General features: G+C 41.4%; 2 long non-coding RNA genes across 2 annotated transcripts; both read right to left on the bottom strand.

The window, feature by feature from the left end:
- Positions 1–15,650: 15,650 nt before the first annotated feature.
- Positions 15,651–35,923, bottom strand: LOC135111533 (uncharacterized). The gene is made up of 4 exons (XR_010273765.1): positions 35,769–35,923; positions 25,168–25,199; positions 20,212–20,367; positions 15,651–15,810 (listed from the first exon to the last, which is right to left on the bottom strand). It is a non-coding gene; the product is annotated as an uncharacterized LOC135111533 (long non-coding RNA).
- Positions 35,924–46,627: 10,704 nt separating this feature from the next.
- Positions 46,628–60,674, bottom strand: LOC135111534 (uncharacterized). The gene is made up of 4 exons (XR_010273766.1): positions 60,458–60,674; positions 51,644–51,678; positions 47,843–47,992; positions 46,628–46,822 (listed from the first exon to the last, which is right to left on the bottom strand). It is a non-coding gene; the product is annotated as an uncharacterized LOC135111534 (long non-coding RNA).
- Between the last annotated feature and the right edge of the window lie 7,311 nt (positions 60,675–67,985).

Raw genomic sequence — 67,985 nt, forward strand, 5'->3', positions numbered from 1 at the left:
GTGAGTATTGATAACATACATACAGCATAAAGAATATCATAGGCTGCAGGGGCCCAGCAGCGTCTCAAAAGCCACTTCACGACAGTCACGCCTACACGTCAGACGTGTCTCGGGAGGGCGCGGAGAGTACATCCCAGTAAATCCCCGAGTGTAATCCCTTGCATACAACCAAGAGGACGATTGTTTCCCGCACTGTGTATGTATTTATCATAGTATTAGGTAATAGATACTTATGTAACTATGAGGATTTGATGATGTGTTAATATAATTAATGTAACTACTTATAGTAATTAGATAATTACGTAATTGTGAGGATTAAGTGATGGTTTTAATATAATTAATGTTTTAATTATAATTGATGTGTGTTAATATAATTAATGTAACTACTTATATTTATTAGATAATTACGTAATTGTGAGGATTTAGTGATGTGTTTTAATATAATTACGCAACGTAACATAATGACGTGCATCAGATAACGCAGACGAGAGGGCTACTTCCGATGTTTGTGCTGGTGGTGTTCATCTGTAGAACCGACTAAACCCGCTAAAGTGTAGGTAACTCCTTATTGACTCAAATATTTTACGGAATTGACGACGTTATGTGTCATGACATTGATGTACTGCAATATCTGTTTTACCTATTGATATACTTTTCTGTATTGTTCTCGGTATTATTGACGATATGTTATTTCGCAGGTTTGATCGCTTCTGAATACAAAGAGCGAGTACTACACAGCTCGTTTCAGTCACCTCTAGTAGAATACAATAATAAAGCGTTGTACGGTGCTTACACCTTGTGAAGGAATGAGACTAAGAAAACACAGGGAACTTTCTGTTGGAGCAGTTTAAGATGTAAATTTATACAATGACAGTGTATGTAATTCTTACAGGATGTTCCACGAATGAGCACCAGGTCTCCCAAGCTCCAAAGTCCTGTCGACTCTTTCACTGAGGAAGGATTAGCTTAATGAACCATGAAGACATCAGACATCCTACTCATGTGAGCTTGGATGTGGGCAGTTGTGGGAGGTGGTGGCTGACATGAACACTGCTGGCTTTGGTTCTAGGGCATTAAGTTGTCTCACACAAGCCAGACACTGAGCATCAGTTGTTGCTGGCCTAATTCTGTCATAAATCCTTGTTGTCTGGCCTAGTTTTGGTCACAATTGCCCCAGTATGCTTTTGAGCAGCTCTTTTGTGAGGTAAGTTGTGTTTGAAGTTTTCTTGTTTCTATTCACGTTGTTATTGTCATTTTAAGTTTCTTGTTGTTTCCTTTGTTAACTACGTCTTATTATTCATGATGACAATGTAGTTGTTGGTGATGACGTTTTTTGCTGATGTTATTGTTGTGTTTGTTGTTGTTGTTGTTGTTGTTGTTGTTGTTTCTTTTAAGTAAGAGTGACACTGGCCAAGGGCAACAAAAGTTCGATAAAAGGCTCACTTGACTGTCAGTTCCCAAAGCGAGGTCGAAAAGAATCATTCAGAATTAGAGAATGGGTGTCTTAAAACCTACCTATTGAAAGAGTTCAAGCCACAGGAAGAAGGAAATACATAAGCAGACAGGGAGTTCCAGAGATGAATGACTGAGAATACTTCCAAACTTCCAAACTTCTAGCAAGAAGGAAAACTAGATGTTGATAGACAGAGCTGAAAGAGTTTGACCACGCAAGGTGCAAGCACGGAGGCACAGTTTCGGAGAACAATAGGAGGGACCCCATCAGGTCCATAAGGCTTCCGAGGGTTAAGGCCAGCGAGGGGATGGAAAACGAAATTTTTTTTATAGATAGCATGAAGTAGTCAGTGGGTGGAGGAGAAGGAGGAACAAGCCATGAATCGTCCAAGGTAGAGTTTTTAGCAAAGGTTTGGGCGAAGAGTTCAGCTTTAGAGATAGCTGTGATAGCAGTGGTGCCATCAAGTTGAAATAAATGAGGGAAAGAAGAAGCAAAGTTGTTGGAGATACTCGTATTTTTGGATAGGTGTCAGAAGTCACGAGAGGAGTCAGATCTTGAAAGATTTTGACACTTTCTATTAATGAAGGAGTTTTTGGTTAGTTGGAGAACAGGCTTGGCATGGTTCCGGGTAGAAATATAAAGTGCATGAGATTTTGGTGATGGAAGGCCTTTTGTGGGCCACGTCTCTATCATGTATAGCACGAGAACATGCTGTAGTAAACCAAGGTTTGGAAGGTTTTAGGTCGAAAAAAAGAGTGAGAAATGTATGCCTCCATGCCAGACACTATAACCTCTGTTATGCTCTCGGCACACAGAGACGGGTCTCTGATACGGAAGCAATAGTCATTCCAAGGAAAATCGGCAAAATACCTCCTCAGGTCCCCAAAACTAGCAGAGGCATAAAGCCAAAGGCACCTCCGCTTAGGGGAATCCTGAAGAGGGATTGGAGCGATAGGGCAAGATACAGATATGAGATTGTGATCGGAGGAGCCCAATGGAAAAGAGGGTAACAGTATAAGCACAAGGAATAGACGTTAGGGAAAGGTCAAGAATGTTGGGCATATCTTCAAGACGGTCAGGAATACGAGTAGGGTGTTGCACCAATTGCTCTAGGTCGTGGAGGATAGCAAAGTTGAAGGCTAGTTCACCAGGATGGTCAGTGAAGGGAGAGGAAAGCCAAAGCTGGTGGTGAACATTGAAGTCTCCAAGAATGGAGATCTCCACCAAAGGGAAGTGAGTCAAAAAGTGCTCCACTTTGGAAGTTAAGTAGTCAAAGAATTTCTTATAGTCTGAGGAGTTAGGTGAGAGGTATACAGATATATTTAGTTTGAGAGTGACTCTGAGGCAGATGGTGGAAAACTCGAAAGAATCAAGAGCGTGGACACGAGAGTTTTTGCCTCTGCTAATTAGGGGGACCTAAAGAGGTATTATTCTGATTTTCTTTGTAATGATTACTGCATCAGTGTAACAGACCCGTCTCTGTATGCTGCGCGTATAACAGAGGAGGCATGGAGGCATGGGTGCGTACATTCCTCACTCTCTCTCTCTCTCTTCCTAAACCTTCCATCACCTGAATTTCATGCACTTTATATTTCTGCCTGGAATCATGCCAAGTCTGTTTCCGATTAGCCCAAAACTCCTCCATCAATAGAAAAATAGTAAAATCTTTCTAGATCTAACTCCCCTTGTGACTTCGGGCACCTCGTCAAAAAGTAACTCTAATAACTTTGCTTCTTCATCTTTGCCTCATTTATTTCAACCTGATGGTATAACTGCCATCTCATATATCTCTAAAGCTGAACTTTTCCCTCAAACCTTTGCTAAAAAAACTCTACCTTGGATGATTCAGTGCTTGTTCCTCCCTCTTATCCACCCTCCGACTATTTCATGCTACCCATTAAGATCCTTCGTAATGATGTTTTTCATGCTCTAGCTGGTCTTAACCCTCGGAAGACTTATATTGCTCTCTGAAACTATGTCTTCGTGTTTGTACCTTACCTAGTCAAACTTCCACTCTGCCTATTATTACGAACAGTGGACCACACTACATGTGACGCCCGCGGACACAATATGAAGTCGCCAACGCAAGTAATTCCTATTGTCTCCCCTTAGTAGGACTCAAGAAACCAAATCTTAACAGAAATGCAACGATTATATTTACAGAAAAAAAGACAAACAAACACAAAACAGCAGAAGCTCCAGGCCGGATATCACGCGCAACGCAAAGTTATTCCCTTCTTTTCACAACACAACCACAATAACACAAAATTCATTTTACCGTCTCGCCATACTCTAACTCCAACTCCAAAAAAAAAAAAAAAAAAAGTCACAATAAACTTACAATTCGTTATTTAAATACCAACCAGGCGCATAACTGCAGTGAGCAAAAAATGCTCAAGTCACTTAACAACGGGGGAAATGTAGCTACTTACAAACTTACTAGCCGAGGAGGCGCGAAGGCGGAAGCAGGAAAGAGAAAGAGGCCTGCTGGGTCACTGCCTCTTTTATGCCCAGGGTGACCCAGCTTGGTGGCGTCTGACAACCTTCAGTGCCTCACGCTCGCCTTGTTCCTCATCAACAAAGTGACCACGTGGTGCTTAAAACAAATGGGGACACCCACGTTCACTCATACAACACTCAGAGAAATACACCCACGAAGGCAACATAATTTATTTTAGAAATACATTAATAGACAATAGTACACTAAAGACATTTATAAAAAAAAAAAAAAATACTTGCATACATCACAACACATTTCATGAAACTATCAACACGTACCTTTCCTTCTTGCTGTAAAGAGCACGCTTACCACTGAACACTGCCATCCAGTAGCAGGCCAGAGCTTTGATCCTCTGACATGCTCTACCCAAGAGAGGCTTTTATCTTTAACGTTCGAGAATAGAGTGTAAAAATGGTATCTGGTCTAATCTCATAAACTAGCGTCCTATTGCTTTAATTTCCTGACCCTCTGAAGTTTTTGAATCTATCATAAATAGGAAAATTCTTACATATCTATAATTTCACAACCATACATATGATCGCCTACATGGGTTCAGTCATGGCTCTTCTATTTACTATCCTTACTTGGTTGCTTGGTCATCCTCTTTTAAGGATTTTCTTAAACTTTCGCTGTTGCCTTAGACATATCAAAAGGTCTTGACAGAATCTGGTACAATATTTAATTTCCAAACTACCTTCCTACCTACCTACCTTCTATCCTTTTCTCTGTAATTTCTTCTTAAATGTCCTTTCTGACCGTTCTATTGTTGCTATGGTAGGCGGAGACTCCTCTTCTCCTAACTCTACGTATTAACGGTGGTGTTCCTATTATTCATTAATGATCTTCTAAGACAAACTTCTTGTCCTATCCACATTCACCCTCATCACACTGTGCACTTTCCTACGTCTTTTCATAGACGTCCAACCCTTTAGAAATTAAACAGTTCTCGCAGGGAAGCCACACAACGCCAGACTTCCGATCTTTTTAAAATTTCTGTTTGGAGTAGATCAGTGCCTCAAAAAACTCAATTTATTCATCTATCTACTTAACAGATTCTTCCAGATAACTATCTCATCTTTTTCATTGACACTCAACTGTCACCTGCTTCTATATATATATATATATATATATATATATATATATATATATATATATATATATATATATATATATATATATATATATATATATATATATATATATATATAAAACTATCCCATCTTTTTCATTGACACTCAACTGTCACCTGCTTCTATATATATATATATATATATATATATATATATATATATATATATATATATATATATATATATATATATATATATATATATACTTCATCAGGAGGAGGAGGCAGTAGGTACCTGCTGAAACGACAGTTACTCCCACTGAGGTCTAAAGAACTGGATTAGAGGGTGCTGTAAATTTATGATTAAACCCAGCTGTGACCTCACTGAACGTTTCCATTTGTGCCTTACAATAAAAGGGGGCAGTCACAGCCTGCCCTCTAAAGACAACTCTCTTCCTTCACACAAAACTACAAGCACCTACACACACACCCTTCACTCAAAATTCAAAATTATCGTGGCGACTCCTACACCAGCCTTGGAGTCCCCATTTGGGGAGGTACCACAAATGTCCCCAGGTCGGACTGTTCTTCTGATATCTACCCTAAGTGTTTTGACACCTCCCTCAACTTTTTCTTCATTAACTTCTGCAACATTCACGGTCTTAGATCTAACTTTCAATTTGTAGAACACCACCTCTTCTCTTTTAAAACCTCATCTTCTTTTCCTCACTGAAACTCAGGTGTCTGAGACACATGACAGTAGCCCCTTTTCTGTTCTCTCCTACTTCCTCTATCCTCAATTTCAATCCAAAGTTCGATGTTGCGTTTATGTGCGCAACGACTTAACTTGCTCTCGTGTCCACGCTCTTGATTCTTTCGAGTTTTCCACCATCTGCCTCAGAGTCACTCTCAAACTAAATATATCTGTATACCTCCCACCTAACTCCTCAGACTATAAGAAATTCTTTGACTACTTAACTTCCAAAGTGGAGCACTTTTTGACTCACTTCCCTTTGGTGGAGATCTCCATTCTTGGAGACTTCAATGTTCACCACCAGCTTTGGCTTTCCTCTCCCTTCACTGACCATCCTGGTGAACTAGCCTTCAACTTTGCTATCCTCCACGACCTAGAGCAATTGGTGCAACACCCTACTCGTATTCCTGACCGTCTTGAAGATATGCCCAACATTCTTGACCTTTCCCTAACGTCTATTCCTTGTGCTTATACTGTTACCCTCTTTTCCATTGGGCTCCTCCGATCACAATCTCATATCTGTATCTTGCCCTATCGCTCCAATCCCTCTTCAGGATTCCCCTAAGCGGAGGTGCCTTTGGCTTTATGCCTCTGCTAGTTTTGGGGACCTGAGGAGGTATTTTGCCGATTTTCCTTGGAATGACTATTGCTTCCGTATCAGAGACCCGTCTCTGTGTGCCGAGAGCATAACAGAGGTTATAGTGTCTGGCATGGAGGCATACATTTCTCACTCTTTTTTTCGACCTAAAACCTTCCAAACCTTGGTTTACTACAGCATGTTCTCGTGCTATACATGATAGAGACGTGGCCCACAAAAGGCCTTCCATCACCAAAATCTCATGCACTTTATATTTCTACCCGGAACCATGCCAAGCCTGTTCTCCAACTAACCAAAAACTCCTTCATTAATAGAAAGTGTCAAAATCTTTCAAGATCTGACTCCTCTCGTGACTTCTGACACCTATCCAAAAATATCTCCAACAACTTTGCTTCTTCTTTCCCTCATTTATTTCAACTTGATGGCACCACTGCTATCACAGCTATCTCTAAAGCTGAACTCTTCGCCCAAACCTTTGCTAAAAACTCTACCTTGGACGATTCATGGCTTGTTCCTCCTTCTCCTCCACCCACTGACTACTTCATGCTATCTATAAAAAAAATTTCGTTTTCCATCCCCTCGCTGGCCTTAACCCTCGGAAGCCTTATGGACCTGATGGGGTCCCTCCTATTGTTCTCCGAAACTGTGCCTCCGTGCTTGCACCTTGCGTGGTCAAACTCTTTCAGCTCTGTCTATCAACATCTAGTTTTCCTTCTTGCTAGAAGTTTGGAAGTTTGGAAGTATTCTCAGTCATTCATCTCTGGAACTCCCTGTCTGCTTATGTATTTCCTTCTTCCTGTGGCTTGAACTCTTTCAATAGGTAGGTTTTAAGACACCCATTCTCTAATTCTGAATGATTCTTTTCGACCTCGCTTTGGGAACTGACAGTCAAGTGAGCCTTTTATCGAACTTTTGTTGCCCTTGGCCAGTGTCACTCTTACTTAAAAGAAACAACAACAACAACAACAACAACAACAACAAACACAACAATAACATCAGCAAAAAACGTCATCACCAACAACTACATTGTCATCATGAATAATAAGACGTAGTTAACAAAGGAAACAACAAGAAACTTAAAATGACAATAACAACGTGAATAGAAACAAGAAAACTTCAAACACAACTTACCTCACAAAAGAGCTGCTCAAAAGCATACTGGGGCAATTGTGACCAAAACTAGGCCAGACAACAAGGATTTATGACAGAATTAGGCCAGCAACAACTGATGCTCAGTGTCTGGCTTGTGTGAGACAACTTAATGCCCTAGAACCAAAGCCAGCAGTGTTCATGTCAGCCACCACCTCCCACAACTGCCCACATCCAAGCTCACATGAGTAGGATGTCTGATGTCTTCATGGTTCATTAAGCTAATCCTTCCTCAGTGAAAGAGTCGACAGGACTTTGGAGCTTGGGAGACCTGGTGCTCATTCGTGGAACATCCTGTAAGAATTACATACACTATCATTGTATAAATTTACATCTTAAACTGCTCCAACAGAAAGTTCCCTGTGTTTTCTTAGTCTCATTCCTTCACAAGGTGTAAGCACCGTACAACGCTTTATTATTGTATTCTACTAGAGGTGACTGAAACGAGCTGTGTAGTACTCGCTCTTCCTCTTGCTGGAAGTTTGCCTACATTCAGCCTGTTCCTAAAAAGGGTGACCGTTCTAATTCCTCAAACTATCGTCCTATTTCTTTAATTTCCTGACTTTCTAAATTTTGTAATCTATCCTTAACAGGGGGATTCTTAAACATATATCAACTCACAACCTTCTATCAGAGTGCCAGTATGGGTTCCGTCAAGGCTGCAGTACTGGTGATCATCTGGCTTTCCTTACTGACTATTGGTCTCTTTTAGAGATTTTGGTGAAACTTTTGTTGATGTTTTAGACATATCAAAATCTTTTGATAGAGTCTGGCACAAAACTTTGATTTCCTAACAGCTCCTACAGCTATTATTGTTTTCTCTGTAATCGTTCTATTAGTGTTGTGGTAGATGTCTACTATTCTCCTTTTAAATCTATTAACAATGGTGTTCCTCAAGGTTCTGTCCTGTCACCCACACAACTTATCAATAATCTTCTAAACAAAACTTCTTGTCCTATCCACTCCTAACCTGATGAAACCATTCTGTTTTTCCACGCCTTTTCGTAGACGTCCAACCCTTCAGGAAGTAAACATTTCACGCAGGAAAACCACATAACGCCTGATTACGGATTTCTCTAAAATTTCTTATTGGTGTAGAGCAAATTTAGTATTGTTCAGTGCCTCAAAAACTCAGTTTCTCCATCTATCAACTCAACACAACCTTCCAGAAAACTATCCCATCTTCTTCAGTAACAGTCAATTGTTCCCTTCTTCTACAATGAATATCCTCGGTCTGTCCTTTACTTATTATCTAAACTGGAAACTTAACTTCTCATCTTTAGCTAAAAAATTTTTTTATAAAGTTAGGTATTCTGAGTCGTCTCCGCCAATTTTTTCTCATGCCTCCAGCTGCTAACTCTGTACAGGGGTCTTATTCGCCCATGTAGTGAGTATGCTTCATAAGTATGGGGGGGGGATTCCACTCATACAGCTCTTTTAGAAAGTGTGGAATAAAAACTTCTAGACTTATCAGCTCCTCTCCTCTAACTGACTCTCTTCAGCTTCTTTCTCATCGCCGCAATGTTGCATCTCTTGTTTTCTTCTACCGCTATTCTGGTGCCAACTGCTTTTCTGATCTTCCTAATTGCATGTTTCCCCTTTTCCCGCGCCCTCGCTGCACAAGACTTTCCTCTTTCTCTCATCCTTATTCTGTCCACTTTTCTAATGGAAGAGTTAACCAGTATTCTCAGTCAGTCATCCCTTTCTCTGGTAAACTCTGGAACTCCCTGCCTGCTTCTGTATTTCCGCCTTCCTATGACTTGAATTGTTTCAAGAGGGACGTTTCAAGAACTTATCCTGATAGTAATTTCTGACTACTGCTTTCGATTCTGTTCGGGGACCGGCAGCTCAGTGAGCTTTTTTTTTTTTCTCTCAATTGTAATTTTGCTGCCCTTGGCCGGTACCCTTACATAAAAAAATAAATAAATAAAAAAAATAGAAAATAAAAAAAAAGGCTGAAATGCAGTCTTGGTCTTCACTAACGGTCAGCATAGCCTTGGTCTTCACTATCAGTCTGCGAAGCCTTGGTCTTCACTAACAGTCTGTAGTGTTCTCTACGCCAAGGACACGAAGACAAACATAGATCACAGTCTTGGGTTTATTGTCATACACACAACAATGCCCTGGCGTGCAGCTGCGGGCGTACAGCGCGAGAGTCGAGGCGAGACTGCTGCCACGTGGGTTTCCCAGCCCCCAGGTGCTTGACCTGACTTGACTTCGAGTCTGGTCGGTCCCACACCTGGTAATCTTAGCGTGTAGGGAATCCACAGGAATTAGCGCGGAATGGCTAGCCGGCTGGCCAGTCACTACCTCCCCCCTCCCCCACGAAACGAGAAACAAAGGTGTACTACTCTGAACACTATAGGGTGCTTGAAAATAGCATAGATGCTTGAAAAAGATTGTGGTCGGTGAACGATCCGGCCGGCGCGAATTACCAAGCTGTCCATGCATGTCCCGAACCCCTCTTCAGGGCTGGCCGGCGATACCAGTGGCGGGTGACCCTGGTCCGTTTCCTGAGGAAGTGAGCACACTGGAGGAAGGACGGAGGGGCAACAGTGTTGTCTCCAAGGCAAGGGAGGAGAGGGGGTGGGGAGAGCGAGGGCGGCGGGGAAGGTAGAGGCGAAGATACAGGGAGCGGCGCTGTGGGCGCCTGGGAAGCGCCGCTATACACTTGCCTTTGGATGCGGTCGCGGGTGGCACCCTCAGGGCATCGTAATTGAGGCAGGCCGACCAGCTGTGGATGCGGGAGGCGTAGAGCCGGATCCCGTGGTGTGCTGGCGGGACTCGGCTGGTGTGTGTCGTGAGCAGGCTGGAGGCGGGCGGCCTAAACTCTATCCCAAGACGTCACATAGCGGCAGCCACGCACGTCAAGAGTGACGTGATTGTCCCCCGATTTAGGATCTGGTAGGGACCGGTATAGGGCGGCTGCAGAGGACTGGTAACGGCGTCGGTCCTAAGAAAGACAGACGTCGCGGTCTGTAGCTCAGCCGGGAAGTGTGTGGGGCGGGCGGGGTGCGGGCGAGGAGACGTCGGATATAAGTTAGCCATTGCGTGCCGGACTGCCGGTAAGAAGGACAGGGAGTGGCCGCCGTCCCCCCGGTGCGACAAACTGACCTGGTAGGCGCAAGTCCTCCCCATAAACCGGTTCCGCTGGCGTGTGGTGGATGTCCTCCTCCGTGGCGCTCAAGGTCAGGAGAATGATAGGGAGAGCCTCCACCCAGCCGGCGGGGTGTGGCAGCGCCCGCATCGCCTCCTTCAGACGCCGATGAAACCGTTCCACGATGCCGTTAGCCTGAGGGTGGTACGCAGTGGTTTGTTGGCGAACAGTTCCCAGGAAGGCCAACAGCTCAGCCCAGGCACGGGGCTCAAACTGCACGCCCTGATCGGTGATTATGGTAACAGGAGCACCGAAGTGAGACACCCATCCTGAGAGGAAATAGGTGGCGGTGGTTTCTGCTGTGCTGTCTGGCATGTGTATGGCGGCGCCCCAGCGTGTGGTCCTATCGACGCACGTGAGGAGGTACATGCACCCACGGGAGGGTGGCAGGTGCCCGACCAGGTCCACATGCACCGTGTGGAAGCAGTCCTTGGGCATGGGTATGGGTTCCAGGGGTGTGCGGGCGTGGCGGTGGACCTTGGCTGTCTGACAGGCCAGACATGAGCGGACCCACGTCCTCCTGGTGATGATGCGATGGGTACCCAGAATGGCGGGGTAGTTGAGGGCGTGGTAGTGTGTGAAGATCCGGCGTCGGAACTGTTCCGGGATGTATGGGCGCGCAACGCCACAGGACACATCACACCACAGCTGCGAGGGGGAGTCCGGGATGTGACACCGAAGCATCTGTAGAGCCGTGGGGGCCTTCCCGCAGGGCCCATAGCATCTGGTCGCCTTCTTGCGCCACCGCTACTGCTGCGTAGTCCACGGGAGGGGGGCGTGTGACCGTGGCCACGCTGTGCGTGGCCACGCGATACGCCAGAGCACGTATCGCCGCAGGAGAGAGCGTTCGCCACCGGGTTCTCCTCACCCCGGACGTGCCTGATGTCTTTCGTGAACTCCGATATGAAGGCAAGCTGCCGACACACACGGGGGGTGAAACTGTTGCCCTATTGCACCATCGCGTGTGTCAGCGGCTTGTGATCGGTAAGCAAGTGGAACTCCCTGCCCTCCAGGAAGTAACGGAAGTGGCGCACGGCCTCATACACCGCTAGGAGCTCCCTGTCAAAGACGCTGTAGTTGCTTTGAGCAGGCTCCAGTCGCTTGCTGAAGAACGCAACAGGGAGGAGCTCATCAGCGACCTCCTGTTGCAGCACCGCTCCCACCGCTTCCGCCGAGGCGTCGGTAGCGAGCACAGTCTTTGCGTGAGGGACAGGGTACTCGAGGTGGGTAAGGGCGAGGAGCTGGCGCTTGATGGCGCAAAAAGCCTCATCTGCACTGAGTCCCCACTCCAGGGGCTTGGGTGAGTGTTTCTTGACCCCCTCGAGCAAGTCGCCAGGAGTCTGATTGCCTGAGGAATGAAGTGATGGTAATAGTTAACCAGCCCCAGGAATTCTCGCAACTTCCTGACTATAGACGGTCGCGGAAAATCTTCAGTTGCTGACATTTTCTGCGGGAGGGGCTCCTGGCCAGCTGTTGTAACCCTATGTCCCAGGAAATCCACGGACGGCGCGCCAAAGACACACTTCGTAGGGTGGATCTTAAGGCCGTGGTCCTGGAGGTGGAGCAGCACCTGGCGGAGGTGCTCCATGTGCTGCTGGGGGGAGGAGGAGGACACGAGGATGTCATCGATGTAGACCACAACGAAGTCCGGGTCTCTCATGACCTTGTCCATGAACCGCTGGAAGGACTCATCTCTTGAAATGTCTTGCCGTAGAGTTTGGCGTGGAAGTCCAGTACGTGAGGTTTAGGGTACCTGTCGAGGGGGGTCATGGGGTTGAGGGCCCTGTAATCATCACACACGCGCCACTCCCCGTCTTGGGCCTTGGGCACCATACGGAGCGGCGAAGCCCAGTTGCTGTCCGAAAGGCGCACGATGCCCTCCGCCAGCGTGTACTTGAACTTCTTCCTTGCCGCCCACAGGCGTTCCGGAGGCAGGCCACGGGGGCGCGCGAAGAAGGGCGGGCCAGTAGTGACGATGGCGTGCTCCACTTCGTGCTATACCCTCACAAGCGCCTGCTGCCTGGAGGTAAGTAGCGGGAACTCCTGTAGGAGGGCCTCGTATCGTGTCGTCTGACGGACGGCAGTAAGGCGTGGGCGTGGCTGGCACAGGGCTCGGCATGGATGCAGGAGTCCGACGGTTGGTGACGAAGGCACCGACGGCGGGGATCCACGAGGAGGTCGTGAGCCGCGAGGAAATCCATGCCGAGGATCGGTTAGTCCACGTCCGCCACCATAAAGGCCCAGGGAAAGCGGGAGGCCGGCAGGAGGCCCAGGCGGAGAGTCCGTGTACCGTATGTGGCGACAGGGGTGTGGTTGGCGTCCAGGAGGTCATATACCTTGCGAAGTTGCGATCGGCGGTCTTCCTCCGTTGCCGGCACGACACGTACCTCCGTCCCCGAATCTACCAGGAAACGCGCCCCCGAGCAGGTGTCCTTCACCCACAGGAGCGCACGCTGACAGAAGGAAGGCTGCTTTGGCGCCCGGGAAGGCGGAGACGGGTGAGCGGGGAGAGGCGACCCACGAGGCCGAGCGAGGTGGCGAGGGCGGTCCGGAGCAGGCGGTGAGGGCGGGGGCGAGTCGGGTGGGTGCTGGCGAAGAAGCGACGGCGGGCCGGCGAGGGCCGAAGACGGAGAGGCGGGGGACACCGGGACGGTCAGCGGCCCCCGCGTGCCCCGTTTCCTCCGCCCCGAGACGCACGTGGTAGAAGCAGAATCCTGAGTGAACGTGAGCGACCGCAAGGGCAGCCTCCAGACGCTGCAAGGACGCTTCCACCGAGGCCAGGCGGGCCTCGGTGGGCGCCGTGTCGTGCGCCGAAGTTGTGGGGCGCGTCCTGTCCTCCATCCCCGGCCCGGCGCGGATGCTGTGGAATGCGACGGGGTCCGCGGGCACGTACCTGTCAGAATGCTCGGCGGTCCCCTGGGCCGGTCTGGTGGCGCCACAGCCACAGGCAGCTGGGCTGAGGGGCGAAGGAAGCGACACCAGGTGAGCTTCGTACATCGCGTCCACGAGCCCGGACTACTCAGCCAGGGACAGAGACTGGTGTGTCGCTGCCAGCTGCATGAGGGATAAGTGCCGGTACTGCAGCATCGCGTCAGAAAGTGGGTGCCCTGCCGCTCTGTTGAGATCGCTCATGCGCGCCAGGAGTGCTGAAGGGCGACTGTCTTCGAAGCGCGTGTTGTCGAGCGCCGAGAAGTATGCCTCCGGCGTCCTCCCGAAGGCGGCCATGAGGGCGGACTTGATGGCAGCATACTTGTCCTCCGGCGGCTCAGTTAGCACCCAGGCGAGACGGGCCGCCACCTCCGACGGGAGAGCTCTCACCACATCCTGGTACCGAAGCTGGTCAGTAAGGCCATCCACACCATTCCAAACCGCTTCGAGGTGTAGGAACCATGTGGCCACGTCGGGCGTGAAGGCGGGAACGTTACACATGTCGCTTGTGGTCGCCATCGCGTGTCACAGCGTCATTCCAGCGGTCACCAACTGTAGTGTTCTCTACGCCAAGGACACGGAGACACAGACCACATTCTTGGGGTTTATTGTCGTACACACAACAATGTCCTGGCGTGCAGCTGCGGGCGTACAACGCGAGAGTCGAGGAGAGACTACTGCCTCGTGGGTTTCCCAGCTCCCAAGTGTTTGTTTGACCTGACCTGACTTCGAGTCTGGTTGGTCCCACACCAGGGAAGCTTAGCGTGTAAGGAATCCACGGGGATTATCGCGGAGTGGCTAGCCGGCTGGCCAGTCACTATAAGTCTGCACAGCCTTGGTCTTCACTAACAGTGTGCACAGCCTTTTTCTTCACTAACAGTCTGCACAGCATTGGTCTTCACTAAAAGTGTGCATACCATTGGTCTTCTCTAACAGTCTGCACAGCAGTGGTCTTCACTAACAGTATGCACATCATTGCTCTTCACTAAACAGTCTGCACAACAGTAGTCTTCACTAACAGTGTGCACATCATTCGTCTTCACTAACAGTCTGCACAGCACTGGTCTTCACTAACAGTGTGCAGATCATTGGTGTTCACTAACAGTCTGCACAGCACTGGTCTTCACTAACAGTGTGCACATCATTGGCCTTCACTAACAGTCTGCACAGCCTTGGTCTTCACTAACAGTGTGCACATCATTGGTCTTCACTAACAGTCTGCACAGCCTTGGTCTTCACTAACAGTGTGCACATCATTGGTCTTCACTAACAGTCTGCACAGCACTGGTCTTCACTAACAGTGTGCAGATCATTGGTGTTCACTAACAGTCTGCACAGCACTGGTCTTCACTAACAGTGTGCACATCATTGGCCTTCACTAACAGTCTGCACAGCCTTGGTCTTCATTGACAGTCTGCATCGCCTTGGTCTTCAGTAACAGTCTACGCAGCCTTGGTCTTCACTAACAGTCTGCACAGCCTTGGTCTTCACTAACAGTCTGCAGTCTTGGTCTTCGTTAACAATCTGCACAGTCTAAATAAGACTAAGACAACTGCCTATTATCTTTTTGAGGCCATACATTTCGTTTAGTATTTTTCTAAAGTCTTAACATTACGAAAGGATGACCAGAACAGTAAAATGATACATGTTTGTTGGTTTCCATCAACATTTTACTCATGAAGTGACAAAAGGATGGGTAGGTACAAAGACTTCGATGACACATGGGTCAGGAAAAGGTAAAACTTTAAAAAATCAGCTTAAAAAATGCAGTGCATCTTTTACTTAGGTGTGTGTGTGTGTATATATATATATATATATATATATATATATATATATATATATATATATATATATATATATATATATATATATATATATATATATATATATATATATATATATATATATATATATATATATATATATATATATATATATATATATATATATATATATATATATATATATATATATATATATATATATATATATATATATATATATATATATATATATATATATATATATATATATATATATATATATATATATATATTAGATGGTCAGTACATTATCATGTCTACATTTTATCGGTGTAAGCTTAAATTGGAAACCATAATTGTTGCCTGCAGTGTGGGGCAGCGGCGGCGGCGGCGGCAGCTCATGGTGGTTTTGCAGAGGAATCACCGCAGCACATGAGACCTGCGTCATGGAGGAATGCTGTCATAATGGTGACGATGATTATAATAATAATAATAATAATAATAATAATAATAATAATAATAATGATAATAATAATAATAATAATAATGATAATAATAATAGTAATAATAATAACAATAATAATAATAATTATTATTATTATTATTATTATTATTATTATTATTATTATTATTATTATTATTATTATTATTATCATTATGATTATCATTATTGTCATAATCACAACAACTACTACTGCCGCTGTTACTTTTACTACTACTATCTTGGTACAATTTAAGAAACTTCTGCTAAAAGGGCTGAGTTTCCCGTATACTACTCGCCATGTAAGACTGACGTTTTTACCCAGTCATTGCCACACACCGTCAATCATTCAGAAGGGTCCTGACAGAAGGATGGAGAAAAGAGCTAAATCCTCAACCTCAGCTGCCCTTTCGAGACTCCCCTCTCCACCCCTACCCACCATCATGGCAACCACAACCCAGGCAACACCACGACTGGAGCCCACTCATGTGGCAGGGAAGGCAGTAACACGCCTCCCCCTGCCAAGGTAGCCCTAAGTCAAACCAGCGCCAAGAAAAAACAAAAGACTGGCCACCTCAGCCGACACCTGACTGTTGTGTCGGCCAACGTGAGGGGCCTTCGCACCAACCTTGGTGACCTCACCCACAACTTTGTCCTCCGACACAACGCGGACATTGTTGCCGTCACGGAAACGTGGCTCAGTGGTGAGGTGGAGCCGACGTTTGGCAACATCCCGGGCTACACAAAGTGGGTGAGGAAGGACCGTGAGCATAGAGTGGGCGGAGGCGTGGCTGCCTGCTTCAAATACGGCCTCCAAACTCAAAAAATTGACGTGGTGCTGCCTGAAGGAATGGAGGCGCTGTTCTTCAGAGTGGTAATAAATGACAGCACAGGACTCCTCCTGTGTGTCATGTACCGTCCCCCAAGGCAAGGACGTTCAGCGCTGGATTTTCTGACGGAGGAATTGGACACTATGCTACAGCGGCACAAGTGTTCCCACGTCATGATTCTGGGGGATCTAAACTTCCACCTGGAGCAGGATGCCTTTAACAGCCTCCTGATGGTGCAGGGTCTGACGAACCACGTGTCCTTCCCTACACATGAGAGGGGAGGGTCGCTGGACCCTGTGCTAACAGATCTCCCTGACTCCAGCATCGTCTGCCATCAACTGGGGACGGTGGGCACCTCCGACCACCATGCCGTGCTGGCACGAGTCAAGCTGGATATAGCGAGGGAGGCCGCCGCCCCGCGCACTATCTGGCTGTGGGAGCAGGCTGACTGGGCATCCCTGAGACACGACATCGTTCGCTTCGACTGGGACGCCCTACTGATAGGCAACGCGGAGGAAAAGGCCCGTGCCCTCACCACCAAGCTCCTTGCCCTCCAGCAGCAACACGTCCCTAGCAGAAGGTACCTCGTTAGGCCTAATGACCCTGCTTGGTTTGGTTACCGATGCCGAGCGGCCGCTGAGGCTAAACACGAAGCCTGGGTGAGGTACAAACGTCGTCCAACACACTACAACTGGGCCCAACACCGTGTGGCGTGTAGACGGGTGACAGCTACCTGCAGGTGGGCGAGACGGCAGCAGCGAGAGGACCTGAGGCAAAAGCTCTGTGGCTCAGGGGTTGGCCACAAGACCTGGTGGAGGCTTGTCAAGGAGCAGCAAGGAACAGGCCGCCGCGACACTGTTCCTCCTCTAACAAGGCCGGACGGGACAACAGCCGCCAGCAGTGAGGACAAGGCTTCTCTACTCGCTGATTTTTTCGCAGAGAAGATGTCAGTCACTGATCCGGGTAGACGTCCACCTCACCTCCCTCAGGAAACAGACCACACCGTCGCCGATGTTCAGGTGACACGTGAACAGGTGGAGCGGCTGATGAGGGAAGTAGAGGAGAACAAAGCCACCGGCCCGGACGACATCAGCCCGCGGCTCCTCAAACGTTGCGCCAGTGAGCTGTCAGGTCCTCTCACCAGCGTCTTCAGGGCCTGCCTGATGGAGCACAGGTGGCCCTCTATATGGAAGGAGGCGAGAGTGGTACCAGCCCACAAGAAGAACTCAAAGTCTGAGCCCAGCAACTACAGACCAATCTCGCTGCTCTCCGTGGTGGGCAAGTTGCTGGAGCAGGTGGTGGCAGGTGTCATCTGTCATCACCTGAGTGAGCACCGCCTCCTCTCAGACAGACAGTTCGGCTTCCGGCCTGGCCGCTCAACAGCGGACCTCCTCACCCTCCTCTCCCAAGGCTGGCAGGATGCCCTGGACGAAGGTCTGGATACTCTTGTGGTGGCCCTGGACATTGCTGGGGCCTTTGATAGGGTCTGGCACGCGGGGCTTGTAAAAAAGCTTTGCGCCAAGGGTATCCAGGGCAACCTCCTTGCACTGCTCGAGGACTACCTCCAGGGGAGAACCCTCCGGGTAGTCATCAATGGACAGGCATCCCAGCCGTTACCTATACAGGCCTCAGTTCCACAGGGTTCAGTGTTGGGCCCGATCCTGTGGAACATATACATCGATGACCTCCTGCGGCAAATCCCGACTCTGCTTGCATACGCCGACGACTGCAATCTCTCCCGCTCCTACTGCCGCTCCGACAGTCAACGAGCCGTTAGAGAGCTAAATAGGCAGCTCAGGCTGGTGATGGAGTGGGGAGAGGCGTGGCAAGTCAGCTTCGCTCCAGAAAAGACGCAGGCCATGGTCATCTCACGGTCCCCAGCTGCCTCCCCAGCCGTCTCAGGCTGTCTGTTTTTTGGAGGCCAGACACTTCCCCTCCAGGAACACGTCAAGTTGCTGGGAGTGACAGTGGACTGTGGCCTGCGCTTTGACCGCCATGCTGCTGCTGTTGCCCACCAGGTCTCCCAGCGAGTCTCTGCACTGCGTCGGATGTCAGGAAACCTCGACTCCCGGGGCATCCTCACACTGTACAAGGCTCAGATACGGCCTTGTATGGAGTACAGTGCCTTGTCCTGGATGTCGAGTGCCCCCATCCACTTGCAGAGACTGGATGCTGTGCAACGCCGTGCCCTGCGCTTGGTGGGGATGGACGGACAGCAGCAGCAGCAGCAGCAGCAGCAGCAGGAGGAGCAGACCGGAGTCACGTCGCTGGAGCATCGGCGGGACGTGTCGGCACTGGTGGTCCAGCACAAGGCCCGGGTTCTGGAGGTCCCTCATCTCAGCTCGATAAGGCTCCCACCACGAGCTGTCCAGAGGGAGTCCAGGACCACCACCTCCAATGACATGCTGGTGCAAGTGCCTCGATCTTACTCGAGGCAGCACCAGCGCTCTTACACAGCTAGAACCTCCAGACTGTGGAATGTGTTTACGGCAGCCACGAGTGATACACAGACAATGACACTCCAGCAAGTGAAAGTGGCTGCACACAGGTGGCGTAAAACACAACCCCCCACACTAGTGCTGTGTTAATCATGTCTATATATATATAGTAGGATGAGTTTACTTTTTGTATATATTTTCTTCTTTACATTTAAGTATAGGCTTTTCAAATAACAGCATAAAAAACGTGTTGTTTTAAGCCTGATGTAAATTTTGTTTAAATAAAAAAAAAAAAAAAAAATCATGATTGTGCAAGGGTTATGATTGACGATTAAACATGAAATCATGTTGAACCATCTTCAGTCATCTCCAATCATTTGCGCATTCTTTCAATCATACCCACACTTTATCGGTGTGCTTGTGCAATCAGTATTGTGCAGTTATGACTGATAGTTTATGGTAGCCTTAAAGATGATGATGATATAATCATTAATAATAAGAAGAAGGAAAAGAAGAAAAAGAAGAAGAAGAAGAAGAAGAAGAAGAAGAAGAAGAAGAAGAAGAAGAAGAAGAATTAAATAATGATGATAATAATAATGATAAGAAGAAGAAGAAAAAAAAGAAAAAGAAGAAGAAGAAGAAGAAGAAAAGAAAAAGAAAAAGAACGAAAAAGAAGAAAAAGCATTGATAATAATAGTACCAATCATAATCACTATAAGAAGTGGTTGAAGAATGATAAAAATAATAATAGCCAATAGACTCTTTTTCAAATAACTTCAAAATGCCTCAATTTCTATGTCCTATTAACTGAATACCATAATTACACTTATTGCGTATTTTCCTTACACCAGTCATCTCTACTTACTGGAAACGTGTAAGAAGAGAAGTTATGCCAATGTGAAGCTAAATTACAAAAAAAAATATATAAATAAATAATAATAATAATAATAAATAAATAAATAAATAAATAAATATAAATTAATTAATTAATAAATAAAGCTCTTGTAAATAAGATTCTCTCTCTCTCTCTCTCTCTCTCTCTCTCTCTCTCTCTCTCTCTCTCTCTCTCTCTCTCTCTCATCAAAACTCACCCTCATTAGTGATTCCGGGACCTCGAGACACACTGAGTACCGCACGCTCCGGGACAGCACTTTTCGCCACGGCGACAGGAAGAAGGGTCATTCAGGTTGCAGTTATTGTAGTAGTGGAAGCAACGAGTGAGAGGATCTATTGGGGGGCACTTCTTCCTGCAGCCAGTTATGGGAAACAGTCGTTTGTCGTTATAATTATTTGTTGTGTAGGAGTCTCATTTCGCACTTTATTAATATTGCTGTTTATTTATTGTAGTTTTGTAATTATTATTATTATCATTATTATTATTATTATTATTATTATTATTATTATTATTATTATTATTATTATTATTATTATAATAATTATTATTATTATTATCATTATTATTATTATAATTATTATTATCATTATTATTATTATTATTATTATTATTATTATTATTATTATTATTATTATTATTATTATTATTATTATCATTATTATTATTATCATCATTACTATCATTATTATTATTATTATTATTATTATTATTATTATTATTATTATTATTATTATTATTATTATTATTATTATCATTATAGTAATAATAACAATATTAATAATTATGAATTACAATCATTATTATGCATCAGTAGCACTAGTTGTAGTACCGTTATCGGCGTTATTATTGTCATTATCATCAATAATCTGTGTGTTTTATTATTCTTGATGACAATGGAGTTGTTGGTGATGACGTTCTTTGTTGATGTTATTGTTGTGTTTGTTGTTGTTGTTGTTGTTGTTGTTGTCGTTGTCGTTGTTGTTGTTGTTGCTGTTGTTGTTTTATCTTTTTTTTTCTTCTTGAATAAGAGTGACACAGGTCAGGGGCAACAAAAGTTCGAAAAAAGGCTCACTTGAGTGCCAGTTCCCAAAGCGAGATCGAAAAGAATCATTAAAAAATTAGAGAATAGGTGTCTTAAAACCTACCTATTGAAAGTGTTCAAGTCATAGAAAGAAGGAAATACATAATCAGGCAGGGAGCTCCAGAGATGAATGACTGAGAGTACTGGTAAAGTCTTGCATTAGAGATATGGACAGAATAGGGGTGAGAGAAAATACAAAGTTTTGTACAGCAAGGCCGCGGGAGTAGGGGAAGCATGCAGTTAGCAAGATCATAAGAGCAGTTAGCGTGAAAAATAACGGTAGAAGATATTAATAGATGCAACATTGCGGCAATGAGAGAAGGGATGAAGAAAGTCAGTTGGAGAAGTTGATAAGATGAAAAACTTTTGATTTCACCCTGTCCAAAAGAGTAGTATGAGTAGTATCCTTTGGACTCGGAGTTAATATAGACTGAATACTTCTGTAGGAACTGAGACATATTTGGGATTATATTGTTTTTTCGATGTTTATGTCAATATGTGTAAAATATCAAAGCAATAAAATTAAATTGAAAGCTACGGTAGTGAAGAGGGATAAAGATTTTGGTTATAAATGGTGCGGAGTTGGCTACACGGGGCGGACTGCTGTATTTCCCCAGAAATCATCGCATAAAAAAGTAAGTTACTTTCTCCTAAGAAGTTACTTCTCAGGTCCATAATCAGAAAGAAAAAATAAATAAAAAATAGGAAACGAGAATTCAGAGTAATCGGAAAGGAAAACTGAGTGGTAAAATTCATTGTTTTTTTTTTTTTTTTTTTTTTTTTTTTTGAGAACTGGGGGTGTAGTAGCCATGGCCTTGGGACGTGGGGTGTTGCCTGATGTACATCCAACTATTTTCTTGAACATACAATTCTTGTTTATTTATAGGTATTTCTAATAAACTTATTCATTACACACACTATAGTGTTGTGGAACGTGTATTTAAAAGTAAGGATAGTCAATAGAGGTGCCATGACTGAACCCATATTGGCGATCATATGTATGGCTGTGAAATGATGGATGTTTAAGAATCTTCCTATTTAGGAATAATTAAAAAACTTCAGAGGGTCAGGAAATTAAAGCAATAGGACGCTAGTTTATGAGATTAGACCAGATACCATTTTTACACTCTATTCTCGAACGTTAAAGATAAAAGCCTCTCTTGGGTAGAGCATGTCAGAGGATCAAAGCTCTGGCCTGCTACTGGATGGCAGTGTTCAGTCAGTGGTAAGCGTGCTCTTTACAGCAAGAAGGAAAGGTACGTGTTGATAGTTTCATGAAATGTTTTGTGATGTATACAAGTATTTTTTTTTTTTTTATAAATGTCTTTAGTGTACTATTGTCTATTAATGTATTTTTAAAATAAATTATGTTGCTTTCGTGGGTGAATTTCTCTGAGTGTTGTATGAGTGAACGTGGGTGTCCCCATTTGTTTTAAGTACCACGTGGTCACTTTGTTGATGAGGAACAAGGCAAGCGTGAGGCACTGAAGGTAGACTCTGAGGCCATTTGTGGGTAGCTTCGCCCCTTTGTACGGAGAGAAAAAAAAAAAAATGGGGAGTGGCTTCACGTTCAGTTCCCAGACGCCACCAAGCTGGGTCACCCTGGGCATAAAAGAGGCAGTGACCCAGCAGGCCTCTTTCTCTTTCCTGCTTCCGCCTTCGCGCCTCCTCGGCTAGTAAGTTTGTAAGTAGCTACATTTCCCCCGTTGTTAAGTGACTTGAGCATTTTTTGCTCACTGCAGTTATGCGCCTGGTTGGTATTTAAATAACGAATTGTAAGTTTATTGTGACTTTTTTTTTTTTTTTTTTGGAGTTGGAGTTAGAGTATGGCGAGACGGTAAAATGAATTTTGTGTTATTGTGGTTGTGTTGTGAAAAGAAGGGAATAACTTTGCGTTGCGCGTGATATCCGGCCTGGAGCTTCTGCTGTTTTGTGTTTGTTTGTCTTTTTTTCTGTAAATATAATCGTTGCATTTCTGTTAAGATTTGGTTTCTTGAGTCCTACTAAGGGGAGACAATAGGAATTACTTGCGTTGGCGACTTCATATTGTGTCCGCGGGCGTCACATGTAGTGTGGTCCACTGTTCGTAATAATAGGCAGAGTGGAAGTTTGACTAGGTAAGGTACAAACACGAAGACATAGTTTCAGAGAGCAATATAAGTCTTCCGAGGGTTAAGACCAGCTAGAGCATGAAAAACATCATTACGAAGGATCTTAATGGGTAGCATGAAATAGTCGGAGGGTGGATAAGAGGGAGGAACAAGCACTGAATCATCCAAGGTAGAGTTTTTTTAGCAAAGGTTTGAGGGAAAAGTTCAGCTTTAGAGATATATGAGATGGCAGTTATACCATCAGGTTGAAATAAATGAGGCAAAGATGAAGAAGCAAAGTTATTAGAGTTACTTTTTGACGAGGTGCCCGAAGTCACAAGGGGAGTTAGATCTAGAAAGATTTTACTATTTTTCTATTGATGGAGGAGTTTTGGGCTAATCGGAAACAAACTTGGCATGATTCCAGGCAGAAATATAAAGTGCATGAAATTCAGGTGATGGAAGGTTTAGGAAGAGAGAGAGAGAGAGTGAGGAATGTACGCACCCATGCCTCCATGCCTCCTCTGTTATACGCGCAGCATACAGAGACGGGTCTGTTACACTGATGCAGCAATCATTACAAAGAAAATCAGAATAATACCTCTTTAGGTCCCCCTAATTAGCAGAGGCAAAAACTTAGAGGTACCTCCCCCTTAGGAGATCGTAAGGAGGGAGTGGATCCATATAACAAAGTATAGATATGAGGTTGTGATCGGAGGAGCCTAACAGAGAAGACAGTGATGGCATACGCAAAAGAATTAGAGGTCAGGAAAAGGACAAGATTGTTGGGTGTATCTCCATCACGGTCAGGAATACGAGTAGGGTGTTGCACTACTTGCTCTAGGTCGTGGGAGATGGTAAAGTTGAAGACTAGTTCACCAGCGTGGTCAGTGAAGGGTGGGGAAAGGCAAAGCTGTTGGTGAATATTGAAGTCTCCAAGAATGGAAATCTCAGTGAAAAGTAAGAATCAGAATATGCTCTAATTTGGAAGTTAAATAGTCAAAAAAAAAAAATGTTATAGTTAAAGGAGTTATTTGAGAGGTATACAACACAGATAAATTTAGTTTTAGAGTAACCAATGGTAGGTAAATGGTAGAAACTTTGGAAGATTCAAGAGTGTGGGTACGAGAGCAAGTTAGATCGTTTCGCACATAGCTTTGGATTGAAAATCATAATAAAGAAACTAGGAGGGAACAAAGAAGGGATTACTATCAGGCCTCAGACACCTGCGTTTTGGTGAGGAAAAAGAGATGAGGTTTACTAGAGGAGAGATGGTGTTCTAAATCTAAACCGAAGTCTAAAGGCGGGAATGTTGCAGAAGTTAATAAAGAAAAAGTTGAGAAGAAAAGCAGTCCGACCTGGAGACATTTGTGGTCCCCTCTCCGGATGTGGACTCCGAGACTAGTAAAGGAGTCATCATATTGAATTTTTTTTTTAATTGGAGTGAAGGGTGTGTATATATTACGTGCAAGTAGATTTGTGTGAAGGAAAAGAGTTGTGTTTGACTGCCCACTTGTACTGGGAGACACAAAGGAAACGTTCACTGAGGTCACAGTTGGGTCATTGGTAAGTTCACAGTACCCCTCGATCCAGTACGAAACCGGTTTAGTTCTGGGAAAAGTTATTGTGTTGGCAGGTGCCTACTGCCTCATCTAGTTGTTTTTTGCTGTTGTTGTTGTTGTTGTTGTTGTTGTTGTTGTTGTTGTTGTTGTTCTTGTTGTTGTTGATGTTGTTGTGTTGTTGTTTATTGTTGTTTTTTGTTGTTATAGCCAGTTATTGTTGTTGTTATTGTTGTTGTTGTTGTTGTTGTTGTTGTTGTTGTTGTTGTTGTTGTTTGGTGTTATTGTTTGCTGTTGTAGTTGTTTTTGGTTTTAGTGTTGTTCGATGTTCTTGTTGTTTCATATTTTTCATTGTTTGATGCTGTCACTGTTACATGATGTTTGCTTAGTGTAAGACAACCACAACAGTAGCTGCAACTTACCGTGCGTTGCTTGAACTCGACTCGGCCACAAGCTGCGAGAAAAGGAAACTTAATGAACAGCTGCAACTTGGGTTAAGGCTCATGATTAATTAATTTTAAAATTTATAGTAATAATTTATAGTAGTAATTAATACATAGTTTGTATTACATTAAATTTAATTGCCCTTAGTATAGCTTTACAACTTACATGCAAGTCACGGTATAAGCCAATGATACATATAATATCTATGTATTATTGGTTTATGTTGAGACTTGTATGTAAGTTGTAAAGTTATACTAAAGGGTAATTAAATTTAATGTTTTTTTTTTTTTTATGTAGGAAGGAAAAAAAAACATTAAATTTAATTACCCTTTAGTATAACTTTACAACTTACATACAAGTCACAACATAAACCAATAATACATAGATATATGTAATACAAACTATGTATTAGTTACTACTATAAATAAATTGGGAAGTAGATATGTGCGCATGTAGGTAGCTATTGTTTTGACGTAGCGAGCTGAGAGCCCACGAGGAGCGAACCAGCCTCAGGCTGCCCGCCTCGAAGGGAGGGCCTGCACGCAGGTAAGTCCCCGCACACTCTGCGCATGTGCAGGCCAGTCTCGCCTCGTGAATGGCCGCCACCTTCTCATCAACTAACTTAACGTAACCTAATCTAACCTAACCTAAACAAATCTAACCTAACTAACCATACCTAACTTGACCAACCTAAACCTAACTTTACCTAACTTAGCCGAAAAAATGTGTTATAATAACACTATGTAACACGATTTTTGTCTTTGACAAGCAAGTATTATTTTCCAACTCTTTTCTATTACAAAACAATAGAAAATGTTCATTATTCCTGTGAAACTTTGCTTTTGTGGCTTTTAGAATTATTTTTTTGCTCCAAAATAGCTAAATTTCACCATTTTTCCAGATGCTGTAACAGATAACTTCTTCACTCTTGTCTTGATGAATTGACCACATATATAGCAGAATGCATTTGGAGAATGAATGTAGCCTCGTAATACCATTTTACATCTTGTGATGTGTCTTCTCAGGCAGCCAAAGCAGAGCTGATCAGTGGTCTGCAAACCCCTACTTTTATATAGACAAGTAGTACTATAGAATATTTTTAGTCTTTCTAAAATCTGTCCCAGAATATTTTCAATCTTCCAAGAATATTCTTGAACCTACTTTAGAATATTCTGAATAATTCTAGAACATTCCTGTAGATTCTAGAAAATTATTGATACTTCTACTTATTTCTACTATATTCTAGAAAGTTCTAGAATATTCTGGAAATACTTACATTAAATAAAATGTTCTAAAATGTTTTAGAAACTTCTAAAAGTGTCTGATAGAACATTCTGGAAGATTTGAGATTTCTGAAATGTAATCAAATTATTCTAAATATGAGAAATTTCATGCAAGATCTAGTCAGTTCAAGAATGATCTTATTAAAAATGAAAATAAAATCTTCAGAACACTTTTATATTCTTTACTTCATTGTTTTAACTCATTTGCAACATTTCAAAAGCAAATAGATAAGTAACTGAGATTTTGCAAAGTTCTTTACCAGACATGAAAACCAATAGTAACCCATTCTATAGTGAAGTACGGCAAAAATGTAAACTCATTGTTTTAATTGCAAAACCAAAGTTTTGGGATCAAGATATCTATTTTTCTGTTTTGTTTATATGGAAATAACTGGAAAATTATGGTTTGGGGCGAAGGACAAGACAAAAGTGAAATTTTGTTACATAGTGTAATTAAGAGACCATATCCAGTAATTTGGTACAAGGTAGTTAGGTTAAGGTTAAGGTTAGGTTAAATTAAATTTGTTAGGTTAGGGTTAGGTTAGCTGATGAGAAGGTGGCGGCCAATCAAGTGCTCGCACATGCACAGATTGTGCGGATTTTCCTGCGTTCAGGCCCTCCCGCCTCGAGTAGCAGTCGCCACCCAACAGCTCCGCCACAGTTCTCCTCCACCCTACACCTTGCATTTATTAAATCCACTAAGTTAATGAGAACTTAGAAGCACGGAACTTGGATGACCACAAAGAAAGGTGTCTTTGCTACGAAAACTCGACCAGTCATTGACTTGGAACACCAAGTTGACACCAACTCGCCATTGACCCCAACCGTAACAGCTTCCTGCTAGCCACGTATACCACAGCTAAGTTATCTGTTATTTATGATTATATTTAGCGATGCTTTCTGTGATTGTGTGTTAGCTGGGAGAGCATAAGGGTGAATGTTGAGGACAAAAAAATTCCCACAATTAATTGTGGTAACCCGAGTGAGGAAGGCGTCTTCCTGTAGGTACCGAAAGTTCTAGAAGCTTCATAACAGATGTCTCGTATGGCATTAATTGGCCACACCAACACCCCCAAAGCAATTCCGCAAACTCACGGATGTGAAATAAGGAATTTTTCGACGTCCTGGGATCAGACCTGAAACCTTTGATCACGATCGTCGATAAAAATAGGTACTAAAATTGCCTCACAAATTAATCAAATTGTATCTGGTTATCAATTATGTAAATCAGTAAACCGGATCTTAGAGACATAAAGGAACACATTAAAGGCATAATTAGACAAAGAGAAAGTCACTGTTCCTCTGAGGTTGTTATAGTGCAAATAGAACATAAAAATATAACGTGTGTTGCAATATCAGATAATTCATAGAGTGGAAGAAGGGAGGATGAAGTGCTGAAGGCGTATTATACAAACCACTAATCTAAAGTTAAGGCTGAAACAACTCAAACACCTGCTGAGGTCAGCAGAGCAACCACAACAACCACAACAAATAACAGGTGGGCAAGCAGGCGACTGTTCATATAACCAGCAAATAAGAACAACTTGAAATTTTATCTACAAACATGTCTATTAAAATCTTAAAGAAATGCTTCAGAACAAAACAAGGTTGGTTAACAAGAACTACCAAGGAAGGTAATGACCTAATAGATAGTAACAAATTAACCCAAGACAAATTACAAAGGGTAATAGAATTAATAAAGGAAAAATTAAGTAGTTATCAGGCTACATTCAACCACTTAGAAGGTAAACTGTAAGCTGATGAAAATTATGAACAACCTAATTCAAATTATGAACAATAGGAAGTAAATTATAGGGAAAGGTTAACTATATCTGAAGACGAATTAGAAGTATTAAGAAGTAACTCGACTAAGAACTCCCCTCCTAATTCCGCAATGAAAGGCCAGCTTAACATAACATTGCTAGCCATAACTTTACCAGAATTTACAGGGAATATCATTGATTGGCCCTCATTCTGGAGTAAATATAAGGGATTAATCCATCAGAGACAAGACATTGCAAAAAGAAGTAAATTCTCCTATCTGTTAAGCCAACTAAAAGATACTGCCTACCTAATAGTTTCTGAATTAGCCATTACAGAAGAAAACTATGATATTTCAATCAGGTTGTTTAGAGAGAATTATGATGAAAAGGAGCAAATAACCACTAAACTGGTCTATAAGCTCCTAGATTTAGCATCCCCTAACCATAATTATAAGGATTTACAACTTTTCAGGATCAATTTGAATCCCTGAAGTCAATAATACTGAGGATACAGCTTGATGTGCGAGAACTAAAACACCAGCAATTAAGAAATGTGCGTTTTGCTCTGAAAAGCACAACCCAGTTCACTGCGGCAATTACCAAGGGTTAGAAAGTAAGATAAACAGACTATGATCAGACCATTTTACCCTGAGCATTTCGGCGTTGTCCTTTCTGGGAATTTCCCGGTCTCCAGCTCTGCCAAACTTGTTCCAACACACACACACATCATGTCAGGTACTTACTACTTCGAAATTAAATATAGTTGTAGTATTACACTGTAATCCTCTAAAAAGTTAGTGTAGTATGTGTTTATTTTTTTTAGTGATAACTGCCTTTTTTTTTTTTGCAAACACCACCATATTTGGCAGAGTTTCCTCCCAGCGTCGTCACGTTTCTTTGAACGACTCACTCAGGTCACACTGTCAGAGTGGCTGTGTCAATCCATCGGTCACTTCCTTTCTCGCCGCGCGCGAGGAAGAGAGAGAGAGAGAGAGAGAGAGAGAGAGAGAGAGAGAGAGAGAGAGAGAGAGAGAGAGAGAGAGAGAGAGCACATAAGAACATAAGAACATAAGAAATAAGGGAAGCTGCAAGAAGCGACCAGGCTTACACGTGGCAGTCCCTGTATGAACACACCTACCTATTTCCATCTATTATCTCCATCCATAAACTTGTCTAATCTTCTCTTAAAGCTCTCTAGTGTCCTAGCACTAACTACATGATTACTGAGTCCGTTCCACTCATGTACCACTCTATTTGAGAACCAATTTTTTCCTATCTCCTTCCTAAACCTAAATTTTTCAAGCTTGAACCCGTTATTTCTTGTTCTACCCTGGTTGCTGATCCTAAGAATTTTGCTTACATCTCCCTTGTTATAACCCTTATACCACTTAAAGACTTCTATCAGGTCCCCTCTTAACCTACGTCTCTCTAAAGAATGTAAATTTAACAGCTTCAACCTCGCTTCGTAAGGAATACTCCTCATCCCCTGTATCCTTTTAGTCATTCTCCTCTGTACTGATTCTAATAGACCTATATCTTTCCTGTAATGTGGGGACCAGAACTGCACCGCGTAGTCTAGATGAGGTCTGACCAGCGCCAAGTATAACTTTAATATTACTTCCGGCCTTCTACTTTTAACCCTCCTAAAAATGAATCCTAGTACCCTATTTGCCCTGTTTCTGGCTTCTACGAGTATGCATTGTTTCCCTAGACGGAGTTCAGAGCTAACTATAACTCCTAAATCTTTCTCGTACCCTGTACCTACCAGAGTTTGGTTGTCTAATGTGTACCTATTGTGTGGGTTTCCTCTACCTACGCTAAGCACTTTGCATTTATTGATATTAAATTGCATTTGCCATCTATCCGTCCATTCATTCATTCTATCTAAGTCTGCCTGCAAGGCGATGGCATCCGATTCTGACCTAATTAATCTACCTATCTTTGTGTCATCCGCAAATTTACTAACATCACTACTAATTCCACTATCCAAGTCATTGATATACATTAGAAATAACAATGGCCCTAATACTGATCCCTGTGGCACCCCACTAATTACATGACCCCACTCGGATTTCGAGCCGTTTATTACCACTCTCTGTCGCCTGTCACTAAGCCATGACCCTATCCAGCCTAACACTTTCCCATCTATCCCGTGTGCCCTAACCTTTCTCAGGAGCCTTTGATTGGGTACCTTGTCAAATGCTTTACTAAAGTCCAGATATAAGATATCATAACTATCACCATTATCTACTGCCTCGTACACCTTACTGTAAAAACTTAACAAGTTTGTCAGGCAAGACTTCCCCTTCGTGAAGGCATGCTGTGACTGATTGATCAAGTTATGGTTGTCTAAATGTTCCCTAATGTTCCTTGCTATTATTGACTCTAACATTTTACCTACAACTGAAGTTAAGCTGACAGGTCTATAATTAGACGCTAAAGTTTTATCTCCTTTCTTAAAGATGGGTACTACATTAGCCTGCCTCCACATTACTGGTACCTCACCCGACTCCAGTGATTTCCTAAAGACAGAAACTAACGGCTCACTAATAATCTCTTTACATTCCTTAAGTACTCTGGGATAGATTTCATCAGGTCCTGGTGACTTGAACTTTTTTAGCCTATCTATCTCCTGTTCCACTATATCCCTAGTTATGGAAATATCTGTCAGCTTCTCATTCTCATCTGCTCTAAACACCTGTTCACTATCTGGCATATCCTGCATGTTTTCCTGGGTGAAGACAGTTAAAAAATAATCATTCAGAAGTTTACTAATCTCCTCCCCAGAACTAACCAGCTCCCCATCTGCTGCCTTTAATGAACCTATAGTATCCTTATTCTTCGTCCTGTATACCTGATAAAATCCCTTGGGGTCCGTCTTCACCTGGCTGGCTACCTTTGATTCATAATTTTCCTTAGCTTTCCTCGTTAACTTCCTGACTGTTCTAACTAATTCATTATATTGTGTCCTTAAAACTTCTTCACCTGCCCTTAATCTCCTATATATACTTCTCTTACGCCCTATATAATGCTTTAACCTAGCAGTCATCCATTTAGGGTCATTTTTTTTGTGATTTTATTGTTCTATACGGGATATTTGCTAACTGACCTGTATGAACTTCATCTACGAAGTATTTATACAATTCATCTACATTTACTTCACCTAGTCCCCTCATCTCGTCCCCTACCATCCTCTCCACTCCCTCATCTACTCGCCTCGACCTCACCTCTCTCATTTCAGCATGACCTGACATTCCAACATACTCACACCTATCTCCCCCCTTCCTCTTTCCTCCTCCCTTCCGGACACATCTTCCCTCCTCTTGTCCTACACCCTCACGCCTCACCTCACCTCTCTCATCCTGCCTTATCTCTCTGAACTCCGTCCCTGACCTGACCTCACCCTGCATCCTTTGCCAGTCCACTCCTTGGAGGTACCTTTTTAATTCTTCAAAATCTGCTCTCCTAAAGTCAGGTATTTTACTAGTGTTTTTGTTTCTAACTGTTTCTTCCCATTCTAAATTGTACCTAATTTCCCTATGGTCACTGTTACTTAGCTGTCCTCCAACCTCTACCTGCGTGACTGCTTCCTCCCTGCTAGTAAGAATTAAATCTAGAATATTATTCCCCCTTGTGGGTTCTACGACTACCTGTTTTAAAAAATTATCCTGAATTACCTTAAGAAATTCCTCTGCTTCCTTGTTACCCACCATCAGACTCCAGTCGATATTCCTAAAATTAAAATCTCCTACCACACATACCTGACTGTACCTGCCTGCTCTATTTAATTCCTGCCACAGTGAGGTGTTAATTTCCTCTGTACTGGTCGGTGGTCTGTAAACTACCCCTAGTACTACTGACTGCGATCCTTCTTTAATATCTACCCATATCGACTCTGCTTTGTTATCTGTTTTAATTCTACTGTTGGTACAACACTGTAATGTGTCCCTAACGTATAACGCGACGCCTCCTCCTCTCCTGTTTTCCCTATCTTTATAGAACATTGTATACCCATCTATCTTAACCTCCGGATTAAATACTTTTCCTGACATATCTAACCAAGTTTCAGTTAAAGCAATGATATCAAATTTCTCAACGCTCGCTATTCCTCTAAGTAAGTCTATTTTATTCAGAATACTTCTACAGTTTGTGTAGTAAACACTTAAGCTATTTCTCACCATCCCTGAGCTAGCTACCTTTCTAGATTTAACTATTTGAAGAGAGAGAGAGAGAGAGAGAGAGAGAGAGAGAGAGAGAGAGAGAGAGAGAGAGAGAGAGAGAGAGAGAGAGAGAGAGAGAGAGAGAGAGAGAGAGAGGCACTCAGGTTTTTTCTCTAATTCTCATAATTCATAGACGAGTATAGATTTCTTAAAAAAAAAAAAATTGCGTGAAATGTAAATTCTGCATCCATAGAGAGAGAGGGAGAGAGAGAAAGAGAGAGAGAGAGAGAGAGAGAGAGAGAGAGAGAGAGAGAGAGAGAGAGAGAGAGAGAGAGAGAGAGAGAGAGAGAGGTGTGGGGAGTGAGGTTAGGCTCTAATCTGATAATTTGCCCAGTAGATTTGGCAGCGTCGTAGGCCGGGAAATCCCCGGAAAGAATAAAATGGTCAGACCATAGTGGAGTTAGGAAAGTCCACATTATGCTTCAATGAATCACACCAAACGAAAAAAAAAAAAAATGAGAAAGCCCGCATATGTGCCCTATACGAGTATGTAAGAAAGGAGTACATCATGTTACTCACAAAATGAAATCAAGAGGGAGGTTTCAAGACACTTATCCTGTATTTTTTACTGAGGTTTTCGACTGTATGGAGACCGGTACCTAAGTGTGCCTTTTTTTGTTGTTGCAATTTTTTTTGCCCTTGGCTGGTGCCCGCCTACACCAAAAAAAAAAAAAAAAAAAAACACCATAGAATATAGATCCCAGATTTTGTGAGAAAGTTATCATCAACAAAACAAATTGTTACAAAGGTGAAGAAATACTGGTCTGATGAATATCTCAGCAGTCTTCACGAGAAATTCCATGCTGCTGAACCAGGTGAAAATGTAGTTTCCCTTAAGGAAGGCGACATTGTCTTGTTAAAAATGGAGCAGAATCGATCTAATTGGCCTTTAACTAGGATATTGAAATTGTATCCTGATAAAAATCATGATCAAGGGACAAAGGACTCTTAGAACTATCAATAAATTAATTCTGCTGGAGTGCTCTCCCGAGCCTGCCCTGATCAACCAACCTTATTGAGGTACACAGACCCGGAGGGTTGCCCCCGGTTCGGGAGTGTACAGATACAGAGGTGTGGACCAGGCCACCCCGAGTAGCATCACAAAGGTCTCGGGATAGGTGGCGGAATTTAATCTCAAGTGGTCATATTACCTGAATATAGATTCAAGTAACGCCCTGCTCCAGGATGTGGAAATTTCACTCGCATCATGCATAATATCAATGTATTGTTGGTTTGTGCTGTGATCTGTATATAAGTTTTAAAGCTATTCTAAAGGGTAATTAAGATTAATATAGTATAAATTAAGTATTAGTTACTACTATAAATAAATTGGGAAGTAGCTATTGTTTTGACGTGGTGAGCTGAGAGCCTATGAGGAGCAAACCTGCCTGCCTCAAGCGGCAGTCACCAGCCAGCAGCCTTTCAAATCAGTTCTGCGCCACGCTGGAGCTTGCACTTATTAAATTCACTAAGAAAATAAGAACCTAGAAACACGGAACTTAGGATTACCACAAAGAAAGCTGTCTTTGCTACAAAAAAACATGACCAGCCACTGGCTTGGAACGCCCAGTGACTCGCCACCAACCCTGGCTGCCACAGCTCCCCAATTAGCCACCTGTACAACAGCTAAATTATCTTTTATTTATAGTTACATTTAGATTGTGATTTTGTTTTAGTACCAAAATAATATTGGCACCAAACTAAATATTGGAATATATATATATATATATATATATATATATATATATATATATATATATATATATATATATATATATATATATATATATATATATATATATATATATATATATATATATATATATATATATATATATATATATATATATATATATATTTATGTTCTATCGAAAACCACTTGTTTAAAATGTGATTTCTTAAATAATCCTGATGATGAAATTTGATTTTTCCAGTGATAATTTTTCACGAATGCTAAAAGAAGAAAATGTGAGAAAATAATAATTAAATAAATCATCTGTAACATGGACAGTACTTCACCCTTCAACAACTTAAGCACGTTTTATGGACGGAAAACATTCTGCATACCGTTGAGGTTTTCTTTTGATAATACTTACAAAGAAACTTAATCTCTTTCTATCTTCTTGCCTTTGATGGCCGGAGTCTTGATGACAGAAACTACAGTCTAATCATTTTGAATTGAGTGTTTAGGCGTTGTCCTTTCCAGGGATTCCCTGGCTTGCGGTGTTGCCAAACCTTGTACTGGGCCAATCATCAAATTAGAGCATACGTATTGCTGATAACCTCGCTCCTCACACACACCACTCTCTCTCTCTCTCTCTCTCTCTCTCTCTCTCTCTCTCTCTCTCTCTCTCTCTCTCTCTCTCTCTCTTCACTGCAAATTCATTTTAAATATGATAGGTTTCCTTTAGGATATATTTCCCATAAACTATGATGTTATATTTTCATCTTCTTGCTCTTGAGGGGTCAATATTAGCCTTTCCTTCCAAAAAAATACCTACTTACTAAGCAAATAAGCTCTTTTTCTCGTCCGTGGAAGTAACGAGAGCGAGCGGGAGAGGTAGCTTCCAGGTAGGAAGTACCTGACATCAGGTGTGTCTTAGTATAAGTGTGGTACACCGCATGCCAGGAAAGAACAGCGCCTAAACGCTGAATTCAAAATGGTCAGACCATAGGCAATAACACAGCCGAGCTTTCCCGGCAGCAACAACACTCGTCTTGTTCAACACTGAAGTCATGGCTAGTCTTCCTCGGACAGAGTGAGCCTCTCTCTCTCTCTCTCTCTCTCTCTCTCTCTCTCTCTCTCTCTCTCTCTCTCTCTCTCTCTCTCTCTCTCTCTCTCTCTCTCTCTCTCTCTCTCTCTCTCCTCGATGGATACAACGTTTAACAAGAGCAAGTCATCATCCCTGATTCTTATTGTTTATATGTGTTATATAGTACTTAAAATATCATGATCAAAAGCTGGGAACAATCGTCTACAAACTCTACATGATGTAGCGATTTGGTAATGTGCTCATGGAAATTAACCCATTCATATAATGCTAATTTTAAAAAATAGGGAGAAATTGGTTTACAAATAGAACAGTAGACGACTGGAATAGACTCAATAATCAGGCTAGTGACGAGTCAATATGGAGCTTTTAAAAGAAGATTTATGGAATGGGGATGAGAGGTGGATACAGTGAGTGGGTGTTACACAGGACTGCCACATGTAGCCCTGATGGATTCCTGCAACTTTCCATATATGCCCTATGTTTTTATTAGTAGTGACCTTCGCCCACGGCCACGCACACACACACACACCAATACTTACACACAGCAGCAACAGCAGCAAGACACCAGACGCCATGACCCTCATGTTGGCAGCGCGATGCTCAGGAGCTCAGGAGACACACGGAGGTATGAGCGAGGACCTAGTATTGCCTGGGTGAAGAGCGTAGCGAGTGAGGAGAACAGGCAGTGGTGAACTTTTTATAGAGGACTGCTAGGCTGCGGTAATGGAGTTGTGGGAGGGAGACTTCAAGGCTGGGGAAAACACACAGTGGAAGGAAATTACAGCAATTCTGGAAAAAAAAGAAAAAAAAGAAATTGGACCAAACTATATATATATATATATATATATATATATATATATATATATATATATATATATATATATATATATATATATATATATATTCTGTCGAAAACCACTTGTTTAAAATGTGATTTCTTAAATAATCCTGATGATGAAATATAATTTTTCCAGTGATAATTTTTCACGAAAACTAAAAGAAGAAAATGTGAGAAAATGATAATTAAATAAATCATCTGTAACACGGACAGTACTTCACCCTTCAACAACTTAAGCACGTTTTATGGACGGAAAACATTTTGCATACCGTTGAGGTTTACCAAACTAGACTTCAAGCCTGGGGAAAACACACAGTGGAAGGAAATGACAGCAATTCAGGAAAAAAATAAAATAAATGCGTTTATTACTTAGCCCAAATTTATTATTATTTATCATTATTATTATTATTATTATTATTATTATTATTATTATTATTATTATTATTATTATTATTATTTACATCATCTTTGCAACATAAGGAAAGTCTTATGATATTGTAGTAGAAAATAGGAAGAGATACAACATTGTGACGATGAGAGAGAGGTTGAAGACAGTCATTTAGAGGAGAGTTGATAAGACGAAATGCTTTCGATTCCAAACTATCTAAATATGCGGTATGGGTGAAACCCCCCAACCCTCTATACATGTGAGTATACTCCATACAAGAATGATAAGGCACCTGTATAGTGTTAGCAGCTGCTGGGTTAAGAAAAACTGGCAGAGACGAATCAGAACACCTAACTTCATGAAAGCCGTATCATAGATCGGGTTACTTAACACTTATACACCACCAACCACATGCACATCCTGGTTCAGTCTCCTGGTAGACAAGGAAAGCACAGGTACCTTTTGATGAGGTATATTTACAAACAGTACAACAACGATAGCTTGGCTAGATAAATCCACCTAAAAACTAACGCCTATGGTGTGTGAGCGGCACACAGGAATGTCTGCCCTGTAGACACCATGACCTGCCCAACTAAAACTAACGTCTGTGGTGCATGAGCGGCACATAGGAATGTCTGTTCCCTGCTGACACCACGACGTGCCCAACTAAGACACACGCCTGTGGCGTGTGAACGGCACACAGGAATGCTTGTCTCCTGTGGACACTACGAGAGAAGACTGATTTACGTTACGAAAGCACAGCGTTAAGTTACATTTCAAGAGCACGGAGATAGTTAATAGCTACTGCACACTGTATTATCCATGTTAAACACTCGACAAAGAGACGACGAGCACGTGGTCGCCAGGCGGCTGGATATGCGCAATGAGAGTGAATTAGAGACGTCGCAGTGAGCGTTTTGATACCAGATAGCGCCAGAATTTTTAATTCTCGCCGGAAAATAAATACTTTTTGGGGCAAGGTTTTACAAGCTTACAAAGGTGTATCGTTGCACAGTAATGCGTCTGAATTTTAAGTCAATTAATTTCGTGATAACTGACAGCACATGACATTGTTTGAGCCTCTATTCATAATTTCAGATAATATTCTTAAAAGAGCCTATAAGTGTATCAAGGCAGGCAATCTGTAATTTTCTACTGACCTCAATGGAAGTATACTAATATATACTTGCATTTTCATGTACTAAACAACAGGCAAATCCATTTAATGTAAAGAAAATATAATTTTGTATCAGAGACTTTATTTTTGCGGTACGATCACTATCCTCGGGTACTTGGGCAGCGAGCAAACCAAAACACAGACACTGGACTACCCTGCACAATGGATACATCACCGCCACAATCATGGACTACAGCGGAATTAAGAAAATTCTTGAAAGAACGAGCTATACCCTATTCTGGATATAGTAAAGCAAAGTAAAGGCCTTTGTATCGGCAGAACTGAGAGGCTATTGTTTACACTTTACACTCCCTAACGGCGCGCGGCGCTTTCTTTAACTGAAGAATCATGATCAAGATAAGTACGTCGTACGTCCGCCAGCGGTGCTATTCTTTTTTTATTTCACTGATTACTTTCATATACAGGACGTGTCAGTGATATCTGATATTTTTCAACATTCCCAGATAAAATGCACAAGCCGAAGTCAACATCCTTTTATTTTTACTGTTTATACTTACTTAAAAAAAAATTCATTACCTATTTTTAGTTTTATCTTATAATTCAATTAACAAAGCCTTATCATACACCAGTAAGTAGGAATATTAATATTAAGGGTTATGTTTTTAATTTTAGATACACTTGTGCAGCAATTCATGCTGTACTTTTCCTGCACATCGATTTCAAATTTAGCTAAGTCACCCCTTTGCCCCACGAAATCGGAGACAATTAAAAATGCTGGCGCTGATAGGTATCTACCAGCCTCACTGCGACGTCTCTAATTTACTATAAAATTACTCACTCACTCATCCAGTCTGCTTCGATGAAGGGCAGCTTCGTCGGTCAGGGAGTCGGGTTTACCACTGAACCACGCTGCCTCTCTGCTGGCTAGTTCGGGGGGTTGGTGCAGGGCATGTCTCTTTCACTGAGTGACCTGGTGGGGAAGTGAGCCCGGGCAAAGTCGTGACCCTCTCACCTTTGGCCGCTCGCATGGATAGACTGCCCATTAAAGTAATGGACAGACTGAGTATGATGGACAGACTGATTAAAAGTAATGGACTGACTGAGTATGTTCAGTGTGGAAGAAGAGGACAGTTGAATGTTATTAAAGAAGAGGGGAGAGTTATTTGGAGGGTTGAAAATTTTATCTAAGGCAGCGAATGTCGCAGAAGTTAATGAAGAAAAGTTGAAGTGAGTGTCAAGGTACAATGAAGAAGAGCAACTCAACTTGAAGACATTTGTGGTCACCTCCCCGGACCGGGATTCCAAGGCTGGTGTATGAGTCACCATAAGATTATGAATTTTGAGTGAAGGGTGTGAGAGTATTTGGTGCATGTAGAGTTGAGTGAAGGAAGAGTTGCATTGAGAAGATAGATTGTGACTGTCTCCTTGAGTTGTGAGATACAAAAGGAATACGTCCAGTGATTTCATAACTGGATCATTGGAAAGTTCACAGCACCCCCTGATCCAATACAAACTGCACCAGTGGTTAGACTTCACTGGGAGTAATTATCGTTTCAGCAGGTGTCTACTGTCTCCTCCCACATACATGCATGAGAAAATAAATTGATTTAGTGTGCTGAGCAAAACATAGACACACATCAAAAAAAAAATATAACGAAATAAAATATTAGAGGAATGATAATAATAATAATTGTAATAATAATAATGATAATAATAATAATAATAATAATAATAATAATAATAATAATAATAATAATAATAACAATAATAATAATAATAATAATAATAATAATAATAATAATAATAATAATAATAATATAAGAATATAAAATATTAAAGTAAATAAATAAAATAAAATAAAATAAAATAAATGAAAAAAAAACTCAATCTGATGTTCCCAAGTTTTTTTTTTTTTTTTTTTATGTAGGAGGGACACTGGCCAAGGGCCAGAGTTAGCAGCTGGGGGATGTGAGAAAAACTGGCGGAGACGTCTCAGAACGCCTAACTTCATAGAAGCTGTTTTAGCTAGAGATGATATGTGAAGTTTCCAGTTTAGATGTGACCAGTAAAGGATAGACCGAGGATGTTCAGTGTAGAAGAGAGGGACAGTTGAGTGTCATTGAAGAAGAGGGAATAGTTGTCTGGGAGGTTGTGTCGAGTTGATAGATGGAGGAATTGAGTTTTTGAGGCATTGAACAGTAAAGTTGAAGGCTAGTTCACCAGGATGGTCAGTGAAGGGAGAGGAAAGCCAAAGCTGGTGGTGAACAATGAAGTCTCTAAGGATGGAGATCTCTGCAAAAGGGAAGAGATTCAGAACGTGCTCCACTTTGGAAGTTAAGTAGTCAGAGAATTTCTTATAGTCTGAGGAGTTAAGTGAGAGGTATACAGCACAGATAAATCTAGTTTGAGAGTGACTATGTAGTCGTAGCTAGATGGTGGAAAACTCGGAAGATTTAAGAGCGTGGGCACGAGAGCAGGTTAAGTCGTTGCGCACATAAACGCAACATCTAAATTTGGATAGAGAAATGGGAATAAAGAAAGTAGGAGGGAACAGAAAAGGGGCTACTGTCAGTTGCCTCAGACACCTGAGTTTCAGTGAGGAAAAGAAGATGAGGTTTAGAAGAGGAGAGGTGATGTTCTACAAATTGAAAATTAGGTTTTAGACCACGAATATTGCAGAAATTAATGAAGAAAAACTTGAGAGGGTTGTCAAGACACTTAGGGTTGTCGTCAGAAGGGCAGTCCGACCTGGGGACATTTGTGGTCCCCTTCCCTGATGGGGACTCCGAGGCTGGTGTAAGAGTCGCCATGATAATTTTGAAATTTTTGAGTGAAGGATGTGTGTGTTATTAGGTGCTTGTAGTTTTGTGTGAAGGAAGAAAATTGTCTTTAGACGGCAGGCTGTGACTGCCCCCTTGTGTTGTGAGACACAAAGGGAAACGTTCAGTGAGGTCACAGTTGGGTTTAATAATAAGTTCACAGCACCCCCTGATCCAGTGCTTTAGACTTCCCTGGGAGTAACTATCGTTTCGGCAGGTGCCTACTGTCTCTTCCTGTTAGTCATAGGAGTTTCAAAAAAGTTTAGAAACTTAGGCATAATATAGACACCCTCTGAAAGTGTTTCATGTCGTTCGAAAAAGGAAAAAGAAACAGATTGTCAGCTCTTAACAATTAAAAAGATGAAAGACTGACGATACTGGTTATTTCTTGTATCATCAGATTAGGTAGACAAAATAAGTGAGAATGATTATAGTATCTCCTACAGCGAGGTCACGGAAAGAGAGAAGGCATGTAGTTTGCAAGTTCAGAATGATAACCACTGAAATAGCAGCAGAAGTTAAAGACGCAACACTGCGTGGATGAATAAGAGATTGAACACAATACGTATTTTTAAAAGGAGGGAGTTGTGTATGTGAACGAAAAAATAAATAAATAAATTTTCAAAGCAAATGTATGTTGGTCTAAAAGGAATACCATCAGAGGACGATATATATTTGAAAAAAGATAGTAATTACACATAACGATTATGACGAATGTAACAACAATGCAAAGTTGAGTCAGTACAACAGATGACTGCCAGAAGAAAAACAAGAAGCAACATAACACACTGCTTTACTTGATAATGTGTAATTGTGTAATGTGGCGAGTGCTCGTGCTCAAGGTTATCAACATTAGACAAGGTGGGAAGTCCTGGCCTTTCTAGGAAAATCCTTGAGGTAAGATTGCTTGTTATTATATACAGAAAGAACTCCTTCACGTCTTGGTGGCGTCAATATCTATATCAATCTTGAAGTATTTGTCAGTTATTTTGCACTAATCCTTGTGTTTCGTGTCAATGTCAGTGGCTCTGTGCATCTGGGGGGGGGACTACAAATGTCCCCAGATCGGACTGCTCTTCTGGTATCGATCCTACGTGTCTTGACATCCACCTCAACTTTTTCTTCATTAACTTCTGCAGCATTCGCAGCCTTATATCTAATTTTCAATCTGTAGAACACCACCTCTCTTCTACTAAACCTCATCCTCTTTTCCTCACTGAAACACAGGTGTCTGAGGCAACTGACATTAACCCCTTTTCTGTTCCTTCCTACTTTTCTCTATCCTCATTTTCTTTATTAACCTTTGTAACAACTGCGGCCTTAGATCTAATATTCAATCATTGTAATACACCATCTCTCCTCTACTAAACCTCATCTTTTCCTCATTGAAACACGGATGTCTGAGGCAACTGACAGTAGCCCCTTTTCTGTTCCCTCTTATTTTCCCTATCCTCATTTTCAGTCCAAAGCTGGATGTTGGCTCTATGTGCGCAACAACTTAACTTGCTCTCGAGCTCATGCTCTAGGAGCTTCAAAGTTTTCCATCATCATTACAGAGTCCCTCTCAAACTGAATTTATCTGTGTTGTATACCTTTCATTTAATTACTCTGACTATAAGAAATTCATTAACTAAACTTCCAAAGTTACATTCTGACCCTCTTCCCTTTTGCGAAGATCTCCATTCTAGGAAACTTCAATGTTCATCACCGGCTTTGGCTTTTCTGTCCCTTCACTGACCATCCTGGTGAACTAGCCTCTAACTTTGCTCTCCTCAACTACCTAGAACAATTGGTGCAACACCTTACTCGTATTCCTGCCCGTCTTGGAGATACGCCCGATATTCTTGAATTTTCCTAACCTCTAATCCTTCTGTTTATGCTGTCACCCTATCTTCTCTGTTGGGCTTCTCTGATGACACTCTCGTACCTGTATCCTGTCCTATCGCTCCAATCCCTCCTCAGGATCCTCCAAAGCAGAGGTGCCTCTGGCGTTTGGCTCTGCTGTTTGAGGGGACCTGAGGAGGTAATATGCTGATTTTCCTTGGAATGACTACTGCTTCCGTGTCAGAGATCCATCTCAGTGTGCTGAGCGCATAACAGAGGTGATAGAGGCGTACATTCATCACTCTTTCTCTCGACTTAAACCTTCACACCCTGGTTTAAAACAGCCGGTTCTCGTCCTATACATGATGGAAAGGTGACCCACAAAGGGTACTTAAGCTTTGCATCACCTGAATCGCATGCACTTTATATGTCTACTAGGAATCATACCAAGTCTGTTCTCCAACTAGCTCAAAAACTTTCATGAATGGAAAGTGTCTAAATCTTTCAAGATCTAACGCCCCTCGTGACTTCTGACCAAAAACATCCCCAATAACTTTGATTCTTCATCTTTCCCTCCTTTACTTTAACCTTGTGGTACTGATACCATCTCCCGCGGCCTCGCAGCACAAGACTTTCTTCTTTCTCTCACCCCTATTCTGTCCACCTCTCTAATGCAAGAGTTAACAAGTATTCCCTATTCATCCCTTTCTCTGGTAAACTCTGGGACTCCCTTCCTGCTTCTGTATTTCCACCTTCCTGTGACTTGAACTCCTTCAAGAGGGAGGTTTCAAGACACTTATCCTTTATTTTTTTACTAACACTTCGGACCCTATTCGGGACTGGTGTCATAGGGGATTTGACTTCCCCCTATCGCGGCATCCCCAAACCATTCACCCTTGTAAATTTAGCTTCCCCGAGACAAAATCCCTGAGGTTACTTGGACCCCCCTTGGTATCCCCCTCCATTTATTGGCACCCTCTTTTATTTCCTACTCAAACATATAATTTCATTATTATTCTTATTATTGTTAAAAATAAATTAAGATTTATTTTTAAAATTTTGATTTGAAAATATTCAAATCATTATGCATCAAACATTATAAACCCGAATTAAATGTCTCAACTACTTCTTGCCAGCTTCATATTCCCAAGTGAGTCCCAGTTTGAAGCATCTGAGCCTTATTTACTAGCCTTCCTCTTTGCTGTTTCATAGCTCCTGGGTTAGTTCACTTAGGGTGGCTCAGCATACAGGTTTGTTCTCTGGTTTCATTATTATTCTTATTATTATTATTACTGTTTGTTGCTGATTTTGTTTATGTTGCTTTTGTAACACTTGTGCAATATAAATGCATAACAAAATTTATAGAAGAAAAAGAGTGTTATGGTATCACCTTGCCGTAACTTTCCATCGTAGTTCATGTTTTCTGTTCCCTTCCTCTTACTTTTCTCAGCACTGGGGTAAATGGCTATTTACAAATAGCGTCATGCAACAACTGAATTGAAATTTTTCAAAGAGTATTTCATATTACAAATACCAATTACAGTGAAAGGCAACTGTGAGTTTTTTTTTTTTTTTTTTTATCACAGACAACACAAAATGGAGAGTGGCTCTTATCATAACTTTCACAATCTAAAGTGATAAAAAAAAAGGGGGGTCATATTCTCTGGTAAAAATAAGGGTGCCGAAATCCCTAGGGGTTCCAAAATCACTGGGGAATTCCACTCGGGGAGACCATATCCACTGGGGTGCCAAATCCCCTGTGACATCGGCATCTCAGTGGCTTTTTTTTTTTTATTAGATTTTTGCTGCCCTTCGCCGGTCCATCCTACGTAAAAAAAAATATATATATATATATATATATATATATATATATATATATATATATATATATATATATATATATATATATATATATATATATATATATATATATATATATATATATATATATATAGCTGATCTCTTCGCTCAAATCTTTGCTAAAAATTCCGCCTTGGATGGTTCAAGGTTTTTTCCTCCCTCTCCTCCACCCTCTGACTACTTCATGCTACCTATTAAGATCCTTCGTAGTGATGTTTTCCATATTCTCGCTGGCCTAAACCCTCAGAAGGCTTACTGACCTAATGGGATCCCTCTTATTGTTCTACGAAACCTTTCCTAGACAAACTATGTCTAGCAACATCTACCTTTCCTTCTTGCTGGAAGTTTACCTACATTCAGCCTGATCCTAAAAAGGGTGACCGTTTTAATTTCTCAAACTACCGTCCTATTCCTTTAATCTTTTGCCTTTCTAAAGTTTTTAGTCTATTTTCAACAGGAAGATACTTAAATATATATCACTTCACAACCTTCTATCTGATCGCCAGTATGGGTTCCGTCAAGACCACTGTACTGGTGATCTGGCTTTCCTTACTGAGTCTTGGTCTCTTTTAGAGATTTTGGTGAAACTTTTGCTGGTGTTTTTGATATATCAAAAGCTTTTGGTAAAGTCTGGCACAAAAGTTTGATTTCCAATTTACCCTCCTACGGCTTTTATCGTTTTCTTTTTAACCGTTCTATTAGTGCTGTGGTAGATGTTCACTGTTCTCCTCTTAAAACTATTAACAATGTTGTTCCTCAGGCTTCTCTCCTGTCACTCATACAACTTATCAATGATGTTCTCAACCAAACTTCTTATCCTATCCACTCGTACGCTGATGATACCACCCTGCTTTTTTCCATGCCTTTTCGTAGACGTCAAACCCTTTAGGAAGTAAACATTTCACGCAGGGAAACCACATAACACCTGACTTTGGATCTCTGTAAAATTTCTTATTGGGGCAGAGCAAACTTAGTATTGTACAATACCTTAAAACTCAATTTCTCCATCTATCAACTCAACACAACCTTCTAGACAACTATCCCCTCTTCTTCAATAAGAGTCAACTGTCCCCCTCTTCTACACTGAACATCCTCGGTCTGTCCTTTACTTGTTATCCAAACTGGAAACTTCACTTCTCATCCCTAGCTAAAAACGTTTCTATGGAGTTGGGCGTTCTGAGTCGTCTCCGCCAGTTTTTCTCATCCCTCCAGCTGCTAACTCTGTACAGGGGCCTTATCCTCCCATGTATTGAGTGTGCTTCACATGTATGGGGGGATTCCACTCATAAAGCTCTTTTAGAAAGTGTGGAATAAAAACTTTTAGCCTTATCAACTCCTCTCCTCTAACTGACTCTCTTCAGCTTCTTTCTCATCGCCGCAATGTTGCATCTCTTGTTATCTACTACCGCTATTTTCATGCCAACTGCTTTTCTGATCTTGCTAACTGCACGCTTCCTCTTCTCCTGCGGCCTCGCCGTTCAAGACTTTCTTCTTTTTCTCACCCTTATTCTGTCCACCTCTCTAATGGAAGAGTTAACCAGTATTCTCGATCAGTCATCCCTTTCTTTGGTAAATTCTGAACTCCCTGCCTGCTTCTGTATTTCCACTTTCCTATGACTTGAACTCTTTCAAGAGAGAAGTTTCAAGAACTTATCCTGTAATTTCTGACTATATATATATATATATATATATATATATATATATATATATATATATATATATATATATATATATATATATATATATATATATATATATGCAAAAGGCTGAAATGCAGTATTGGTCTTCACTAACAGTCAGCATAGCCTTGGTCTTCACTATCAGTCTGCGCAGCCTTGGTCTTCACTAACAGTCTGCACAGCCTTGGTCTTCACTAACAGTGTGCACATCATTGGTCTTCACTAACAGTCTGCACAGCACTGGTCTTCACTAACAGTGTGCAGATCATTGGTGTTCACTAACAGTCTGCACAGCACTGGTCTTCACTAACAGTGTGCACATCATTGGCCTTCACTAACAGTCTGCACAGCCTAGTCTGCAGCGCCTTGGTCTTCAGTAACAGTCTACGCAGCCTTGGTCTTCACTAACAGTCTGCACAGCCTTGGTCTTCACCAACAGTCTGCAGTCTTGGTCTTAATTAACAATCAACACAGTCTAAATAAGGCTAAGACAACTCCCTATTATCTTTTTGAGGCCATGCTTTTCGTTTAGTATTTTCTAAAGTCTTGACATTAGGAAAAGACCAAAACAGTAAAATAATGCCTGTTTGTTGGTTTCCATCACCATTTCACTCATGGAGTGACAAAAGGATGGGTAGGTACAAGGACTTAGTGACACACGGGTCAGGTTAAAGGACAATATGAAAACTTTCAAATATCAGTGCATTTTTTACTTAAATTTGTGTGCGTATATATATATATATATATATATATATATATATATATATATATATATATATATATATATATATATATATATATATATATATATATATATATATATATATATATATATATATATATATATATATATAAATAATTTTATTTATTATTATTTTTTTCGATGGTCAGTACAATATCATGTCTACATTTTATCCTTGAAAGCTTAGATTATAAACCATAATTGTTGACTGTAGTGTGGGGCAGCGGCGGCGGCGGCGGCAGCTCATGGTGGGTTTACTATAGAGGAGGCACCGCAGCACACGAGACCTTCGTCATGGAGGAATGCTGTCATAATGATATGATAATATAAATAATAATAATAATAATAATAATAATAATAATTATAATTATAATAATAATAATAATAATAATAATAATAATAATTATTATTATTATTATTATTATTATTATTATTATTATTATTATTATTATTAATTATATATAATCATCATCACAACGACTATTACTACCGCTGTTACTTTTACTACTAGTATCTCGGTACAAATCATAAAACTTCTGCTAAAAGGGCTGAGTTTCCCGTATACTACTCGCCATGTCTGCCGGTGCGGTAAGACTGACGTTTTTACCCAGTCATTGCCACACACCGTCAATCATGATTGTGCAAGGGTTATGATTGACGGTTAAGCATGAAATCATGTTGAACCATCTTCAGTCATCTCCAATTATTTGCGCATTCTTTCAATCATACCCACACTTTATCGGTGTGCTTGTGCAATCAGTATTGTGCAGTCATGATTGATAGTGTATGGTAGCCTTAAAGATGATGATGATGATAATATAAGCACTAATAATAATAATAATAATAATAATAATAATAATAATGAGATAGAAGAAGAAGAAAAGAAGAAGAAAAGGATGAAGAAGAAACAATAATAAGAATAATACCAATCATAATTATTATAAGAAGTAGTTGAAGAAAGAAATAACAACCATGTTATTTTATTATTTTTTTTTTTTTTGACGTGAGGGACTTCAAAATACATCAATTTCAATATACTATTAAGTGAATAACATAATTACACTTACTGTGTATATATTTTCCTTACACCACTCATCTCTACTTGCTAGAAACGTGTTAGACAAGAGGTTGTGCCAATGTAACGCTAACTTGCAAAAAAAATAAATAAAATAAAATAAATAAAATAATAATAATAATAATAATAATAATAATAATAATAATAATAAGTATGGTTTACATGCGAAAAACACGCATGCATTCTTGATTCTCTCTCTCTCTCTCTCTCTCTCTCTCTCTCTCTCTCTCTCTCTCTCTTCAAAACTCACCTTCAATGGTAATAAATCGGGACACACTGGGTACCGCACGGTCCGGGACAGCATTGTTCGCCACGACGACAGGAGAAAGGCTTGTACAGTATGCAGTTATTGTAGTAGTGGATGCATTGAGTGTGAGGATTCACTGGGGGGCACCTCCACCTGCATCCAGTTACGAGAAACTCGTTTGTCGTTATAATTATTTGTTGTGTGGAAGTCTCATTTCCCACTTTATTATTATTGTTGTTTATTTATTGTTATTATTGTTGTTGTTGTTGTTGTTGTTGTTGTTGTTGCTGTTGTTGTTGTTGTTGTTGTTGTTGTTGTTGTTATTATTATTATTATTATTATTATTATTATTATTATTATTATTATTATTATTATTATTATTATAGTAATAATAACGACAATAATAATTTTAAATTAGTCATTATTGTACATTTGTCGGATTAGTAGTAGTATAGTAACGTTATCGGCATTATTATTGTCATTAACATCACTAATCTGTGTGTGTGTGTGTGTGTGTGTGTGTGTGTCATTTACTGCGGAAGATTTAGTGATAGCTTCATAGCAAGAATCGTGTTGTGTTTGCAGTTTTCTTGTTTTTATTCAAGTTGTTATTGTCATTTTAAGTTTGTTGTTGTTGTCTTTCGTTACCTATATTTTATCACTGATGATGACAATACAGTTGTTGTCTAATGTGCAGCGAGATAAAGCAACATAAAAAGAAGAACGTAGTAAGAATAATGAGATAGAGCTAGCGTACGAACGCCAGACGTACGATTAAGAGTGGCTGCACGCTTCCATAAACTTACCATAAGAATCCCCGCGTCCAGAGACTCTCCTTCCTCGATTAATTTATCCTATTTCTATTTGTTCAGTCAGTTTCAATCTCACGTAGTTTACAGCAGAAGAGTTCACCTTGACAATGAAATAATCAGAATTCTTCTAGTCCCTTTTGTTTAATCAGCAGAATTTTTAAAAGTAAAGTGTTTTATTCAAGTAAAGACCGCGCGGGGAGCAGTGTGTGGGCAGGCGTCTGTATGTACGTCTCGACCCCCCTCCCCCCTTTTCCTTGTATTCCCTTCCCTTAGCGGCAGCGCGGGAAAATGGAGCGGCAAGAGCACTTTCTCAGTCACTACTTGGCGCTTGGAGGGATTAGTCACACGAAGACGTGCTCTAATATTTGAATGAGACTAGGGCAGGATAATACTCAGTCGGCCAGTTGCCTTAAGGGGATAAGTGAGTCATTACTGGCCGTACGCCACGGCCTGCTTATATAGAACAGGAGTCTTCGCAGTTGTCTGCCAGTAAGGTTATAGTTATGTATACCACGCAATATATCCAGGAAAGTGATTCCTCGGCTGTGCGAGTGTTCAGGCCGAGCTATTGCGCAGTGAGCGGTGAATGACCCTCCTGTGTGTTTGTGGGCACTCTTTGATAGTAGTTTTTTGTGTCTCATCAGTAACCTTGTTTTGTCTTAAATGCTACTGCGGGCTGATTCAGTTCAGCCGCAGAGGATCTAAGTAATTAGCTGCGTAGTGAACTTTGCTCCCTACTACTGTCATTTGCCTCAGACACTTATGTTTCAGTGAGGAAAAGAAGATGAGGTTTAGTATAGGAGAGGTGGTGTTCTACAGATTGATTGAAAATTAGATCTGAGACCGCGAATGTTGCATAAGTTAATGAAGAAAAAAGTTGATGGGGTTATCAAGACACTTAGGGTGTTCCCTGCCTGCTTCTGTATTTCTTTCTATGACTTGAATTCTTTCAATAGGGAAGTTTCAAGACACTTATCCTCCATTATTTGATTTTTCTATTAGGAATTATCTGTAGGACCTGGCATTAAGTTGTCGCTTACGCCGCCGATGGCCCCAAACAGGACAATGCCTGCCCTGATGGAGGTGCAAATTCATCGGTGGACATAGATGTACCCAAGCGATAAGCAGAAGACCAAGACGGACTACAGAGCATGATTAATGAACTTGTGCACGAAACTAAGAATTAATCTTGCTGTGTCGATCACAAATATAAAAATGTACTTTTAATGAATTAGAGATAGGGACAGTCTACGCAAGCAAGTGCAAACGGTGCCCCACTCTTTTGACTTGGTGATATGCGAGTTAAAAGGACATGAAAAAAATATATACACGTGTGTAAGAGTCATTATCCTCTAGAACCCTGAGTTTTGAAAATCTACATATAAATATTCTGGTGGTCTTGAGTACCAAAGGAAAAGATGAGTGAATTAGCTAGCCGGATTTTAGACCTTAAGGATAACGATGTATATAACAGTATGTAACAGTGTATGTAGTATGTCGCCGCTGTAGTAATGAAGTGAATATAAGGCGGAGGACAGAACGATCCACACAGACCCTCAGTCAGATTCCAAGAGTAGACTGTTTTAGTTTTTGGAAGGTGCACGCATTCAAGTGCATTATGAGGTATGTGGTCGTTCTCTGCCTTGCCTTTGTCGTAAGTAATACTTAAAGAATTTTTCCTGTGCTTTGAGCGTCTGGATTTCATTTATTCAGTATACTATGGTTTTCATATATTCTATATGTGCATTGATATGTTTTATGTGTTGATTTAATTCTGAATTATGTTGAGTGACGTTATTTTCTGTGGCACTTCGCATGCAGTGACCACATATTTTATCATGTTTGATTTGGCATGTTGTATTTTATAAATTTATTATGTGATTATATTATTGTATACATTTATATGTTTTACGTGCTTGATGAAAAGATGCGTTACTGAGTGACTTCATTTCACTTTGACCATATTAGTCAGTGAAAGGAGAAAAAGGACTAAGCTGTTGGTGAACAGTGAAGTCTCCAAGAATGAAAATCTCTGTGAAAGGTAAAAATCGGAATGTGTTTTAATATGAAAGTTAAGTATAAAAATAAATAAATAAATAAAAGAATAAAGTTAAATGAGTTAGTTAAGGGGTATACAACACAGATAAACTTAGTTTTAGAAAACCAGTCGTAGGTAAATGGTAGAAACTTTGGAAGATTCAAGAGTAAGGGCACGAGAGCAAGTTAGGTCGTTGCGCACAGAGACTTTGGAATGAAAATTATGATAGAGAAACTAGGAGGGAAGCAGAGAAGGAATTACTGTCAGCTGCCTCAGACACCTGTGTTTCGGTGAGGAAAAGAAGATGAGGCTTACTAGAGGAGAGATGGTGTTTAAAATCTAGATCCAAGTCTAAAGGCATGAATGTTAAAGAAGTTAATGAAGAAAAATTTGAATAGGTGTTAAGGCATTTGCGGTCGATACCAGAAGAAAAGCAGTCTGACCTGGGGATATTAAAATTTTGTGGTCCTCTCCTCGCATTTAGACTCCGAGGCTGGTGTAGGAATCACCATATTGAATATTTAAATTTGAAGGGTGTGCATGTATTACGTGCATGTAGAGTTGTTTGAAAGAAAAAAGTTGCCATGAGAAGGCATTCTGTGACTGCCCACTTGTATTGGGAGACACAAAGGGAAGCATTCAGTGAGGTCACACCTGGGTCATTGATAATAGGTTCACAGCACCCCCTGATACAATACGAAACCGGTTTAGTGCTGAGAATAATTATTGTGTTGGCTTCCTCCAGCTCTTTGCTGTTGGTTGTTGTTTGTTGTTGTTGTTGTTGTTGTTGTTGTTGTTGTTGTTGTTGTTGTTGTTGTTTTTGTTCGCTCTTGTAATTGTTTTTAGTTTTAGTGTTGTTCGATGCTGTTCTTGTTACATATTTTTGTTGTTTGATGCTGTCGCTGTTACATAAAGTTTGTTCAGTGTAATAAAACCACAACAACTGCAACTCACGGTACGTAGCTTGAACACTCTGATTCGGCCACAACCTGCGAGAAAAGAAACATAATGAGCAGCTGCAACTTGGGTTAGGACTGCAGACACCAAGCAGTCACCCTGCATGACATGCGTACAGTTTATCACTGATATTTATGGGTAATCAATACGCTTTAAGCAGTAATAAGTGTATAATAAGAATAACAAAAGTGGAAAGACGAGAGGTGGACGAGAGGATGACATTTCTCACTGGAAATCAGGCAGTCCGTGATGTATTTGACACAAAAATGTTTGACACAAAAAAGACAAGAGCTCCCGCTTGCAAGCATGGTACACACTGTAGTATCTCCTCTACCTCCATTGTTCGTGTTATCAATTAATATATTGTAAAGTGCTCATACGGTCATATTATTATCCTGCCACTCAATACACGCCCTCAAGTTAAAATACCAGGAACTGAAACATTGACACAGTAAAGACTTATAAAACGCGCGAGACGCGCGATATTGGTATTATATAAATAATTTATTTTCTTCATGCAAACATTGGACTGATTGACCGATTGATTTAAAACGAGAAAAAGTGGCGCAATATCGCGTTCATTTGGCACCAAAGTAAATATCGGAATATACAGGGTGTCCCGCGAGTTAAGGTACATACTTCGGGATTTGATAGTCCAAGTAATTCTGAAGTCTAAGTCGAAAGTACTCTACACACATATGCAGTGTTTTGCTTTATTTCGCAAGAAATTAACGTGTAAGGTCCGGTTTACACTACTCCGTTTTTACGGATTCTGTTTCCGTACACCACGCTCTTGAATCTTCCGAGTTTTCCACCATCTGGCTACGACTATAGAGTCACTCTCAAACTAAATTTATCTGTGCTGTATACCTCTCACCTAACTCCTCTGACTATAAGAAATTCTTCGTCTACTTAACTTCCAAAGTGGAGCACATTCTGACCCTCTTCCCTTTTGCAGAGATCTCCATTCCTGGAGACTTCAATATTCACCACCAGCTTTGGCTTTCCTCTCCCATCACTGACCATCCTGGTAAACTAGCCTTCAACTTTGCTATCCTCCACGACCTAAAGCAATTGGTGCAACACTCTACTCGTATTCTTGACCGTCTTGGAGATATATCCAACATTCTTGACATTTTCCTGACCTCTAATCCTTCTGCTTTTGCTGTCACCCTCTCTTCTCCGTTGGGCTCCTCCAATCACAATCTCATATCTGTATCTTGTCCTATCGCTCCAGTCCCTCTTCAGGATCCCCCTAAGCGAAGGTGCCTCTGGCGTTTTGCCTCTCTTAGTTGGGGAGACCTGAGGAGGTATTTTGCTGATTTTCCTTGGAATGACTACTGCTTCTGTGTCAGAGATCCGTCTTTGTGTGCTAAGCGCATAACAGAGGTGATAGTGTCTGGCATGGAGGCGTACATTCCTCATTCTTTTTCTCGACCAGTAAAGGTACTTAAGCCTTCCATCACCAGATTCTCATGCACTTTATATTTCTGCCCGGAACCATGCCAAGTCTGTTCTCCAAATAGCCAAAAAACTCTTTCATTAACAGAAAGTGTCAAAATCTTTCACGATCTAGCTCCCATCGTGACTTCTGGCATCTAGCCAAAAATATCTCCAATAACTTTGCTTCTTCTTTCCCTCCTTTATTTCAACCAGATGGCACCACTGCTATCACATTTATTTCTAAAGCTGAACTCTTTGCTCAAACCTTTGCTAAAAACTCTACCTTGGACGATTCTGGGCTAGTTCCTCCTTCTCTTCCACCCTCTGACTACTTCATGCTACCTATTAAAATTCTTCGAAATGATGTTTTCCATGCCCTCGCTGGCCTAAACCCTCGGAAGGCTTATGGACCTGATGGGGTCCCTCCTATTGTCCTCCGAAACTTGCACCTTGCTTGCACCTTACCTATTCAAACTCTTTCAGCTCTGTCTGTCAACATCTACCTTTCCTTCGTGCTGGAAGTTTGCCTGCATTCAGCCTGTTCCTAAGAAGGGTGACCGTTCTAATCCCTCAAACTACCGTCCTATTGCTTTAATTTTCTGCCTACCTTAAGTTTTTTAATCTATTCTCAACAGGAAGATTCTTAAACATCTATCACTTCATAACCTTCTATCTGATTGCCAGTATGGGTTCCATCAAGGCCGGTCTACTGGTGATCTGGCTTTCCTTACTGAGTCTTGGTCATCCTCTTTTTAGAGATTTTGGTGAAACTTTTGCTGTTGCCTTGGGTATATCAAAAGCTTTTGAAAGAGTCTGGCATAAAGCTTTGATCTTCAAACAAGCCTCTTGTGGCTTCTATCCTTTTTTCTGAAACTTCATCTCAAGTTTCCTTTCTGACCGTTCTATCGTTGCTGTGGAAGATGGTCATTGTTCTCCTAAATCTATTAACAGTGGTGTTCCTCAGGGTTCTGTCCCGTCACCCACTCTCTTATTATTCTTTAATGATCTTCTAAACCAAACTTCTTGTCCTATCCACTCCTACGCTGATGATACCACCCTGCACTTTTCCACGTCTTTTCATAGACGTCCAACCCTTCAGGAAGTAAACATTTCATGCAGGGAAGCCACAGAACGCCAGACTTCTGATCTTTCTAAAATTTCTGATTGGGGCAGAGCAAACTTGGTATTGTTCAATGCTTCAAAAACTCAATTCGTCCATCTATCAACTCGACACAACCTTCCAAACAACTATCCTCTCTTCTTCAACGACACTCAATTGTCTCCCTGTTCTACACTGAACATCCTCGGTCTGTCCTTTACTTATAATCTGAACTGGAAACTTTACATCTCATCTCTAGCTAAAACAGCTTCTATGAAGTTAGACGTTCTGAGATGTCTCCGCCAGTTTTTCTCATCCCCCCAGCTGCTAACTCTGTACAAGGGCCTTACCCGTCCATGTATGGAGTATGCTTCACATGTCTGGGGAGGTTCCACTCATACCGCTCTTCTAGACAGGATGGACTCAAAAGCTTTTTGTCTCATCAACTCCTCTCTTCTAACTGACTGTCTTCAGCCTCTCTCATCGCCGTAATGTTGCATTTCTAGCTGTCTTCTACCGCTATTTTCATGCTAACTGCTCTTCTGATCTTGCTAACTGCATGCCTCCCCTCCTCCCGCAGCCTTGCTGCACAAGACTTTCTTTTTTCTCTCACCCCTATTCTGTCCATCTCTCTAATGCAAGAGTTTCCAGTATTCCCAATCATTCATCCCTTTCTCTGGTAAACTCTGGAACTCTCTACCTGCTTCTGTTTTTCTATCTTCCTAGGCAAAGCTGATCTGCTGATGAAACACTTTGACTCCAAGCTCTGTCGAGCTCCAGCCACCACCAGCGAGTTGCCTCCCGCCATGCCAGTCTTGACAAAACTGGCTTTTAGGTCTAAGGAAGTCATGAGACTACTTTTAGCACTCGACTCCCATGGCGGCACGGATCCGCTTGGGATGTTTCCTATGTTTCTGAAGGAAACAGCTGCAGTTCTTGCTCCCAAACTGAGTGCAGTCTTCAGACGCCTAATCCTGACCTGTAGTTTCCCCATGTGCTGGAGAAATGCGAACATCACAGCGATCCCTAAAGGCTCTCCATCATCTGATGCCAGCAACTATAGACCAATCTCTATCACGCCGTTACTTTCTAAGATCTTTGAACATGTTATTTCTGGTCGTCTCTCTCGTTACCTTGAACACTCTCATTTGATACCAGCTAATCAGTTTGCTTATCGGAAGAATCTAGGGACTACGGATGCGCTACTCACTATCTCTCATAAGATTCAGCAAGCTCTTGACTGTGGGCATGAAGCCAGGGTAGTCCAACTTGATTTCTCTGCAGCTTTTGACCGAGTCAACCATGCCGGTCTTCTCAGGAAGCTGCAATCTTTTGGTGTCGGTGGCCCGGTACTGTCCATCTTGACTCAATTTTTGACCCACCGCACCCACCGTGTGTGCGTTGATAGTTGCTACAGTGACTGGTACAGCGTCCACTCAGGTGTTCCCCAGGGTAGCGTACTGGGACCTCTGCTGTTCAATGTCTACACTTCCGATCTACTACAAATCACTAGCAATCCTATTTACGGATATGCAGATGATGTGACACTTGTTGCTACTGTTGAGTCACCGAATTCACGTCTTGATGTTAGTACATCCCTGAATGAGGATCTCAGACGTATATCTGACTGGTGTCGCACCTGGAACATGAAACTGAATGCATCAAAATCAAAATGCTTGTGTATTTCACGCTCTCGCACGCTAAATCCCCTTCACGGCCCTCTGCTTGTTGATGGCGCGCCTCTGACAGTATGTGATGAGCTTGATATTTTGGGTGTCAGATTCGACTCAAAACTGTCTTTTGAACGGCACATCAGGCGTCTTGTTAGTTCTGCCTCGCAAAAGCTTGGCGTTGTGAGGAAGGCTTACCGGATTTTTGGTGACCAGTCTATCTCTGCCAGCTGCTTCCGGTGTTTTATTCTTCCACTGCTGGAGTATTGTGCTCCTGTATGGTCTTCCGCAGCTGTGTCCCACCTCCGTCTCATTGACAGAGTTGTCTCCTCCGCTAGGTTCCTCTGTGGTGGCGAAGCAGCTTGGGATCTTGGTCACCGACGCAATGTCAGCAGTGTCTGCATGCTATATAAGATCCATGCCAACCAGCTTCACCCGCTGAATGCCTCCATCCCAAATGCATTTGTGCCCACCAGAAACACTCGACTTGCGTCAAATTTACATGCGCGCTGCTTACAGCAGGTTAGGTGTCACACCAGTCAGTTTCAGCGAAGCTTTGTTCCTTGTGCTGTAAGACTTTGGAACATGCTTGACGAGGGTACATGCACTGCGAGTGATGTGCAAAAATTCAAGTCTGCTTCGAACAAAATCTTGAAGAGTCTAGTCAATTAAACTCTGGTTGCTTTTGCAGCTATACCGGTGATGAATTATGTAACTATACTTGTGATTTTATACCATCAAGTTTTAAGTAGTTATACTACATTTACTGGTGTTGTCTGACATATATTAAATAAGTCAGAATTGTTGATTTTTTTTGTTGATTTTTTTTGTGAGTTTTAATAATTCTCAGTTCGTTGAGGCGTTCTTTATAATTGTTTAACCTATTTTCTCCTCCTGCTCTGATTTCATCTTACTATTGTGCTAATTGCTTTTCCTTTCTTCTTTCTACGGTCAAGGTGGGTGGGGATTGTCATCTGGCAACTTATAGCGCTTGCGCTCGTCCCACTCTGCCTTCTCCGTTATGTTTAATAATAATAATAATATGATATGAATTTCTTCAAGAGGAAGGTTTCAAGACACTTATCCTTCGATTTTTTACTGACGCTTTGGACCCTTTTAAAGGACTGTCATCTCAGTGGGCATTTTTTTTTTTGGGGGGGGGGATTTTTGTTGCCCTTAGCCGGTGACCCTCCTACATAAAAAAAAAAAATACGTCCAACAATGACATCACCACCGTTTCCGTTCGAGCGACTGCAGTAGAAACCGAGCTCATTTCTGCCTCTGCTTGAACGAACGCCATCGAGCGGAAGAGATGAACCAAGTTTGCCATGTTTGTCAGCATGGCCGTGAGGAGAACGACGGCTAACTCCTCCGTTCAGTACGTACTCCATTTTGTGACGTCATTGTTGGACGGTGAACGGAGACGGAATCCGTAAAAACGGAGTAGTGTAAACCGAACCTAAGTTGTATCTTGCAGGAGCCGCTCATCTGGGTGGGCCTCCTTCCTCCCCTTTTCACCTCGCGAGGACGCCACGCGGCATTAAGTGATATTTTTTTGTGTACAATCTATGCAGTCAAAACCTTGCAGGAAACAGTTACCAAATGACAGATTAAATTTTTGTATGTGTCAGTGAAGAAAATGTACACATAATGCAACAATACAGTTTTTGTTAAGTGCTACTTTTTTTTTAATATACATGGCAACTCACTGCAACTATCACCCTCTCAACACTCAACAGTTGACGTCTTGACACCAAAGTGATAGGTCTCACCAATCAGCTGACTGCCAAAGTGCATCTTTTTGCTATGGTGAAGATGCCTCTCATAATCAGTAACATTGAGTTTTCGGATATGGCATTCAAGTGATGATATTCATGACATGATATTCATTTTGTGATCGGAATGCCAGGGTTGCAGCAGCAGAATACAGACACAGTTACCCACATAAAAGACACCCTGATAGATTGTTCTACAGAGTGTGCCAGCATCTCCGTGAGAGAGGATATTCCCCTGTACTTTTGCAGCAGCTGAACGTATTGGAGCAGCTCAAGACAGTATTGTCCACATGACAATACGAAGCCCCACCATCAGTACAGGCATGCAAACACAAATACACAAGTACATAAAGGGACAGAATTCACGGAACAAGGTAAAATTTGACATAACTTTGAAAGAATATTAAATAATCTAAACCTGAAGGGACATTTACAGAATTGGTGGGAATGCTGGGCAGTCGTCATGAAGCTGGTGAGTTGCCATGTATGTTTTAAAAAGTAGCACTTAACAACCACTGTATTGCTATAATGCCTTCCTCATTTCCTCTCCCCGTGTGTTTGAATAGCCCGCGGGTACGGTATACGTAATAGTTAATTTGTGTAAAGATTGCATCATCTCAGAAAAGTGACCCTTTTAAATACTTCGGCAGGTCAAATTCATATATTATAGGTTTAACGTGTGTGAATTATTCGTTGTGGAGGTTGATCATCACATAATGATTTTTTTTTTTTTAATTATCATCTGACCAGGCGGAAAAGTAGGTATTAATTATTCCAAAATGAGAATTATTAAAAGCAACCCCGGGAATAATTTATGTCCCTCTAACTAAATTTTTTTTTCACATTTCTTGATCGATTTCACTAATGGCATAATAGATCCCAAGGTTGTATAGCGGGAGAGAGGAGAGAGGGAATTAAATATTATGGAAGAGGCTGGCAAGACGGACGGTGAGAGTGACGCTGGGGGCCAGGGTGCCACGGAGTCAAAGCCTGGCCTCCATGGCTTGGGAACGCCTCTCTCTCTCTCTCTCTCTCTCTCTCTCTCTCTCTCTCTCTCTCTCTCTCTATATATATATATATATATATATATATATATATATATATATATATATATATATATATATATATGAGAAGACAGTGACAATAGTTTGGTGGTGAAGTGTTAAAAGGATTTAAGTTATATCTGTTGGCGTGCTTTGTGTACACCTCTCACCGCCTCTCCTCTGTTTTGCGGGATGTAATAATAAATTAAGTGCGTTCTGTAGGTCATGTTAAGTGGGAGTGTCAAGAGAAATGAAGCCCGGTAAGGCTAGTATACAATTGTGGTCGATGTGGTAGGGTAATACTATCAAGGACCTGATCCCCTACCATGGCGGTCGGGGTAACTTGTGCCTAGGTGACTACCTCACTTAAACTGGGGCATTGGGGAGAAGATTTTTCCAAATGGATTATGGTATCATGTGCGTTGGAAGTGATGGACGGTCTTTTGACTACATCACTAAACCTTTCGGCTTTGTGGGAAAAATTCTAAATTGGATTTTCGGAGGCAGGAGTACCTATCATGTTATGTGGAAGTGTGTGGTGAAATTTGCGTGTTAAGTTTCTCTGGTCTTGTTCGTTCCTTTAAGCTCTCATAGAATATGTTGTGAATCAACTACTGTGGTAATTTGTGGAACAGTAGCTAAATAAAGCTTGTTTGTTTTGTGAGACAAAACAAACAGTTCTACCCACCCTTTTTGTTAAAACGAACTGTGCCTATGAATTTAATACTCCGAAGTGATAGCAGTGCCTGCAAATAAAATCAGAGCAACACTACCATAATTTTTTCTTTTTTTTTTTAATGCTCGGACATGTTACCAAGTGGCCATGGTGAAAGTTTTCAAGGTAAGGTAAAGAGTAATCGAACCATTTAAAAAAAAAAAAAACTAATCGCGGCGGCACCACATTGCTGTGTTACCTGTACATTTTCTTCACTGAAAAATACAAAAATTTAATCTGTCATTTGCTAATTGTTTCCTGTAAGGCTTTAACTGCGTAGACACAAAAAAATGCCACGCGGCGAGCCGAGGCGGCAAGGAAGGAGGCCGAGGACCACCCAGGCGAGTGACTCCCGCAACTCACAACTTACATGTTAATTTCTCGCAAAATAAAGAGAAACACAGCATATATGCATAGATTATTTTTTACTTGAAATTACTTGAACTTTCAAATCCCGAAGTATGTAATCCCCGGCAGCAACAACACTCATCTTGTTCAACAAGAAAGTCATGGCTGGTCTTTCTTGGACAGTCAGCCCCCATTTCTCTCTCTCTCTCTCTCTCTCTCTCTCTCTCTCTCTCTCTCTCTCTCTCTCTCTCTCTCTCTCTTCGATGGATACAATATGTTTAGAAAGTGCAAGTCATCATCCCTGGTTCTTATTGTTTATATGTTATATAGTGCTTAAAATATGAGCAAAAGTCGAGAGGAATCGTCTACAAACTCTACATTATGTAGCAAATTGGTGATGCGCATATGGAAACGAACCCGCTCGTATAATGTTAATTTTAAAAAAAAGATGGAGAAATTGGTTCACAAATAGAACAGTAGATGACTGGAATAGACTCGGTAATCAGGCTAGTGACAAGTCAATATGGAGCTTAAAATTTTTTTTTTTTTATTTATGGATGGGAATGAGAGGTGGATTCAGTGAGTGGGTGTTACACAAGACTGCCGCCTCAAGTAACCCTGATGGATTCCTGCAACTTTCTATAATATATGCTCTTATGTTTTTATTAGAAGTGACCTCCGCCCACGGTCACGCACACGACCACAACCACGTACTTACACACAGCAGCAGCAGCAACAAGGCACCAGACGCGATAAACCTCATGTTGGCAGCGCGATGCTCCGGAGCTAAAGAGACGCGCGGAGGTAAGAGCGAGGGAGTGTTGCCTCGTTGAGGAGCGTAGAGAGTGAGGATGACAGGCAGTGATGAGCTTTTTATAGGGGAGGAAGGAGACCTCAAGGCTGGGGAAAACAGAGTCGATGGAAATTGGAGCAATTCTGGGGAAAAAAAAATGCTTTTATTAACAAGTCCATTTATTATTATTATTATTATTATTATTTTTATTATTATCATAATCATCATCATCATCATTTCACATCACGTTTGCAGCATAAGGAAAGTTTTTTTTTATATATTTTGCCGGTGTGTGTGTGTGTGTGTGTGTGTGTGTGTGTGTGTGTGTGTGTGTGTGTGTGTGTGTGTGTGAAAATTAAAACATTAATAACACGTGAAAAAAAAATATAATATTAAAGAAAGAAAGAAAACTAAATATTAGTCATCAAAAGCTCTTGATGCGTGAGACGGTCATATGCACGAGTGTCACGTGGACGGATGTCACGTGCACAGGTGTCATGTACACGGGTGTCGTGTGCAAAAAAAAAAAAAAAAAAATGAAGAAAGGGGTCGCAAGGTTCCTCTAATTTGGCTTTTATTAACTGCTACTTTTCTCTGTCTCTGAAAGAGGTTTCCGTATTATTTACTAACTGAAATAAACTCGAAGAGGGAAGAGTTTGCCAGTGCGGGCAAACCTGCTTTTTCTGTACATTTTTTTTTAAATGTGACCAGAATCTTTAATAACCAGTTAACTGGAAAATAGAGTACGTAAATAAAATTTACCAGTACAAAAGGCTATTGCAAAGCAACTGATATACATTGCCAAAAAAATTTTTTTTATTGCATAAATATTAAAAAAATATATTAAATTTTAAATATTAGATATTAAATATTAAAAATATTTAAAAAATCATCTTGCACATTATGTATTAAAGATGTGAAACTAAAAGTACATAATGTAGTTGTCCTCAAAGCAGAATCAATTATGAGAGAAAGTTTTAACCTTCCTTTAAGAGAGTGTGAACACGTAAAGGTCGCCTGACAAGCGGTCAGATGTGAAACTTGAGGAAACAACATTGTGATTCAAAAGAAATGGAGCACAACTGTGGCAACTGTGGGGCATGAGATCAAGAGACTTGCCAAACGAAAGCTAAACTGGAAAAAAAATAAATAAATAAATAAATGCAGCAGAAGAAATCACAGAAAAGAGTTTAGAAGGATATTATCCTGCGATGGTTAACAGAATTATATAACTTAATTGGTAGGTTCCATTTCCCTACTTGCAGCGTAGTTATTCTCTTAGATTTTTTTTCACTTCATCATCAGTTCATCTTCCTTCACTCATTTCCATTTCCTAAGGGTAATTTCAAGGGACACTTACTTTCCTATGCTGTTTTATATATCATATATATATATATATATATATATATATATATATATATATATATATATATATATATATATATATATATATATATATATATATTTTTTTTTTTTTATATATTGTTACGTCCACAACTCCCAGCCCCATCACCAAGCTGCCGCACTTGGACTAGCTTCCCTGAGCCGCCTCCTACGTGGACTTAGTGCCGGGCTCAAATATGGGCGTACAGGGTCCTTTGTGACTCTTCACCCTTTTTTACAGCAGTCGTTACACCAGGTCACACTTAAGTTGAGATCATCAGACTGTTTTACCGACCCACAGACAAAGGAAATGCTCCAAACAACCCTTAACACCCACAGCTGCAGAAGAATCGATAACAACGTCTAGGAAAAACAGTTAACATACAATAACATGTATATGGTCGAATAATACTCTGTCGCACTGTCACAGTTAGTCACACTGAAACTCTACTCGCAAGGACTCAACTCGCTTTCCTCTTGTCTCCCTCCCATGCCTTGTCACATCGCGGTCTCGATACTTTCTTTCTGTCCTTCATTGCCACAGAGTGCCTCAAACCCTGCCTCCCATGTCATCACCTCTGGCAGGTGACACTTAACTACATCCATTCTAGCTTGCAAGATATAAGTACGAGTCATACAGATTATCAATATTAGTAAGGATAACTGCTATACATGCACTATACATACATTCACACTCACAGAACTACAATCAAGCAGTACCTTATAACAATTATTCCATGGTCAGCTAACCCTCATACATGCACATACACACATGGACACCCTCATGACCCTAGGGCCTAGACGTCAACCGACAGGCTTATGTCAGCTCCCCTTCCATTAGCGCTGCAGATAACGGCGCCTGCTTCTGAACAACAAGCAACACAACCCCGCTAAATCACTCGCACACGTACTCACATATGTACTCATATGTATTCACACATGTAGTCATATGAGGCTACCTCATACACATATCATGCTTATGTGCTCCATATATATATATATATATATATATATATATATATATATATATATATATATATATATATATATATATATATATATATATATATATATATATATATATATATATATATATATATATATATATATATATATATATATATATATATATATATATATATATATATATATATATATATATATATATATTCATTTATTTATTTTATTTACATAGGAAGGGTACTCTCAAAAGTCAACAAAATTAGTAGAAAATAAATAAACTCCCACTGAGATGCCGGTACCTAGACAGAGTCAGAAAAGATTGTCAAAAATTGGGGATAAGTGTCTAGAAACCTACCTCTTTAAAGAGTTTAAGTAATAGGCAGGAGAAAATACAGAAGCAAGCAGGAAGTTTCAGAGTTTACCAGAGAAATGGATGAATGACTGAGAAAAATGGTTAACTTTTTTGCATAAGTTGACACAATAGAGGTGAGAGGAAGTAGGAGCTCTTTGTCCAGCGAGGCCACGGGAAGAGGAGAGACACGTAGTTAGCTAGATCAGGAGAGCAGTTAGCATGAAAACAGCAGAAGATAGCAAGAGATGCAACATTGTGGCGATGAAAGAGTCAGATAGAGGGGAGAAGTTGACAAGACGAAATGTTTTTGATTCCGCCATGTCTAAAAATGCGGTATGAGTGAAACTCCCCAACTCTCCATACATGTGAAGCATACTCCATACATGAACGGATAAGGCCCCTGTATAATGTTAGCAGCTGCTGAGGTGAGAAAAACTGGCAGAGACGACTCAGAACACCTAACTTCATAAAAGTTGTGTTATGGATCGGGCTACTTAACTCTTGCACACCACCAGTCACAGGAATTCCTGGTTCAGCCTTCAGGTAGACAAGGAAAGCACAGTTACCTTTTGGTGAGGTATATTTACAATTAGTACAGCGATGATGGCTTGGCTAACTAAGCCTAACATTGCCTGTGGCGAGTGAGCAGCAAACAAGAATGTCTGTCCCCTGCCGACTCCACGACATACCCAACTAAAATTAACGGCTGTGGTGCTTGAGCGGCACTAAGGAATGTCTATCCCCTGCAGACTCAACGATCTGCCCAACTAAAACTAACGCCTGTGGTGTGGGAGCGACATTCAGGAATGTCTGTTACCTGCAGACAACATGACCTACCCAGCTAAGACCAACGCCTGTGGCTCATGAATGGCACACAAGAATGTCTGTCCCATGCAGACACTAGGACGTGCCCACGCGGCCAGTGAACGAGAGAGGACAGAGTTACGTTATGAGAGCACAGCGTTACATTACGTTTCAAGAGCACACAATTAGTTAACAGCTACTACACACTGTTATCTAGGGTAAATACATTTAACAAAGAAGCAGAATTCAGTTCTCAACTGAACGCTCTCTTTGCGCGATTCGCGTCGCCGGTTTGGGTGACCCAAAGTGAGGAGATGGGGCGCTCTGTGCTGTTATGACCGCCCAACCATACCATATTGCAGATGACTATAATACTGTCCGCATACTTGCAATGACATGCATGGTTAATAAGGTACTGAGTTTTAAATATATATATAAGACTGAAAATAAAGGAAATGGGATGGGTAATAAATGATATTGTGGTCTGACCATTTTGAATTAAGCGTTTAGGTGTTGTCCTTTCCGGGGATTCCCCGGCCTGTGGCCCTGCCACTTATACCAAGACACACCATGTCAGGTACTTCCTACTTCAAAATTAAAATGGTGTTGTAGTATATATACACTGTGATGCTCTATAAAAAGCAAGTTAGTGTAATATATGTTTTTTTTTATGATATTTGCATTGTTTTTTTTTTTTTTTTTGCAAACACCACAGTACTTGGCAACGTTTCCTCCAGGCGTTGTCACATCTCCAAGGGTGACCGAGTGAATTCACATGATGAAAGTGACCGTGTTAATCCATGGTCATTTCCTCACGTGCCATTAGCCAGAATAGAAGCTACCTCTCCCACTTGCTCTTGTCACTTCCACAACCGAGAAAAAGAGCTTATTTACTCAGTAAATAAGTATTTTTTGGAAGGAAAGGCTAATAGGGGATTCTAACCTGACCCCTCGAGTTGTTGCCCGAACAGCAAAAGCCATCAACGTGCCTTGACTTTTACCTCGATGGTGGTGTGGAAAAAAGTCATAACTAAAGAATAAAAATATAACATCATAGTTTAAGTGAAATATCATATCCAAAGGAAACTTATCAAATCTAAACGAAATTCACAATGGAGAGAGAGAGAGAGAGAAATAGAGAGAGAGAGAGAGAGAGAGAGAGAGAGAGAGAGAGAGAGAGAGAGAGAGAGAGAGAGAGAGAGAGAGAGAGAGGTGTGTGGAGAGTGAGGTTATCAGCAACACAAGCTCTAATCTGATAATTGTCCAGTACAGGGTTTGGCAGCGCCATAGGCCAGAGAATCCTTGAAAAGGACAATGCCTAAATGCTCAGTTAAAAATGGTCAGACCATAGTAATGGATCTTCACCAAGAACCTTATCACCAAAGACAGTATTTGCTCTATAATACAAATCACCAAGTAGATAACCATCAGCCATATGTTTATTACTACAAAGTTAGGTAGAATGTGGCTGTTTCCATGCCATATGTTTGCTGCTACAGAGTTGGGTAGAATGTGGCCGTTTCCATGGCAACATCGATGATTTAGTCGACACGGTTGAACATATCCATCAAATACCCACTGTTACTAGATAACAATGGGAAGAGGAAAGGAGTGCTGATGACGTCAGCAGCAAATACCAAGGGCTGTAACACACATTGCCTGTGTTCGTAGTATCTGAACCTCAGACACTATCTGGTGGGACAGAGGCGTGGAAGTACAACATTGCCAAGCACACGATGAACACAATTACTTGTTCACTATATGAACTGAGGCTGTTAATTGATTAGGTTTTACCTGCCTTGTTAACATTTTTTATTATTATTATTATTTTTTTTTTACCTTATTGCGCACCATGGTTATGATGTGCCGCACTATACGCTGGCAGCAGTCTCCTGTCTACCGAGCCCTCACTAACACTGACTTAAATACCTGTGTGTTTCCAGTGGACATCAGCTTCGAAAATTGTTTGCCAGGGTCTGCCTGGTGAACAGAGTAGAAACTATGGTATACAACATCGTCTGGTACCACTGTTTGTTGCCATATCAACTTCTCTCATTTCAGTGCTTCTGACGTCATCCTACTTCAGTTTGTGATATGGTAACAGTGTTTCCCTGACAAAGTGTTCGACCGTGTGGATGCACCCTTACAATATCCCAGGTGGCGCTCAAAACCGTCCAGTTGGGTGACTTGGGTTACCCGGGCCGCCCAAGTTTTTTTTTTTTTTTTTTTATGTAGGAGGGGCACCAGCCAAGGATAACAAAAATCCAACCAAAAAATTCCACTGAGATACCAGTTCCTGAACTGGGTCCGAAGCGGTAGTCAAACATTGAAGAATAAGTTTCTTGAAACCTCCCGCTTGAAGGAGTTTAAAGTCATATGAAAGTAGAAATACAGAAGCAGGCCAGGAGTTCCACAATTTACCAAAGAAAGGGATGAATGATTGGGAATACTGATTGACCCTTGCATTAGAGAGGTGGACAGAATAAGGATGAGAAAGAAAAAAGTCCTGTGCAGATACAGGGGAGGCATGCAGTTAGCAAGATCAGAAGAGCAGTTAGCATGAAAATAGCGGTAGAAGACAGCTAGAGATGCAACACTGTGGCCATGAGAAAGAGGCTGAAGATAATTAAATTAAGGGAGAGGAGATGATGACACGAAAAGCTTTTTATTTTACCCTGTCTAAAAGAGCGGTATGAGTGGAAACCCCCAGACATGTGAAGCATACTCCATACATGGACGGATAAGGCCCTTGTACAGAGGTAGCAGCTGGGGGTTGAGAAAAATTAGTGGAGACGTTTCAGAACACCTAACTTCATAGAAGTTATTTTAGCTAGAGATAAGATGTAAAGTTTCCAGTTTAGATTATAAGAAAAGGACAGAACGAGGATGTTCAGCGTAGAAGAGGGGGACAGTTGAGTGTCATTGAAGAAGAGGGTATAGTTGTGTCGATGGTTGTGTTGGAAAAATAGATGGAGGAATTAAGTTTTTGAGGCATTGAACAATATCAAGTTTGCTCTGCCCCAATCAGAAATTTTAGAAAGATCAGAAGTCAGGCGTTCAATGGCTTCCCTGCATGAACTGTTTACTTCCTGAAGGGTTGGACGTCTATGAAAAGACGTGGAAAAGTGCAGGGTGGTATCATCAGCATAAGAGTGGATAGGACAAGAAGTTTGGTTTAGATCATTGATAAATAATAGGAAGAAAGTGGGTGACAGGACAGAACCCTGAGAAACACCACTGTTAATAGATTTAGAAAAATAACAATGACCATCTACCACACCAGTAATAGAACGGTCGGAAAGGAAACTTCAGATGAAGTTACTGAGAGAAGGATAGAAGCTGTAGGAGAGTAGTTTGGAAAATCAAAGCTTTGTGTCAGACTCTATCAAAACCTTTTGATATGTCTAAGGCAACAGCATAAGTTTCACCAAAATCTCTAAAAGAGGATGACCAAGACTCGGTAAGGAAAGCCAGAAGATCAACAGTAGAGCGGCCTTGACGGAACCCATACTGGCGATATGATAGAAGGTTGTGAAGTGATAGATGTTTAAGAATTTTCCTGTTAAGGAGAGATTAAAGAACTTTAGATAGGCAGGAAATTAAAGCAATAGGACCGTGGTTAAAGGGATCAGAACGATCACCCTTTTTACAGGCTGAATGTAGGCAAAATTCCAGCAATAAGGAAAGGTAGATGCTGACAGAGTTGAAAGAGTTTGACCAGGCAAGGTACAAGCACGGAGGCGCAGTTTTGGAAAACAATAGAAGGGAATCTATCAGGTCCATTAGCCTTCCGAGGGTTTAGGCCAGCGAGGGCAAGGAAAACATCATTGTTGAAAATTTTAATAGGTACCATAAGTAATCAGAGGGTGGAGGAGAGGGAGGAACAAGCCCTGAATTATCCATGTTAGCGTTTTTAGCAAAGGTTTGAGCAAAGAGTTCAGCTTTAGAGAC

The sequence above is a fragment of the Scylla paramamosain genome, chromosome 22 (assembly GCF_035594125.1).
Source record: "Scylla paramamosain isolate STU-SP2022 chromosome 22, ASM3559412v1, whole genome shotgun sequence".
NCBI lineage: Eukaryota > Metazoa > Arthropoda > Malacostraca > Decapoda > Portunidae > Scylla > Scylla paramamosain.